Below are 72,089 nucleotides of genomic sequence, written 5' to 3'. Positions count from 1 at the left end.
ATTATCCGTATTTTTGAACCTTGATATCAAAACTTCTTTGTGTAGTAATTCGGGTTAGTTGAATAGCTATACTGTATACCCATTTTCTAAACAAAAAAGCTTTTTACAATGGTGCGTAACGGTAAATATATCAACATTATATTTCTAACATTTCCGATGTTTTAATATATTCGATTTTGTACGTAAATCTGCAAAGTTACTCACCTTCCCCATAGTCACAACAGGATAGTAACTTTAAAACCAAGAATAGAAGAAGACAAGCACCCATTTTCATACCGTTTTCCAAATCACTACTTATCAAAGCGGAACATGTTGAAAATAATAAGAAGCAAAGTCCAATGTTCCTATTTTAAAAGCACTGTCATGTGCCTTTTTATAGCAATCGTTGTCACTTCTTCCCCTTTGAACCTTACGCATTATCAATTGCTATCATTACTATTATTACGTATTATTATTGTTATTTGAATGAATTTTCCTGTGCAAAGCTGTTTTTGTCGCTGACATTTTTAGCGAATGTTGGAAAATATATTTGAAATCTCCTCACAATTTAAGTTTATGTCATGTGCATAAAACGAGTAATCAGTGTTTCATTAATAAGATATCGTAAGTGCATTTTAGTTTTGTTTTCATTGTTGTAGAGTGCAAGACATTCGTAAGTGTAACTATACGTTAGTAAATGCGTTTTACTTGTTGGGAGAGAAATGTACAAAATAATGCACTGAGGTACTGATATATTGTTGCGTCTAATTATCTAAGTGATACGCATTTATGAACCTATTATATACACGAGAATTAAAATTCCATAAGTTTTGCTATTTTTAAAACAACATTAGTACTAAAAGTTGAAAATACAAACAAATGTGAATGCATCAACCCACCAGCACTGTGAGTGGTACGCGGAGTGCGCGTACGTGTAATCATATACAACTAATGCATGGTAGAAAAAAGCATGAAATGTTTGGGAATACACTATACTTTTGTATAGAACAAGTGTAAAAACAAAGCTGGAAATCAAAATAAACTAGATATATTGCATCCTTAGTAAGGCTGCGAAGTCTAGCCGTGACCTTAGAATGACCTCTGATGACCTGGAAATGACCTTCACCACATATTTTGCATCGTATCCACATAACGTATACTAATTTCCATTCAAATTGAACAAACTTTGCAATTTGACCCATTTTGACCTTTGGTTGACCTCTGGTGACCTTGAAATGACATCCATTATATTTTGAATCATATCAAGATCACGTATACACTAATTTTCATTTAAATTGGACAAACTTTAGAACTTGACCCCTTTTGACCTTTGGTTGACCTCTGGTGACCTTGAAATGACCTCCAATATATTTTTAATCATATCAAGATCACATATACTAATTTTCATTTCAATCGGACAAACTTTAGAATTTTACCCTTTTGACCCCAAAACAGACCCCTCCTCCATGTTTAAGCCAAATCTGATTACAATCGTATATGAACATAATGCTAGAGCCCTTTTGGCATTATTCGGATGATCACAGCACGTAATATGCAGACAATATTGAATTTTAAAGTGATTTTCAGTGATCAACCATTTTGTCCCCTGTATGACCTTGAACTCAAAATCTGTGAGGACCCCATAGACACCAACTAATGTCAATGCATATGTGTCAGTCGCATCTCTGTACCATAGAATCTGTAGGAAAAGAAGCATTTTGAAGGTATTTGGTTATGTGCCGGAATTACCACCTTAATGACCTTTGACCCCAAATCTGTGAGGACCCCATAGGCACCGGCTATAGCCAAGGTCAATGTATAAATCTCATTACTGTACCATGTAATCTGTAGGAGAAGAAGCATTTTTGGTAAAAATCACATTTTTAGCCAAACTTACTCATGCATGACGTTTGACCCCAAAGGGGTCTGGTCAAATGTAAAGGCTGGGGTAGTGGAGCTTGTGCCCAAGTTTGGTCATAATCGGTCAAATAATAAAGGAGCTAGAGCAAATTATGTTAAATGTTGACAGAAAGAAGAAGAAGAAGAAGAAGAAGAAGAAAGAAACTACTGGGAAACAGGAGTCTAGCCGCCGCTCGGCTAGACTAAAGAAACTACTGGGATTCAAGAGTCTAGCCGCCGCTCGGCTAGACTAAAAAGCTGAACTCTTTATTCCCATGTTAAATAATACAGAGCCTCGAGGTGTTTAACAGTCCAAGCTTGAGCCCTTTAAGCCGTTAGTCCTTAAATGCAATATTTCCGTGTTCAGGCTGTACCAGGAATTTTATGTTTGTAGGGAAGACAGAATGAAACAACTCACAATTAGCTAAAATATGGTAACAGTTGTATACGAAAAGTTTCTGGGTCTGACAAATACCTACGTTTAGTCACAGAGGGGAGGGGAAAAAAAAGAAGCAACACACATAAAATTTTCCCTTTTGGTTTCATTTTTGTGGGATTCGTTTTAGGGAAGAGGATGTGGTCACAGCCCGATAGCGTGAGGGAATAATTTAGATATTTTGGTAATAAATAGACACTCCTTTCTGCAAGTATAACCCCCTCAGCGTTTTGGCAATTTTTCTCCTCTGCAATCTTCACCAGCTATGACACATTTAAGTTCATTTCTGCGGCAGGAACGTCCTTTATTTCCACAAGAATTTCTGGAGTAGTTTACATTTGAATCACACAAATAGTCGGGCTCTCATTCACGCGCGGATGGGAAATAGTGTTCACTTTATGTTTGATACGGTTTCTAGACTGAAATTTTGCGTAGAACACGCTCCCGTAGTCCACTTTAATTAAAAATGTGCCCAAAGTGCTTTTTCCGGGGGGTGCCCCTACAATGGGGGTCAAAATTACTAAAAATGTATTATAAGGCCAATGGTGGTGATTTTGGTGTCTAAATATATGTTTATGGACATGAGAAAGTCATTTAGACAGTTTACGAAATCCAAAATGGCTTTCTTATGCTCCAAAATTCAAAATGGCGCCCAAAATGGTGAATTTTAGCCAAACTTATTTGAACGGCTTTTTTTAGGCCGATGGTGGTGATTTGAGTGTCTATGAATATGTCTGTGGACATGAAACAGTTATTTACATAGTTTATCAAAATCCAAAATGGCTTCCTTCTACAAAAAAAATCAAAATGGCCGCCAAAATGCCGAAAATTATTGTAACTGATTTGAACAGCGCTCTCGGGCCGATGGTCGTGATTTGGGTGTAGGTATATGTTTGAGAACATAAAGCATTCATTTATGTTGTTTATAAAAATCCAAAATGGCTGCCCTATGCCCAAAATTTCAAAATGGCGGTCAAAATGTCGAATAATAGTCTATATCATTTGAACGGCATTCTCAGGCCGATGGTGGCGATTTTGGTGTCCAGTTATATGTTTGGGGACATGACAAAGTCATTCAGCTAGTTTACATAATTAAAAAAAATTGCCCTATGGTCCAAAATTCAAAATGGGGGCTAAAATAGTGAATTTTAGTAAAAATTACTTGAAAGATATTCTTAGGCTGATGATAGCGATATTGGTGTCTATAGGTATATGTTTGTGACATATAGGCCCCTATAGTGTACATGACCAAGTCATTTAGATAGTTGATGAAATCTAGAATGGCTGCCCTATGCTAAAAAAAAGTGGTGGCCAAAATTGCAAATTTTATATTGATTTTATCTAATTATCATATAGACACCCCAGCTCCTGGGACTTAATTTTTGTTTTAAATCTAAGGTCGTCGTGTCACAATATAATCACTTATAAATGCCCAATATATTCAAAATGGTGTCATAACCAAATGTAAATACTAACTAACACTATCACATTAATGTCCATTGATCTATTATGATTTAAAAGGGTAGTCCAAAGGTAGTAAATACGCGTATTTACGTCCAAACGACTTAAGCTAATCGTAGATCCATCAATTGCGCTCATCTTAGTAATAAAACGTTTGCCCAAGTACCTTACCCGGGGGTAGGACCGACCATCAAAGATGGCCATGGGGTGGGGGAGGTGAGGACAATCATGATTTTCATTTCACTCTTGTAAAATTATTCCAAGATATATTGACTTTTTACTTGTTAGTTAGGTTGAAATAGTCATTTCCTTTTATACTTTTTTTTTTTTTTGGCCGAATTTATTTTGCCTATACTTTTGTAGATAGCCAAAATTTCCCAATTTTACAAGGGTGTGCTCACATTATGACGTCATAGCAATATTATGTGGGGAATATGGACTTTTTTGGAATCACTGGAGAGAGTAGACCTATAGCTATACTTTGGTATCAAATATAACGGCATATGACGTTTGTAATTGAAAATTAGGGGGGTGCAACACCCCATCCCTTTGTAGTCCGTGTTACAAAATATGGCTCAGTAGTTCTAGGGTTAAACTTACACACGTTTCCACTTTTGATCTGTTATGAGTGAAATTAATGTGCTAAAAGCATGAAAAGTGGAAATTATTGTTTATCATCTATCCTTGCTCAATGGACACTCGTCTTTATCACAAGGATATCAGGTCTTGGTCAATATTATTACCAAACAAGCGAATGTGATGGCTTTCTAACAAATCCAGCTTTCGCAGTTACCTACTGACTCCAAGGTACAGTCGCTATACTACTGAGAACTACTGAGCCATATGTTGTACCACGGACTACGAAGAGAGGGGTGTTGCCCCTAATTTTCAATTGTATTATGTACCAATTTATAGCTATGGGTCTCGTCTATCCAGTGATACCAAAAGAAGTACAAACATTCCCCACATAATATCGCTATCACGTCATAATGTGAGCACATCCTTGCAAAATTGAATATATGAATGAACAACCCACCCAAATCCATACTTTGGCCAATTGAGTTAAGCATGGAAAATTGTTGCTTATACATAGGCCTATCATATGTATAAAAGTTGAATCTAAATCAACCCTCTCTATTAGCATGTGAAATCCAAAATGGCCTATACCCGGCATGTATGATACACATTTTTTTATTTTTTTTTTCAAAATCACTTTCGATGGACTTGGGTGGGTTTGAATTGAATTTGTATTCATGTATTCAATTCTGTTTATTTACAAAGTATAGGCAAAATTGATCTTCTTCCAAAAATTATACGAAAATGCGATTTTCACCGAATTGTCTCCTAAATATAAAAGGAAATGACTATTTCAACCTAACTAACAAGTATAAAGTCAATATATCTTAATAATTTTACAAGAGTGAAATGAAACTGTATTTACTGTAGACCCCCCCCCCCTCCCCCTCCCCCTCTATGGTCAATCATCTTTGATGGTCGGTCATACCCCGGGTAAGGTGCTGGGGTAAAAATTGTATCACTTAAAAGAGCGTACAGGATGGATCTACGATTAGTTTAAGTCGTTTGGGCGTAAAGACGCGTGGTTTTTTTTTATGGCGGATGAAAAACCTTAGGGGTGGTACATAGGTAGTTCTAGGGTTAATCACTTTCCTTAATTGCGTTATAATGATTATGTTTCATATTATGGCCGATCTTCAAATACCCCGGTTTGGGCATCTATGTACCAATTACAAGTGATTATATTGTGACACGGCGACCTTAGATTTAAAACAAAAATTAAGTCCCAAGAGCTTGGGTGTTTATATGATAATTATGTGAAATCAATATAAAATTTTGCAATTTTGACCTCCACTTGAATTTTTTAGCATAGGGCAGCCATTTAAGGTTTCATCATCTAAATGCCTTGGTCATGTACACTATAGGGACCTATATGTCACAAACAAATACCTAGACACCAATATCGCTACCATCGGCCTAAGAATATCTTTCAAGTAATTTTTACTAAACTTCACTATTTTAGCCGCCATTTTGAATTTTGGACCATAGGGCAACTTTTTTGGATTTTGTAAACTAGCTGAATGTCTTTTTCATGTCCCCAAACATATAACTGGACACCAAAATCGCCACCATCGGCCTGAGAATGCCGTTCAAATGATATAGACTAATATTCGACATTTTGACCGCCATTTTGAATTTTTGGGCATAGGCAGCCATTTTGGATTTTTATAAGCAATGTAAATGACTGTTTCATGTCCGCAAACATATACCTACACCCAAATCACGACCATCGGGGCGAGAGCGCCGTTCAAATAAGTTACAATAATGTTCGGCATTTTGGCGGCCATTTTGAATTTTTTTTTGTATAAGGCAACCATTTTGGATTTTGATAAACTATGTTAATAACTTTGTCATGTCCACAGACACATTCATAGACACTCAAATCACCACCATCGGCCTGAAAAAGCCGTTCAAATAAGTTTGGTTAAATTCACCATTTTGGCCGCCATTTTGAATTTTGGAACATAGGGAAGCCATTTTTGATTTCGTAAACTGTCTAAATGACTTTTTAATGTCCATAAACATATATTTAGACACCAAAATCACCACCATTGGCCTTATAATACATTTTTAGTAATTTTGACCCCCATTGTAGGGGCACCCCCGGAAAAAGCACTTTGGGCACATTTTTAATTAAAGTGAACTACGGGAGCGTGTTCTACGCAAAATTTCAGTCTAGAAACCGTATCAATCATAAAGTGAACACTATTTCCCATCCGCGCGTGAATGAGAGCCCGACTAAAACGTAAGCAAGCTTTGTGGTTGTGACTCCACTTCTGAAACATTTGGACATGCAAAGTTTGTTGAAGCAGAAAAAAACCAATCGGAATCCAATATCATCCTTGATGAACGATCCTGAGCATAGGCGTAGATCACGGGGGGGGGGGTGGGAATCCCCCCAATATTTTGTCAAGGGGATGGTCCATACAATCATCCCCCCAATGTTGACGCCTGTATATGGGTTTTTGACCAAATTAACCTCATATTTGGCCATTTTAGTCCCCAAAGTGCAAATTTTTCGCGCTTCGAGGGAATTTATTCAATTTTGCACCATATTTCAACAGTTTAGCTTCAAAATGGGAAAATTTTTCGTGCGCTCCGTGCGCATTTGTACCATATACTTATTATGTCGCCAAAAGGTGCTGAATTCACTATCCTTCAAGATTTTTTTTTCCAACCGGTGGCAGAGAAAAGGATTCATTAAACGGTTTACGGTTCGCTAAATTCATGGGGATTGTATCATCAAATAAAGCATCACGTGATCCACAGAAGCTTCCTCCTACTAAAAGAGAAAAATGTATACTTATTATGTCGCCAAAAGGTGCTGAATTCACTATCCTTCAAGATTTTTTTTTCCAACCGGTGGCAGAGAAAAGGATTCATTAAACGGTTTACGGTTCGCTAAATTCATGGGGATGGTATCATCAAATAAAGCATCACGTGATCCACAGAAGCTTCCTCCTACTAAAAGAGAAAAACGTTATCATGACCTTTATATAACCCGACATTTTAATGTTATTAAAAAATTTTACCTAAACCAAAAGCCAAAATATAACTTATTTAAAATGTTTTTTAAAACGTTTTTGTGTTTGCTGGGTATCTAATCATAAGTCACCTTGGATTCCAGTGTGAATAAAGACATCAGTGTGTTAGATCTGTGCAGATTTGAATTCTCGGACCTCTTAAACCTATTCAAAGACACTAAAATCATAATCATATCTGCTTTAGAATCTGAGATACAGCTAATTATATGTTGTGGCGGCCTTCGATAAAAAGAATTCCCCTAAAAGGATTTTTTTCTTCGGATGTTGGATATGATGTTCTATGATACATCCTGCTTGTCTGGTGCAAAAATCAGCTTTTAACCATTTTGTTCCGGGTTGCACCTGCTTTCCATCTTCAACGACCACACTATAACCAATTTACTAGGACCTAATAAAAGAAATCCCTGATTTATTTAACAACAGTGAAGGAGAAAGACTAACTGACAATCAAACTATTGCTGAACACTTTAATAACTTTATCGCTAATATTGGCAGTAACCACCAAAATCCCTGATCCACCTACCGATTGTAAACCTCCCTTGTCATCTTATAAGAATTCTAGCACACTTTTTATGTACACTACTTCTCCAGATGAACGTATAAAATTAATATCGAAATTAAAAAGTAGCAACAACAATGGCACTGATGACATAAGTATCAATCTTCTGAAACAAGTTATTCCATCCATATGCGGCGCTCTGGAATTGTTCCTTCACTAAAACAGGCTAATGTGACACCAATTTTTAAAGCAGATGATAAACATGATTTCACCAACTATAGGCCTATTTCAGTTCTTCCATCTATTTCCAAATCCTTGAAAAAATTGTCTACAGGCGGATCTTTAACTTCATTGATCACCATAACATTTTCACTCCTCATCAGTTTGGCTTTAGTTATAAAAGATCTACATACATGGCAATTAATGAACTCGTTTGCAAAACTACGGACAACCTGGATAATAAACTACACACAAATCCCTTCATTCGCGTACACACAATTGGTATATTCTGATTGGGTTAAGAGCTACCTATCCGGAAGACAGCAAAGGGTTTCCTTTAACACCCTATCTACATCAGCTGATGTCAAAGATCTCAAAGATCGATCATGGGGCCGTTATTATTCCTCTTATACATTAATGATCTCCCACTATGTTCTAAAGCACCCCATTTTATTTTGTTCGCTATGACACCAATATCATTTTCTCACACCAAAATCCTAATACATTAGAATCAACATTTAATAACGAACTTAATCATATTTCAAATTGGTTCAAACTAACTAAATTATCCCTAAATATTAAAAAAGGAAACTAATTATATTATATTTAAAAATAAATATAATGACAAAGCTGATATTGAATTTGATATTAAAATCAATAATACTCCTATCCAGAAATTCCTTGATATTCTGATTTATCATAACTTGTCCCGGACCTCCCACACACAACATGTCTCTAAAATTATATCCAAATACAATGGTATTGTTAGAAAGGTTAGACCCTTCTTGCCGCAAGAGTCTCTTCTAGCCCTGTAAAGTTCCCCCCTTTTCTTCCATATTTGTCATACATTGCAATGATTTGGGCTGACCCCAACAATTCCAATATTGAATCACTCTTTCTACTTCAGAAAAGAGTAATTCGAACATGTATCAATTCTCTCTCTGGCTAGCCCACACATTCCCCCTCTTCTCATCCCCAAAAACCCATAAGATTTATGACATTTAAAAAATCGAACTTCCGTCATTTATGTTTCAATTTCACCATGACGTCCTGCCTGTTTATCTCATCAAAAAAGATTTTTTTTAATCCAAACATTCACAAATCATTATGACACTAGGTACGCCCATCAGCCATTCATCGAACCTTCAAATATCGTCCCGGCAAGCAATACGTCAGGCTCTCAAGGTCCAATTGTTTGGACTAGTCTTTCATCAAACCTGAAAGCTTCTAGTTATTTCCTTTAAATGCAATACGAAAAAATAACCTCATTGAATGTTATAGTCCTGTCGTTACCCCATAATTTCTTTTTATCATTTTCCTTTATCTTATCTTTATCTCACCATATACCCTTATCTTTTCTTCCTTTATTTCTTTCTTTAATGTTAGCGGATAACTTGAATTTGTCTTGTCTTGTACTGCATGTCCCCACGCTCATCCTCCATTGTATGTGCACTCAAAAATTAATTAATGTAGCTACTATTTAGACATAACTCAATTATAATTATTGTTTCAATATCATTATTACCATGTCATTATTACCATGTGTAATATATACAGGGTGTCCCAAAAGTATCCATACCATTTTGAACCGTCATATCTTTCGCTAGGATTGGCCGAGGGAAAATCGAAATACATATTTAGAAAGAATAGATTCATGCAATTTTGAATACCAAACATGATACATATTCGTGCGTTAATAAGACATACATGACCAATGAACAATGCAACTCAAATGCGACATGTCAATACTGGTAACCAGAAATATGCGTTGAGGAAAAAATAGATTGTTAGACTTCGCTCTTTGCCTCCTTTGCCGATATCTTATTCTGTTATGATATGGTTGATGATGATTATTTCTTCGAAGAATTTCCAATTTAACAATGATTATATTCAAATAGTAGTTTCAACCCTGGCCCTGATCACACTGTTGATGAAGCACCAACTGAAGATCAAATGTGACAACAATGTTGAGAATATGCCTTGACTTTGGAACACTTTTAATGGAAAACAACTGGTTGTTTCCTTAGGTTTGCAATTACAATATGAAGAACGACACTTCAATGTTGGCCTCCTTGTCTTTCATCATCCACTGCGAATTATTAAGAGTTATGTCCTAACAGTCCTGGTACAGGAATATTGTGAGAGAGCAGAGAGTTAAATGGTGGAATATTACACAACTTCAGAAGATAGCCTTTAATGGCTTGATTTCTGAATAAAATCAAAGAATAAGTACTCATTTATTGGTGTTGTATATCACCTTGATAGTATATATTTTATAATAATCAGAACTGTTTGATATTTGCAATTGAATTGAATGGGGTACATTAATCTAGAAGTTGAGAGGAGGTACAGCATACTTGGGATCCAGAGATGTGCTGTAAACTTATTCTTTGGTTTTGTTGTAATATGCCCAACTGTGTTACCGTAGATTATTAAGTGTGTTAGTGGGTTTAAATTACAAATTTGGTGTCAAAAATTGCACGAGTTTTATCTGTTTAACGATACCTACATCTTTCTTGTCGCGTGCTGTATGAGTTATGAACATTTAAAATGGTTTCGAGACTTTTGGGACACCCTGTATTATGTATATTATTATGATAATTATAACTTATTCTCAGTATACTTTACATATAATATCTATTTACTATTGATTTCTGCAATTACGTGCATGTTGCGTAGTATAATTGAATACATGAAAACCAAACCCACCCAAGTCCATGGAAAGTGATTTTGAGAAAACTAAAAAAAAGTTAGATTTACCTGGTAAATAGAGCAAGTTTCACATGTTAAACTGTATTATGTATGACGATTAGCATTTCGGTGACTTTGGTGGTTTTTTGAATCACATAGTAAGTGTATTCTTTACCCTTTGCTCTCAGTCTTTTTGTTCTGTGCGTTTTAACCACTTATTTCGTCATCACTAATGATATCACCTCAATTGAGTACATCAGCCATCTTGCCCTGTTTGCGAGGGCACTTTAATATAATATGTGTAAAAAAAACACCTAAATTCTGGACATGGGTGATTTTTGGATTTCACATGCTGAATAGACGCACGTAGAGGGTGGGTTTGTGTTGTTCTTTTATACATATGGACTTGGGTTGGCTTTGTATTCAGGTATTCAATTTGTACTACACAGATTCGTATATATTTTGTATTACACTGTATTTATATTGTACATGCATTGTTGGATAAATAAACTTGAATGATTAAAAAAATTCACATCAAATTATTCGTAATTGGGTTTAAAGGAATACAAAAATGTACAAGTTGTCTTTATCTACAATAATTAGTTCAGGATAGGATGGAGGAGGATGGAAAGTGGTAGTTTCGGTCTCCTTATTGCGTGGCCCACAATCCGTAGCCTGTTGCATGTGAGTGTCAATGTCGCGGGTGCAACTTTTGCCCGGGCATACAGATTGTCGTTTGATAGGCGATCTGGAAAATGCACTCCAAGGCAGTAGCGCATCAGGGCACGGTGAGAAGCGTCAATGGAATTGCCCAATGTGTCTGTGATAACCAAAGCTTCACAGCTGTTTAGGAGAACAGATTCGACAGAGGACTTGAAGAGTTGCATTATGGTGCCATCGCTGGCCGTACTATTCCACACAGTGGTAAGTCGCCGAGCTGCGACCCATGCAACCTCACTGTTCTGAGTAAACGATGAATCTGCTTATGGAAATTTCATAATTATTGCATAGCCCCTAAATATGGGCAACATAAACTAACTAAGTAAACGGCGTTTGAAAAAAAAAATTGAAATCATTTGAAATGTATTTTAACGATATGAATATAACATTAATTAATACCACTCCATTGGTTCTTCTAAAAAAATGTAGAACATTAAATCAATCATTTGGAAGATGTTTGTATAAATAATATAGAAGTGAATTAGCAGTATTTATTTACAAAACTTTCATGATCTAAAACATTGATACAGCCCCGAAAACATGTATTTACCGCTATTAGGCTTAATCACAAATAAATAAATCTCAATCGCTGCGCCTCACTAGTGGAAAAATAATCATTTGATTTCCACCAGATACTGAATATGACCGGAAATGACTATTTGTACCTCATATGCAACAAATTATACTTATATATTTTTGATCCCCTAGATCCCCTAAGAATATATTTTTGAAAAATGTTCGCTTTGTTTGTTGCTACCCGTGTTCGGCGAATCATAAAATTAAAGGCACCCCGCGTAGGGATGACCTATAGTCATCGCCGATTCGTGCTTAGTAGTCGTCTTTCTCTGGCTCAATTGCTGGAAATTGAACATTAGCGTAGACACCAGTATCCATATATGTGTGCTACAAAAAAAACCCATAAAACAATGGGTTAATAACAATACTAAAAACAAAACAACAACAGCAACAACGATAAAAACAGAGTTTTTGAAATGAATTCAAAGTATGAAAATACATTAAGGGGCACTGAAAGCCAAACATTTGGTGTGTGCCTTTTCTTCTAAAAATATGGTTGTAATGTAAAGAAGTAGTAGTAGAAGTGATGTAGTATAGGTAGTGGGGGCTAGTAGCAGCAGCTGTTGCTGCATGTGTTAAGTGTATAACCATACCTCCTTTACTGAGATCATGTCATTGAACGTAGCAGCGATATGTGTAAATGAGGGTCGCTCCTCAGGATTCTCATTCCAACATTCTGTCATGATCTGATACCTGTCAATATAAATAATCATTGGTTATAACAAGATGCGTTATTGTACCTAGCATTATGCCCTCATTCTTTACTAATAGTGTGTTCTGCAATGCGAATCTACTTTATTTTCATATTAAAAAATTATATTATATGGCCAAGTAAAAAAATATATTACTTTCTCGTCCTCGAACGCATCCGTTTTGGCTGCCGCATCAACAAAAGTTTTTTTTTTATTTTAATTTGAAATTTTTGTTTAAAAACAAGTGATGGCCACTTTGTAGCAAAAGTTAAACATCCCTCATGTTTTGAAAAAAAAAGTTCATCTGCATTTTGGATCCGCCATTTTGAAGGAAAAAAAAAGGTCATCCGGCATTTTGGATCGGCCATTTTGAAAAAAAAAAGTGCCCTCATCCTCTTTTTTTCAATCAGTTAGTACGTGAAACGGTCTGTTTACTTGGCCTAATAATACCAGGTAAATAAGTCAATATCGCGGGCCTACTATTTATGAACTACGCTAACTTACTTTATTCCCATCTTGGAAGTTGTGTGAATCCTTAAAGATAAAAGTAAAACCTAAACTTCGAGAAACTACATGTACAAGCATTTTAAGATGATTCGCTCATTATTCCGATATGTAAATTATATATGCAGTCAATCATGAGTTGTGGAGACAGTCCAGATTGTGGCATATTTGAAACAAAACACAATTACGTGCTAAGAGTAATTACGCCCTGTGATTTGATGTCTTTTAACAAATATAACTACATACACTGCGTTGTCAAGACTTGCAGGTTTTGGCATACGGTAACCTTCCAATAACTCTTGTGCTAAATCCCGAGTTGCCATGCCTGAATATGGTGTTGCACCTTTTAACAAGAAAACATTTCAGGTTTAATCAAGAGAAACTAAGCATTTATGAATTGGTTATAATCTTCAAAATAGTTGCCATATAAACGTTTATACATGATAAATAATCATAATAGAGAAAAAATGCCCAAAACTACCCATTTGGATTTGTTTTCAAAAAGTATTTTTTCAATTGAAAAGATTTTTGGCAGGCATCATCAGCAGACTCATAGCATCAACGGCACCGATTTCATACATAAAGTTAACTGAATGCCTGAATGAGTACACACTAAATAAAAGAGGTCACTAATTCAAAAGTTGCAAGAAGTTAATATCAAGTACTCGATTATAATGCATGTTTTCCTGATATTGGTTGCTCGATTATATAGTCCAATTGCTCGATTGCAGTTGCCCTATTCTGGGCAGACAGAAAGTGGATGCACGCAGTGATTCTGCTTAACAATCGTCCTGTAAAAGCATACTAATATTTGCGAGTTTTGAAATCAGCAATCTCTTCATTCATCAGGACACCAGCGGGATTAGAACCACTGGGTATGAATAGGCTATGAGTCTGTAGATGATGCGTGTCACAAATATTTTCAATCGAAAAAATGCTTTTTGAAATACACAAACAAACCCAACGAGGTAGTTATTTTTGTTGTACTATTTATAAGATATATATAATTCGTCATTAAAATCATACCAAGGGTTGCAATTTCCCACAGTAAAACGGCGTAAGACCAGCTGAAATAATAATAAATAATAATAATAATAATAATAATAATAATAATAATAATAATAATAATAATAATAATAATAATAATAATAATAATAAATTGAGAAATTTTGAGCGTATTGTTGTATTATTTAACTTCAAATTTTAGAAAAAGATTATTTTTGTGACCACCCTTCCCGTATATGTTTTCATGGATATTAGAGACTTTGCGGAATGAAGTTATTGGAACTTTAACGACATCTTCAAAAATATCGATTCGATTTCTTGCTCAAATTCACTTCAACGCGAACGTCAGATTGGTTTCTGTACCAACAGCGTCTTGTTGTTTAAACTAGGGGAAGTGTATCAATGCGTGATCAAAAGAAGGGTATGTAAAAGCGACTGCATCAAATTTCTCCCTTTTGTTTGCTGAAGTGGTTTGTTGGTAACACTTCTTACAATAGGCGCTTAGTTTGAATAAACATGGATTACATCTCTAGGCGATGACCAATGCAATGGGAATTAGGCCTATGTTATGAGCTATACGCTAATATTATACTTCTAAACATGTTTCAATTAAATATTCTTGTGATATGCCTATATTATTGTCCTATATTTTTATAATAAAAGCTCAATTATTATTCCAGTAAACGTTAGCTTTGTCAATTTTATATTTCCATCAGGACACAAGCCCATTTTATCTGTTTGCTCTCCCTAGCCCCCCCATCACCACCTCTCCATATCATCCCCTCCCTCCATCTATTCATCTATACTCAATTTCCCACCCCCCAGTGGCGTTGCCAGGAGTTCTCTTTTAGGAGGGCAAGGACTCCTCTTTGCATTCTGATCGAATTAAATATATCTCCCCGAATGATCCTCATTTTGTTCTTTAAAAACTCCCAGAATTTTGAATTTCAACCAACATATTTCTGGATGCTCCTTTTCTGACATTCTTTTTTTTTGTAACAAATAGGCCTCAAGGCAGTACACTGCTGGGTCCCGTAAAATCAGGCCATTTTACGGGAACTTAATCCCCTTGGCGTTGAAGTCGAAGCCAAAACTTGGTTCCGCAAGCTGATTTGGTGTACGTCATGAGCACACACAAAATCATATACCAAGTGTGACGTTTGGAACAAAAAATATTTTGATCTAATTCAATCAGTAATTTTCAGCAACATGTGGCATGTTTTTTACCCAAACCAAATTAGATTTCCAATAATTGGTCTATAGATAATACATAAGTGGTAATTATGTAGTCTATGAGGAAATATCCAAACTATTGTTAGGGGTGGGCACTGACCCAAATTTTTTTCAGGAAGCAGTTTTTCTATGGCCAAATTTCATCAGGAAAAAGAATCTGTCAAAAAAAATTTCACCAGATGAAGTCTTAGATTGGGTTTTGGCGAAAATTCAAAATGGCCGCCAAAATAGGTGTTTTTTAAGGATTTTACCACAATTAGTATAGTTTTAGGCCAAAAGAACCAAGTTATATGTCTTTCTATATGTTTTTGAGGCCGCTGATTCCATATCTGCCATTAATATAATGGCCATATGAATATCTAGATGGCTAAAATTCAAAATGGCCGACAAAATAGGTGTTTTTTCAAGATTTTGCCACTTTTTGTATAGGTTTAGGTCAAAAGCACCAAGTAATATGTCTATATGTTTTTGAGGCTGCTAATTCCAAATCTATCATTTCTATAATGGCCAAATGAATATTTAGGTTAGATAATGGTAAAAATTCAAAATGGCCGCCAAAATCACCTTTTAAAAAAAGACTTTCTGCGGACAGTGAGCCATTTATATTGATATATTGAGTAATGTGTCTTTTTAGGTGTTTTCATTTCGCAGACTATGAATCTCTACTCTATTAAGCGATATGATTAATAGTGGCAATAATCACCTCAGATAATACATTTTATAATGGTACATGAGGCACCATTATGTTAAATGTACCGCACCAAGGCATTTGTTTTTTTATATTATTGGTAGGCACGACTGTATATGGTGTCAATTGTGTCATTCAGCCTCATAACAGCTCACCATATAACAGCGGAAAAGCAAATACGAAGCCATAATATCGCTAAAGTGTTGCTGGATCACCGGGTAGTTCAGTTCTACAGCGAGGTATGCATGGTTATAAGTCTTTCGCTAATCTAAGAAATGGATCCTTTGTGATCGGTATAATGATATTTCAGTGTTCAAGGGCTAAAAAAGACAATGAACAATATAAGCAAATGGTGCCAGCCAAATTGAGGCAAGTGAAATGACAGAGGACTGGATCAAGAAGAGTGTCTGATGACAGCATAATCTCTGGGCAAAAGAATCCTCGCTGACTATGACCAATTCAAATCTCTACTCAAAAATCTGAATATTGGTTTGATAAAGTCGGGCAATTCAATTGGGATATGAACGAAAATACTTCTGGACATACGTGCAAAAACAGATACCTACTAAAAGAAACAGAAGCAGAATTTGATGTCAAAATGACTATAGAGGACGACATCTACATGGACAATTGCATCGGGGAATACTTTTTACAAAGCTACTTTCAATGCTACTGTTTCCAACTCATGGATCCGAAAGAATAAACAAGGATCATCCAAAACCGAATCGGCTGAAAGGGCTAGAGAAAAATGTGAGAATCAGAAAGAGAGAGAGGAAGGTGTTGCTAAGAGACTGCAGATGTAAGCCTTGAATTTTCGACATAGCCAGTGGTCATTGTATTTCTTGCTACGCTAGGCCTAGACCCATCGACCATGTGGTCACACACTGACCTATCATGTCATTGAGCTTGTGACCAACAGGCCTTTTGTGTATCATTAAGTTCTGCGGTGACAACATTGTCTGCTCTATCGAGCAAGTATTGGAGATTGAGATGTCCTACAAGTAGCGGTTCATGGCTCAGCGACTTGGAAATACATGTGTTAGGTCTCCATTTGACCTCCGTTGTTTAGAAGTGGAAGCAATATCAGCTCTGTTTGGCTCAGGCTCTGCATCATCACTGTCAATAAAGTGTCACTTGGAAAATCAACATTTTCTTGTTCCCAACTCCTGACCAAAGACAATGATTACTGTGTGAAATATGATGACTGCTACTATATGACTATTATATTAATGGCAGATATGGAATCAGCGGCGACATATTACTTGGTGCTTTTGGCCTAAAACTATACAAAAAGTGGCATAATCTTGAAAAAACACCTATTTTGGCGGCCATTTTGAATTTTAGCCATCTAGATATTCATATGGCCATTATATTAATGGCAGATTTGGAATCAGCGGCCTCAAAAACATATATAAAGACATATTACTTGGTGCATTTAGCCTAAAACTATACATAAAGTGGCAAAATCTTGAAAAAACACCTATTTTGGCGGCCATTTTGAATTTTCGCCAAAACCCGACCTAAGACTTCATCTGGTGAAATTTTTTTTGACAGATTCTTTTTCCTGATGCAATTTGGCCATAGAAAAACTGGTTCCTGTGTAAGTTTGCAGAAAAAAGTCCTTGTGTGCCCACCCCTACTATTGTTCTTAATTATGACGTATTTTCATCACAATTTACGGCACACTATAGATTCTCGCGTTAACTTTAACTTCAAGCGGCTTTAATGGCAGAGTGGTTTTGAATACATAATCCTCTATCATCCTCTAGACGTTAAAGTTTGTGGTTTCTATCTTCATTTCGCAAGGTCTCTATTATCAAAATAAGCATCCGGGAACAATAACTTTGTTTTCTAGACAAAAAATGGCTCATTGGATTCCTCCCCATGAGTAGCACAATTCCAATAGCCATACGTTATAATGAATGAAACAACTAAGAAAATCACATACTTACACGTCACTCTTAGTTGTATATGTGCTGTAACACAAGGATTCAATCGCTAGCCAACGGTAGGAACACGTTGCTTGTTTGAGAAAACAAAATATCGGAATAAATTATTCTTATGATTTATCCTCTGTACATGTATAATAATAATTTTTACTGAAGGCTTTTCAATGCTTATGGTAATTTCATATCTAAAAGATATATGACAAATACATGTTCTTATCAGGTTTTTTAAGATGTTGTGAAGATGATTCCATAATCATTTTAATAATATAAAAGCGTTGATTCTACGTTTGCTTTAGAAGAAGTAGATTCGTACCTTTGAAGTTTTGACGTATACGTCTTCACCACGTGACATTCCGAAATCTGACACCTTAGCTACGAGATCATCATCTAACAAAACATTTCTTGCCGCCAAGTCACGATGGATAATCTATGTAATGATAATGATAATGACAATGATAATAATTAACTATAATCAAGTTAGCATGAAAGTTCATCTGTGTTGGTAGACTTCATAATTATTGATTCAAACCTATGATCTCAACGCGAAATTAAGAAATATCCGGGGAAAATATCTTATTTGAAGTACTCAAAACTGTGGCGCTTCAACATCCGATTTTGTCAAATACCCACAATTTGGGTGAATTAGTTGAAACAGGTAAACTAAGTTTTGGGGTCAAGTGTCTAAAAGGTCACTGATCCCGAACTCGGGTTGCCAGTGTCTTGATGAAGGTCACAGTTGTGACCGAACATTTGAGGTACGTCTTAATGTTGTGTTGAGTTCGTAGGTGTAAATCATTAATTATATAATCAAGTTAAGGGTTTGGTCAAAGATAACTTCAATAAGTGCAAGATATACAAGGTCTAGGCATTTAGCAATGCAATATCTTAATCAAGGGAATCAATGACATACAGGTTTATTCGTGCTCTTTTATCATTTGAGTAACCGTACCAGACTAACCCCAATTAAATTGAGATTTTCAAGTTGGCATATGAAGAAAGTTAATAGTTTTCTAATATTTTCCTAGTGCAATTTTGTGCAAGATATGTGGTTCCTATAAATAGTATTAAAAACCACAAGTGTCATCCCAACGCATGGTATTCTACCTATGATGTTCGGTAATAAACTCTTCGGATCACCAATGTTTAATGTCTATAAGCATTTACAGTGGCCTATGATACCATACCCCTAGTTTTGAAAGATGACGCATTCCTTTCGCAACACCCAAAGCAAAGCTCATCAATCTTGTTGGTGGAAGCCGATGTGTTGCACCGCTTTGGTCTCGACGTCGACGTGTCGTTCTCAAATAGGTGCGCAGATCTCCAAATGTAACAAACTCCAATGCTACGTAAAGCATGCCTTTTTAAAAAGATAAACACAACCATCGTGGGGTTATTGTGTAGAGCGATACTACGAATCGTATAGTTGTTTTCTTGATTATCAATTACTTAAATTCTCGTCCTCCGACAAGAGAGATTGGCCAGGCCGCTGAGTATGGGGCTAAAAAAGGCGCAAATGCAGATTGCCCAACGTTTACCATTTCAAAGAAACTTTCTTTTAATTTGCCATGGCTTTGGCGCTTCAAACGCTTTTTAAAAACACGTGCGCTTATCTTCCATATGCTCCTATATTTTGTTATACCCGGCTTGGCCTCGGTCTTACTCAAATGAAATTACTATTGAAAGCAAAGGAACTTACCTTCGTGTTCGCATGCTCCGATTAGACTAACTACGTTCTGATGCCGACCTATTCGTTTCATTGTTTCAAGTTCAGTGTTGAAATCCGCCTTGTCTTCCACAGTAGCGTTACCTGTTGGGCATAAAATGACGTTAGTAGAATTTGCTGTTGAACACAAGCGTTAATAATAATAACCTATTTAGCATACCAATTTAATCCCACATAGCGGGTTATTCAGAGCTTGGAAACAGTCTCTCAGACCACTCATTATTATATAAGTTCTTTACGTTTCAATTATACTTACTTTTATGAGTTTTAACAGCAACAGGTACGTGCTTATCTTCATCTTTCATAGAACGATTGGATATTTATTTTATTTATTTTATTTTATTTTATTAGATCTTATTTTGCCTGGGGAACAAACTCAGTGGTCCACACTGATTTCCAGTCTGGCCCAGGGGTCAAACAAAATACATCAAAATACAAATGAAATACATACAAATGAATTACATATAATGGATTTAACAAATACATCATATATGAACACAACAAGGAAGCGCATCTGTGCTGGCCGGCTGCAGTGCGGTAATGTCAGCAGGATTCTAAGACAGCCTGCAGACAGAATCCACACCGCAGCCGACCATTATGCAACAACCTGAATAATTAAATAATTAAATTGCACATCGCTTTGAAACGATTGGATATTAAAAACGTTAGATAATGCTAAGCAGCATACTGCATGCTTTTTAACAATCATCGTTTTCAACTCAGTCTCTCAGCCCACTATTTATATAGAAGATGTCATGTTTCAATTATTGTACTTACTTTTTAGAGTTTTTACAGCAACAGGTATGTGCTTATCTTCTCCTTTATAGACTCCTTTCCTGACTTCCCCAAAATGTCCCTTTCCCAGAATTGTATCATATAAATCTAAATCAGTCCACTGAATCTTCCATTTAAAACTTTCCGAAGTTACATTTTGTGTGCATACGTCCTCATACGGTGCAGAGTCGTCTACAACTCCAAGATTTGTGTAAGGATCCTTTGTTACGCCCTAAAACCATTTTAAAACAATCATTATATTTTCCCCTATATACCACAATACAATATTGAAGGTCAGATTCTCATTTCCGTGTACGTCGTGCATTGCGTTGAAACTCGTGCGTGGAGATTAGAGTATGTGACACACTGGAATAGTACATGATCTGATGAAAGGATATTGTATATAGGGAAAAATTGAGGTTTTTAACCGATGGTTAGTTAGAAATATATATCTAGGATGATGTTATGACCCCATTTCAAAATATACAATAATTGATCTGCTAATTCTCTAAACAGATGGTACGTGGCGTACTTCCACTAGTGAAAATGATGACCCATAAACTTGCTTTTGTTTTTTAAACATAAAATGATATTTTATCCGGACATTATGTTTTGCCACCCAAGCAAAAATTAATAACGCTTTCAATATTTACCTGACTTTGGTTTCTTTCTTGAAGATTAACATTTTCATCAGCGATAGCTTCTGTCCTTTTCCTCATATACAACACAATAAAACCAGACACACAGATGACAACAATGACAGCCAACATCGCCACAGTAACAATCCATGCAGTCTCATCATTAGATTTGTTGTCTTAAGTACCAGGTGAAACAACAAAAATAATAACTGAATAGATTCATCAGGTTTGTAGATAAACAGATTAAACCGTCAATCGTGAGTAAATTTCTGGTTTTGTGCATACGAAATGTATTTAATCTAACAAAAATAATATATTAAACGGTGTATCGATAAGTAGAACCAGATATTCATTGACTCATATAAAAATTATAGTGATATAAGATGTCAAAATATAGCTGATATATTTGTTGACGAATTCATGAAAGAAATGGATATTCGTCATTTTTTACTGCCCTTTGGGGTATGTCTTTATATATCAAGGATCAAAATCTGCATATCGTGTTCGATCGCATGAAATAACGAATCAGGAAATTTAGCGTACAACTGGCTTTTAACGACTCTATCTTTTGTTTCTGACTTAAAGCTATTTACTATCTTACCTGTATTACCATTTGGTGGATGCCCTAGTGACTCAGAGTAAACACAACCAGCTTTCTGTAGGAGAAAACAATGAATAAAAGTCACAATGATGCACAATACCACATTGTGGGCTTTTGCTACGATTAGATGAATTATTTGAAAACACTTTTTTGGAATTATACAGTTTTTAATCTCTTCAAAACAAATCAAGATCTTCTTTATTCGTTGATGTTCTTAAGGAATGAATGAATGAGTTGTTATGTACAATTGTATGAAGTCCCGCTCATTCCGGGTTTGTCTGGGGGATAATTCGTCCATTAATCACACGCTTGACTTCGGCCTCCCACAAGGATCTGTTGTTGGACCTCTATTTTTCAGCATGTATACTTATCATATCGGTGCCATCATACGGGATCATAAGATCTGCTACCATATGCATGCCGATGATGTCCAGTTTTATCTGACGTTCAACCAAAAGTGGATGGAGACGGTGATAGAGCAGTGACCAGATTGACAGCCTGCATTGATGAAATCAGTGCGTGGATGACTCAGAATAAACCGAAACTTAACAATGATAAGTCCGAATTCTTTGTCGCTGCTTCATCTTATAACATCAAGAAAGTCGACACGGACAATTTGTCTTTCAGAATCGGTGACAACACTATCCAGCGTTCTACTAAAATCAAGAACCTTGGCGTGGCTAATTGTCACCTCAGAAACATCTACCGGATTCGCCGTTACATTTCCACAGAAAGTTGCCATCATCTTGTCCGTGCTCTGATTCTGTTCCGGCTCGACTACGCCAATGCTCTGATGTTTGGGATTTCGGCCAAAGACCGTAAGCAGTTGCAGAAAGTCCAAAACAGGGCCGCAAGAATTGTTTTTAGAGCCGAAAGACTACATCCATCAGCACCACTACTCAAACACCTTAATTGGCTGCCAATTGAACAGCGAATCAAGTTCAAATTCTTGCTTATCACCTTCAAAGGAATCCATGGTCTCATTCCACCTTACCTCGCCGAATTTCTTCAGAGATATTCATGCGGTAGGCCAAACTTGCGTTCCAGTGATCCTTTTATGCAATCCACGAACCTACAGAAACGACGGTGACAAGGCCTTCCACGCTGCAGCCCCCGACTATGTAACTCCATACCTGCTTCCCTTCGTCATTCCTCCTCTGTCCTTGCTTTTAGGAAGGGTCTTAAGACCTATTTATTCCCCGGTTGATACCACCGCCTTATTCATGCCCCGTATTTGTGTTTTGTGGAGCTTTTATATTTATTTTAATTTGTTTGTTTTAGCATGAACTGCTATGCCGGACTGGCATCTTTTATAACATTTGTTCATGCAGCATGCTCCTCTGCTTTAATCAATTATTGTGTGTTTTTGATATGATGTATTTTGCTTGCGTACTTTTAAATTTGCTATGTTTTTGTAAAATAATTTTGGGTCATTCCATGCCAAAGCAGACTGAGTGTACACCCACCCTCTTGGATTTTGCTCTCCTTTGGCTCAGGGGTACTTTTCATGGATCCCTAGGTGAGGTCACAAGAAAAAATTTCAAATTCCATTTCGTTTGCGAATGGCAGGCCGTCAAAGTTTGGCGATCTTGACCAAATTTGGGAATTTAAGCGGGCTAAATGACAAAGTGCTCTCTTTGATGGGCATTTTCTTCTTAATTGAATCAGTTGAACGTGGTCACTCACTGGCTGTGTCTGAAATGCCTAATGCCAAAAAATATTAATTTTTGAATTTCGTTGGGATTTCAGGGGGGGGTCAAAATCAGCACTTCGTGCTGTTCAATCAAATTATATTTGATTTTGAAGGACCCATAATAATGTCACAGTGCACTTATAGGTCCTAATTATGTTCAGAATGGATTAACCATGTACTAATGTCTATGAGAAATTCAAAAAAAGAGAAATTTCTAGACCCCCTACAGAATTGTAGGGGCCCCCTAGAGTGGTTCAGCCACAAATGGCGCTTAAAATTGACAAATTTTGACCCCTAATAACTTTAGGTGTACACCAGATATGAGTTTCTAGTCTTTTGCATCTGAAAGAATGCAGTCTAACGTTACTAGGAACATAAGATTTGTTTTGTATTTTTGTGTTTTGATACTAAGTTGACGCTTTCAAAAATGCCAATTTTTGACTAACATACAGGTTAGGGGTACAAAATGCCAATTTTAATATGCCCTTTTTTCTATTTTTGATCACTAATTATATTCAGAATGGATTAACCATGTGCCAATGTCCATGAGCAATACAAAAGAAGATAAATTTCTAGACCCCCTACATAATTTTAGGCCCCCCAAAAGTGGTTCAGCCACAAATGGCGCTTAAAATCAGCAAATTTTGACCCCTAATAACTAAGGTGTACACCAGATATGAGTTTCTAGTCTTTTGCATCTGAAAGAATGCAGTCTAACGTTACTAGGAACATAAGATTTGTTTTGTGTTTTTTGTGTTTTGATAGTAAGTTGACGCTTTCAAAAATGCCATTTTTTGACTAACATACAGGTTACGGGTACAAAATGCCAGTTTTAATATGCCATTTTTTCTATTTTTTAACACTAATTATATTCAGAATGGATTACCCATGTGCCAATGTCTATGAGCAGTACGAAAGAAGAGAAATTTCTAGACCCCCTACAGAATTTTTTAGCCCCCCTAAAGTGGTTCAGCAACAAATGGTGCTTAAAATTGACAAATTTTGACCCTAATAACTTTAGGTGTACACCAGATATGAATTTCTAGTCTTTTGCATCTGAAAGAATGTAGTCTAATGTTACTAGGAACATAAGATTTGTTTTGTATTTTTTGTGTTTTGATACCAAGTTGACGCTTTCAAAAATGCCAATTTTTGACCAACGTACAGGTTACGGGTACAAAATGCCTTTTTTCTATTTTTGACCATTCTATAGCAAATTGTTTTATTTACAATATTATTTCAAGTTGCTCTTGAGTCAAATTATAATGAGAAAAAACTAATTTCTAATTCTCTATACGGATTTTCAAGGGGGTCAAAATGGTGCTTCCTGGCAACGATGCACTTGCAAATTACAGGTAATGGTACAAAATACCCATTTCACTGTGCTAATGTTTCTAGTTTATTTAGTTTTATTGCAATTTCTTTACTTACTTTCTCTACTTACTTACGTAAAGAATAGATGTCAGAATAAATAAGAAAATTGCAATACAACTGTAAAACAGCGAAAAAAGAGCACACTGATATCATGGAAATGGGTACATCGATCATAACCTGTACTTTGCATGTGCCTTTTGACCCCCTTAAAAATCCATACAGAGGATTTAAAGTAGTTATTTCTTATTATTTGACTCAAGAGCAACTTGAAATATCAGGATAAAGACAAGTTGCTATAAAATGATCAAAAATATTTTAAAAAGTCACACTAAAATTGGAATTTTGTACCCGTATCCTGTATACGCTAGACAAAAATGACTATTTTTGAAATCATTAACTTAATGTCAAAACACAAAAATTACAAAACAAATCTTATGTACCTAGTAATGTTAGACTGCATTCTTTCAGATGCAAAAGACTAGAAATTCATATCTGGTGTACACCTTAAGTTATTAGGGGTACAAATTTGCCGATTTTTAGGCGCCATTTGTGGCTGAACCACTTTAGGGGGCCTAAAATTCTGTAGGGGTCTAGAAATTTCACTTCATTTGTATTGCTCATAGACATTGGCACATGGTTAATCCATTCTGAATATAATTAGTGATCAAAAATAGAAAAAAGGGCATATTAAAATTGGCATTTTGTCCCCGTAACATGTAAGTTAGTAAAAATTGGCATTTTGAAAGCGTCAACTTAGTATCAAAACACAAAAATACAAAACAAATCTTATGTTCCTAGTAACGTTAGACTGCATTCCTTGAGATGCAAAAGACTAGAAATTCATATCTGGTGTACACCTTAAGTTATTAGGGGTCAAAATTAGCTTATTTTAAGCGCCATTTGTCAGTGGACTTCGGTTGTATATATAAATGCGCATATATAAATGCGCACGTGACCAGATGGCCAGTGCCATGTTCGTGTTACCTCACTGTCAATCATTGAAATTGCGACCACAGTTCCAGGTGGTGGCCGCATTGCATTCTCTAAATTCAGTAAATTTTCATCGTCAACCGTGTAATTGAATGGGATTATTTTGAAATTTTAAAACGCTTGAAATATCACAAACAAATAGGCCTATGTTGATAAATAATATAAATACAAGCTAAAACCGTTGGGGTTCGATAATGAACCCCACAAAATTAACCGACTATAGAGTGTATGCAATAAACCCAAGCGGAACGAGAGTTGCTAAGTAACCGCTAACCGAACCATAAACACATGCATGATCAGAGAGCGAGTCTTCAATTTCCCCATAGCTTCCCACGTTGTACACACGTCAATCGAATTTGGCGGTGTTTGTTTGTTTGTCCTCCAAGTTATAGCATTGTTCACTTTGTGTTGAACATTGTAAGTGGCCCTCACTAATGACATAAAGGTTACTGTTATATCATGTCAAGAGGCCACTTTCATGAATAAGCTAAACAGCCTATGTGGAGGAATTGTATGCATGAGCAATCACACCAATGACGTAGTAATGAATACCCTCTATATTGGAAAATGCCATACGGCCGGGCGGTTTCACAAGTTGCCGGCTCGATCATGTCATCCGCCGCCTGCACAGTTCTGACCTTAAAGCCAATCATGTCCCCTTTCATACTTTCATGCCGTTGCGACAAGAGGCATGACTTATCAGCCATTCACAAGTCTTGATTGTGTCTGTTTGTCTACAATGCGCGTGTGTCACGCCGCTCGGCGGCAAGCAGCATGATAGTATGAAACCAGCACTACGTCATAGATATGGCCAATTGGCACGCCCATTTAGCACGGAAATTATGAAATATAAGTTTGTAAATCAGCTATATCTAGCTTTTCCGTCGTTAATTTTTTTTCCGTGATGGAAAACGTTAATAAAGAGTTTATCTTTCGGGTCAAGTTATTTTAGCCTTTGCAATCAATACCACTATTTTGCAAAAGCAATTTTCCTTGCGACCTGTCATTTTCCCCTATACTTTTGCACGGGGAGTTTTTGTACATCCGGGTACCTTATATCGTTTAATACGGTATGGCGACTTGTAGATGTCACGTGCGCATTTATATATGCGCATTTATATATACAACCGAAGTCCACTGTTTGTGGCTGAACCACTTTAGGAGGGCCTAAAATTATGTAGGGGTCTAGAAATTTATCTTCTTTTGTATTGCTCATAGACATTGGCACATGCTTAATCCATTCTGAATATAATTAGGACACTGTGACATTATCATGGGTCCTTCAAAATCAAAAATAATTTGATTGAACAGTACAAAGTGCTGATTTTGACCCCCCCCCCCTGAAATCCAAACGAAATTCAGAAATCTATCTTTTTTGGCATTAGGCATTTCAGACACAACCAGTGAGTGACAACATTCACCAAGAGGGTCACAACTGATTCATTTAAGAAGAAAATGCCCCTCAAAGAGAGCACTTTGTCATTTGGACACCTTAAATTCCCAATTTTGGTCAAGGTCGCCAAACTTTGACGGCCCGTCATTCGCAAACGAAATGGAATTTGAATTTTTTTCTTGTGACCTCACCTAGGGATCCATGAAAAGTAACTTTGAGCCAAAGGAGAGCAAAATCCAAGAGGGTGGGTGTACACTCAGTCTGTTTTGGCATGGACTGACTCTTTTGCATGTTGATTGCTAAAGTTCTTCAAAATTGAGCTGGTCTCGCTATGTATTTTATGTAATTAATTGTTATGTATATCATGCTGCCTATGAGGCTTTCATATAACATGTTTAGGCCCTCCAGCCACATAGCTGGAGTTCCAAATTGAGCTGTTTTAATATTGCATGATGTCCTGCTCTTTTAAATAATGAGCTGGTCTCGCTAAGTATTTTAACTTTTTATCGTATTCTTGCTAAATTGTTGGGTTTATTTTTGCTTGCCATGTGTAATGCTTTTTGTTGATTTTTATGATGTATTGTATTGTAAAGCGCTTCGTACATGAAAAGGCGCTTAATAAATGATGCTTATTATTATTATTTATTTTATTATATTAGAGCGTCTGTGGTGTTGATGAGCCAAGCCACTCCTAAACATGCTGAAGGACTTTATGTCGGAAAGATTGTTTTTCATTTTAGGTATGCAAAGACTTTTTTGAATTTTAAAAAACGTCTTTTTTGATGAAACTGTTGTTGAACCAGATCGACAGCCTACCCCCTTATCCTATCAAAATATGCAACAGCAGAAAGTCAATATGACCCGTTTGGATGTTATAAAAAAAAGTAGACTCTACAATGGTGATCATCACCCATGATATTCTATATAAACCGTTATGAAACACATTCTGGCTTCTGTGATGTTCAAACCGCTACACAGTGTCAACACCCTGTATTATAAATATTTTTTCCATACAGCTCAATACTCCGTTGAAATCAATATTCTATTATTGACACAGATAAAGAAAGTTTACATATGCATTGTGTTATAGGACGCGCACCTGGAACTTAACTGAATGGGCTAAACGCGTTCCTTTATACCTATAAAGTATAATTGTCATTCTCAAAATTAAACATATGTCAATTTTTACTTTGGATTTCAAATTTTTTACTTTAAAAATGCAGTGAAAGATATCCACAGCAAGCTGCAAGGCCCCGCTAATTAGTGTACTGCTTTTCGAGTGAGTGTACTGGAAACAAAACCCTGGTTTTACCTGAAAACATTTTTTTTTCTTGTAATAGAAACATCATATGGGGTACTAGAGCATGCACAAATCGTAATAATGTGTAGAATATAGAAATGCTGTGGTATCTCATATGATAGTCATGGTATACTTAGCCTCAGTCGCTCGGCCTATCTCGAACAAAAACGCGATGCGTAGCTGTTAAAAAACGAGAGGATTCGCTGTACTATCACGGCAATTTTTAACACGAAGATATAGGGATGCTGACGATGTGCCCTAGTTCCTCACACAGTCAAGGCGCTTAATGTTAAGCATAATCTTCTACCATGGTGTGGTTAATGCTTTTTTATGTCACCAGATATTAACCAGGATTCACCGTCATATAAAAAGCACTGTTACACAGGGGTGCAGAAAAGATGATTTTGGTTGTGGTGGTGATTGATGGACTTCTCGGTCAATGTAAACCAACTGTCAACATATGTATTTATGTTGTATTATCATCAGTGCTGCTGTTATATGATTCATGATGTATACTTTGTTTATCCATTGTAGGTGTTCTTCACAGTGTTACGAGTCGTATTGACTCAAGGCCAAAATCACCTTTTACCCAAATTCACACGAATGCACAACACAAATACACTGTTTGATGAAGCTAGCAAAATCTAAGTCTTTAATTGAAAGTAAAATATGATTGGTACAATATATGATATGAAATGCACATACAAAATAATCACACAATCACAATTTTAACTACTCAGTACTTAACCAGCAGTCCTCTTCTAGGTGATCATAGAGTTCTTGCAATGTTCTGGAAGGCTGATCCCGGGGTCACTCCCATTGTGGCCTGTACACCATCCGCGATAATCAACTTTTGAAAAGCACCCTAAACGAGGATTTAACCCTTGGCTAAAACGACACCCTAAACAGGGATTTCATTCCTAACATCAAATTTCATACCCTAAATTTAATTTCCGCGTATTTAGAAATTGCAATTTTGCTACCTTTTTTGACACCCTAAACGCGATACGCGCGTATCGTGCCTACCCACGAAAAACGACCCTTTTTACGCGTTTTCATTATCGCGGATGGTGTACAGGCCACAATGGGAGTGACCCCCCCCCCGGAGGCTGATGCATATATCCTTTTTCGCTTGTCCTGCGAAAATCAGCGAAGTCCATGATACAGTTGCATTTATATATCCTTGCGTATAGAACCCTCTACACAAAAATGGTGCTACTTTCTCCAAACTCTTAAAACTCCTTGCGCTGCTTTATCCAAACATTTATATCCTTGCGCTGCTTTCTCCAAAATAGTGTTTCGTTCACCAATCACTCTTTCTCCAGGAAACAAGTTTCTTTCTGCCCTGCTCCACGTTATTGACAAATCTGTTGTTTTAAGAACCAGACTCCAGCAGAAGAAATTTAATCCTTTGATGAGGAGGAGCACATTCGAGTACTCAAAAATAACACATTATTGGGTATGCAAACTGGTTTAAATATATTTCTTTTTGAAGCAGTTTATAACCTCTCATGGCATTCTGCAAACTCCAGCTCTCACATTTTTATACTCATCCAAAAAACCCATCATCTATGAATAGACCATTTTGTCCTTCTAGAGAGAGAAGTGGGGGTTCCTCAAACAATTTATAAATAATCCTGACTTTTTTTATAGTTGGGGGAACACCAAAATAACTTTACACATCAACTCGTGCAAGTGCAAGGGGGTTTCCCATCTCATGACACAACTCTAAATTGTAAACAAAGATAAATAATCAAATTAAATTACTCAGGGTACTAAGTACAAATGACCATACGGGGATGTACCGCAAACATGGTTTGCATTTACGGCCTTTTGGTATATCAACGAACCATTTTCTAGGCCAAACTTTCTCCAGTTAGTTGGAAAATACCCCAATAAAAATTTAGAGGGAAATTTTTGGTCATTTTGAAATTCTGAATTTTTGTTAATCAATTGGTCGAAATTTTTTTTCCAAATTTGTATAGCGATGGAACCTTTATTATATTTTCAGCGGTACAGCGGTACATGAGTACCCCCGGACTAATGATCAAAATCCCGTATATCTTATCTGTGTTTTTAAAACAGTAAAATTCAAGTATGAATAAAATCACAAATGATAAAACGAATCGTCTTTTCCACGTACCGTTTCACTTATTGCGCTACAACTGCCGATGTAAATAAGGTATTTGACACCATTTCTCAAAGGTGGATTTTGACTGTCTTCTGATCCGCCTCCAACAGTGAATCCCACTGGCCCCAAAACAACCTCGTTGACATCAACTTTACCAGCAACGTAGGTTCTATGATTAAAATCTGGGCTGTAGATTGAAGCTGGTTTACCGGGTTCCTCAACTAGAATATGATACTCGCTACATTATAGGAAAATAAATACATTCTACTTGTGGTAAAATCATGCTTTTAGGTCACTTCACTTTTAACATGAGCAAAAGCAAAACCGATATAAGGAAAACTTATATGCATGTAGGCTATATGTTGAATGTTATTTTACTCTTTTGTCAACCTGTGAAATATTTATTCTTGATGCGTGTCAGTTTTATTTTTCGTCCAGGTTTAGATCTGGATCCACTCGCCCCTCAAGAGTCAGGGGTTTTAATAATAAAATAAATGAACAACACCAATTAAATAATTATTGGTTAGAGTGTCAAATCACCATTTGGGAAAATCCCATAAGCCTTTTCAGGTAGACTCGAGATGTCATCATTCGAGATCACGCAATGCGCGCATCGTTTAGCGAACATCGTTACTGCGCATTAAAAATCTGTAACGATGTGCGCATCGGCGTGAAGACATCAGAGATCTTCTCGCAAATGCTTATTGACCGAAAATGGGAATATTTAACAAACTTAGTAATATAAATTACATACGTCAAATAAGTAGGTTTCGGATCCGTAAGCTGTGGGATAATGATTGTGACAGATGTGGTAGTGTATCGCGATGATGCTGGTGTCTTCAGAGGTTCACCCAAATCTGTTGAATAATGTGTAACAATAAAAATTATGATAGTCTAAATATTTTGTCACTTATCGATAGCACTTTTGTAAGCACACTTCGAACACCGTAAAAGAGACTGACATAAAATAGCTCTGAACAAAATTGTAAATATATTCAAACACGATTGTATTACAGTGCCTCTGGTAGTCAACATTTGCTCGAAGCTCTCACCTCATGTCAACAAAATTCTACACGATTGGTCATTTGCATGTTTTTTGCCCTTACATTGTTCGCTGTTGGCAGGTGCTGTATAAAATCTCTCTTCGGTAAATTCACCTATTCCTGCTTCCGTATACGCAGCGACTTGTATCTCATATTGTGTTGACGGTTGTAGATCGTTAAATATATACTGACGTATTTCTCCTGGAACATAATCCTCAACATCAGGATCCGGATTCGGAACAAATGTGTCATCGTACGGTTTTCCAACAGTTCGTATAGTTACCTTACGTACAGACAATAAATTGGTAAGCAACAATTATACCCATGACTGATAATAATAATATTAATAGTAATGATGATAATAATGATGATGATGATGATGATGATGATGATGATGATGATGATGATGATGATGATGATGATGATGATGATGATGATGATGATGATGATGATGATGATGATAAAGTCACCTATCCCTGCTTCCATATACGCAGCGACGCGTATCTCATATTCTGTTTACGGTTCGCTGAATGTGTACTGCCTTGTTTCTCCAGGAACATAATCCTCCACATTTGCATCCGGACTCGGAACAAATGTGTTATCGTACGGTTTTCCAACAGTTCGTATAGTTACCTTACTATAAATTGGTAAGCAACAGTTACACCCAATGACTGATAATAATAATAATACTAATAGTAATAATGATAGTAATATAATGATAAAACAGATGATATCAGCACACTATAAACTGTCTCATGTTACCGTGTACACGGTGATTTCGCAATATGAAGGTAATGGTGGATTCCACGTAACAGTCATCTGTTCTAATTCTTGTCCATTTTGAGTCAACTCTGTCGGTTTATAAGGAACTGTAATGGCAAAAAGAGATACGCCAGTAATTTAATTAATTTCAATTCTCTTTGAACAAGTAACATTTTTGTTATTAATGGACTTGGTATAATATCTTTAAGGAAATTTTAAATTTATAAAATAGCAGCGAAAACAGCAACAAAGGCATACCATCGCTCTTCGTCGTTTCGTCCACAGCACGTGAAGGACCTTCACCCTGGTCGTTGGTAGCCACAATAATAAATCTGTACAAAGTGCATTCTGTCAAGTTTGCCATCGTTACAGAAGTTCCACCTGTCGATCATTCTCCGCCAGGTGCAAGTATGTACTTATACTGACGGATTATTCCATTGCGAGACCCGCATTGAGGTTGATCCCATTCATACGATATGAAGTCCTTTCCAATTGTTACCACACTTAAGTTTTCAGGCGTTCCAGATGGGGCTAAAACAGACACGAGATGATAACTAAGATAAAATAGGTAAGTCATTTGTAGGGCCTACATGGAGTAGGTTGAAGGAACGTCGATTTGTTAAGTCAATATAATACTCTACTACTCTTTACGAACACGCGGTTGAGTAAAACATAAACACTCAAAGTTTTTTAATCATATTGCACCGCTTTCTAACATTCATAAAACTATGATTTGTTGAAATAATTGCATGTAAAAATAACATTTGTGACCCGTTCTTACGGAACTCATAACATGTCGTGCAACCTAATGTTGAGACCTCGGCCTTAAAACTGGTTGTGATACCTGTTTTGCTTAAGGACAAGATCATTGAAGACAAATATTTAGTGAAGAGTAAATGGAGAATTGTATTGCTTATTTCTCAGAATTGCATCTTCATCCTACAATATATTTCCTAATCTATCATGCACGCATCTTCAAAAGTTGATTCGGTCAGGTTACATTGTAAGGCATATTTGGAAATCTATATCTTTGCATGTATATAAAAACAGAAAGTAATGTTTGAACATGTTCCGGGTTTGTTGAGAATAAGTTAGGCCTCGGCCTTTTGTTAGTGATAATAGATTTAAAAAAACCCGTTATTTGCTATTATTTGTTTACTTCGTCTAAAAATTAGCCATCTTTTATTTGCCAATTATAGACGTCATAGTAGAAATGTTAAATAATCACATAAATATATAAATAATAGCCTGTTTCTAAATATTCATAATTTTCTTAACCATGGAGAAACGCCGACGGTAGAGAAAATTAATAAATGTGTACTATTCTTGCATTACATTTTATGAATAGAATGTAATGGTTGATTTCAATAGATGTGAAGTGGAAGTAGACTTTGCGCTAATAAACCTCTTCCGTTGATAAATTTCACGTACTTCGTCTTTATTTTATTAACTATCCTTTATGTATGTATGTGTCTTAAACGTTGGCAAAACTCGACCGAGTTTTTTTAATTCAATTATAACGAAGTATTCCAATATTCATTTTGGGGCCACGGGCCCGCATCTGGCCTAATGGTAAATTCGGCTCTGTGAGTAACTACTCCCCATTCCAGAAAAATACAGAACTAATTTTTTTGGATTGAAAAATTATTATCAGGTTTTGCCAAATGAAACATAGCTTAATCCTAATACTTTAGGTAGTTCTAACTGGCAATAAAAGTCAAATTTTAATATTTGGTCAATTTTTGGAAATAAGGGCCAAAAACATGCATTTTTAGGGTGTTTTTCGACCTTTTTCGTATTCTGTGACAATCAGGCCCAAAGACTTGAACAAAGACTAATTTCAAGTTATGCCTTCTAATATTTGGAAAACACAATTTCCAATCTTTTTCATAACCAATTAGCAAAAATAACATATAATGTTAAAATTATGAGCTAACTCTTAGCCTATACTCAAGATTTTGAATGCTTAGACTTGTGCCAAGTCTTACAATTTTGTCACTACAATTGTAAGAAAACATGCAACTTTGCATGTTTTTGGACTATTTTACCACAAATTGCAAAAATATTAAAATTTGAATTTTATTGCAAGTTAGGACTAACTAAAGGATTAGGATTTAGCTATATTTCATTTGGCAAAACAGGGTAATATTTTTTTAATTCCAAAAAATTAGTGCTGTATTTTTCTGGAATAGGGAGTAGCCTTTACAAAATGTGTTGGTAGTTGGAGGTTAAGCGACAGTGTTATCATTTTGGAAAGGTAAATAGTACAGACACATATTTTCACACCTTAACATATTTCCTCAATGAAGCGTAATTGAAAGTTAAGCATTAGGCCTACCTGATTGCGTTGTAGTGTCTTCAAATGAGCGTTCTTCTCCAATACCGAAGTTATTCATTGGGTATATAAAGACTTGGTAAGTAGAATGTGCTTGCAATCCAGATATTTCTACCATTGTATCTGGGACACTCCCAAATGAGATCCGTTCTGGATCCGTGTAAGACTCGCATTGGTCCATATTTATCAGTGCATAAGCTATGAAATATTCATCGGTTGCGCATTTGCTCTCAATTTGTTCATCCCACAATAAAGTCCATTCAGCTGATGTAATTGTGCTTGTCTGAATATTTTGTACTGGTCCCAAAACTGGAATTGGAATAGCATTAATGCTTCGATTAGATATACATATGGTTATTATCATAATGATAATAAGTAATATATGTGATGCGATCAAGCTAAATCAGTCGGAACTCGGCAATAATAAATTTTCAGTTTCCTATAGGATAGTAAAAAGTATTAACAAAGCTGGATTTTGCAGAAAACACCATTGAAATTGAACAACCAGTTCCAAAGATATGAGCAATTAAAGAGTTCACAAAACAAGGGAAAACAAAAGGAAAACATTCCTTTGTTTGGCTTTATCTCAAAATCAATATTTCCGAGTTCCGACTGATTTGGCTTGATCGCATCACATATTACATTCTGCATAATCATGCATTTCAATCGTTTAGCTACTTTCCATATGTTGAAGTCTCTCGCCAATAGTGGTTATTTTAGATAAAGTTAAGTATTGTCATACTATTTGATTTATTTATGTTTTACATACAAGCAAACCTTAATATCATAAGCACGATGGATAATGTTATTTCCCTTACCGCCCATGTCAGTTTCCCAGATAACATAATTTGAAAATACACCGTCACCAACGTCGTTAGAAGCCTTCACCCTAAACCGGTACTTGGTACACGGATCTAAGTCGACAAATGTGACGATCATATCCGGCGTAGTCCCAGAGTTGATAGGATTACCGTTGATATCACTCAATTCGTACATGAAGATATTTGGTCCTCCTCGTTTACCACACAGGATCCTATCCCATTCAAATGAAAGTGATGTGTTCGTTCTTGATGAGTTTCGCACATTTGCAGGAGGCCCAGAGGGGCCTGAAAAACAAAATGTTAGTCTTGTTATCATAGTGTATCGGTACGGATGGCGCCGCTACATGTAATTGTTTGGACACATCGACGTTTTTTTACTTTGTCAAGTGTACCTTGCAAAGATATCTTGATATCATACGTTACTTAGTAATACAAAACCTGTTGAACTCAAGCAACCTCATGATTTTGAAAGTCATCATGGTCATTATCATACTGTTGTAGATTTTGAGATACGAGTTGAATAAAAGCAAGAAATAATATAAGAAATAATGCTGTGTACAAAGTACATTTGGTGCGCTTTTGATAATAGTCCAAATGTGGTAAAAGGCTTCCTTTTAAATTCCCAACAAATATCGTGAGGTTAAAAATATTTTAATTGTTTTATTTCAATATTCCAATACCTCTGTACGTTTATTTTAATTGAAATAAAGTTACTGAAGTATCAGATTAGCTACAAGTTCCAGATGAGGTAACTTGCCCGTAGATAAGATATGTTGTTACTTAATTACGCAATCTCACAAGACCTCATAATACCTGTGATATCTGTTGTTTCCACGGCCGTATTTTCACCGTATCCCATATTATTGTCAGCCCGTACAATAACATCATAAGTAGAGTAAGCTAGTAAACCACTGATAGTAACCGACGTTTCGGTGCCATCCCAATACTGTTCCATTGGTACATATTGGTTGTCACATTGGTCACGGTTTACAAGCTGGTAGTAAACGTAGTAGTGCTCTGCACAAGGATCTGGATCCCAACTGACGTCAAGTTTGTCTGATTCATCTGGAACCTGGGATACAGATAGTCCTGATACCACTGGTACTGCACAATTGATAGTAATCAAATCAATATTATTTTGTTTTACCTATTTACCAGTACATTTTAGGGGCATAGGCAGGATTTATAAAAATAGACACAATCGCGTCACTCTAGTGTAACGCAAGGGGTGTCTAAAGGTCTAAATAAAGTCATTACGTGACCTATTTTGACCTAAAAAAAAAAGAAAATTAAAAATTCAATTACGTGAAACAAATTGGCATTATTATTGTTGTTTTCGCTTAAAACAAAAAGAGGACGGGTGTTAACTTTACAACACAAGTCAAAACTGACAAAATTGAAGGACCAGTTGAAGCCATTTGCTACTAATATTTTGCACTCGTATTGCTCAGCCAAAAAGTGTACTAAAGTGTCAAATACAGAAATGCATGGGATAACATACAAAATCCAATTGATGGCATTTAGTTGCACCATTTTTACACAACTATATTGCTTAAGGAATCGTATAGCAGCGTTTGTTTGCACAGTATTTTTGTGGGACACGAGAGCACATCAGACACATGGAATTGCATTCTGAACACGAGGAATGTCCTCTTGATATCAAATAGTTTTTATTTTTTTGAAATAGGCAACATAACACAATTTTATGGCAAATTATTAAAAATGTATATTTTTTTATTTTTCATATTTAACAGTCCTCGAAGTAAAATTTATAAATCTAATGATATGTACTTAAAGTGTATGTAGCTGGGAGGAAACGCTGACGAACAGATGAAATGTTGACCTTTCGTATTGAAGATACATATTTTTTTTCTCCAAAAGACCTAAATGTTTTAGGTCTTTTTGGGAAAGAAATGTATATCTTTTCAAATGATCGTCGTCTTTTCCTTCCAGCTGCATACACATATCATTAGATTTATAAATTTTACTTTGAGGACTGTTACATGTCTATAATATCAATTTTTAATGATTTGCCATAAAATTTGTATTATATCGCGCATTTCAAAAAATCAAAATTATTTGATATCAGAAGTTAAAGGAAGATACTATCATCAGATTGGACATTTAAATACCCCCAACTCCGTTGGATAAAGAGGAGTATTTAGTAACAAGTTTTACCAACACAGTAACACCATCACCCGTTTCGATATTCAACACATCAAGTTAAAAAATTACCTTGATCTTTAGTCGATGCAGTGATATTTGTATGTGGTCCATCCCCTTCTGACGTGGACGCTGTTACTTGGAATTCGTAAGTTGTGCATGGTAACAGATTGTCTATCATTTTACTGGTACTGGTCGTTGTCCCACTAGTAGGTGGTGTCGTATTTATACTGTATTTGTAAGTATGAATTCCGCCTCTGCTTCCACACTCCACTTCGTCCCACGCAAATGTTAACGTCGTCGTCCCATGGAAAGTTACGCGAATATTACCAGGTACTTCCACGGGTACTTAATAATATTAATGATGAAGATAATAATAAAAGTGATAACAATAATAATAATAATAATAATAATAATAATAATAATAATAATAATAATAATAATAATAATAATAATAATAATGATAATAATACTAATGCTAATAAGTAATAAAACAAGCAATTTTCTAGAAATGTTCTCCTGGTGCATATCGTTCAAAAACCTGCAGCACACTGCATATTGCCATGCGTTTGAAGTCTTGTATCGTAATAGATTTGAATTGTCACATTTTAGTTGAGAATATTAAATGTTTTGTTTTCTTTGTTTGAGAGGATAACTAGGATTATAACATATTTTGGTCTTAGTGGATAATGTAATAAGTCTGAAAATGTCAAATGAATGAAACACTCGATAGTTAGCATTGGTGCTTACTATCGAGCGCTTTTGAAAACGTGAAATTGTACCAAAGTACGGCGCTTTACCAACTGAGCTAATGGGGTTGAGACACACATTTGCCGGTTTACTTGTTCGTATATAACTATGTGTATCGAAGATTTGTTCAAAACCCTTTGCACTTTTGTGGATGTGGCTCTTCATGTTTGCAAAAAGCGCTCAATAGTTTGTTATTGTTCTCATTATTTGTTGTTCTGAGATCTTGTTTTTAAAAAGTTACAAGCATTTTAATGTTGCAAGAGTTCCTATAAAAAGATTCTGTGTTAGGCCCTTGCAACTCCTATAACAGCGCAATACAAACAGGTGTGAACAGACAACCGCCCTCTTGTATTAGTAGACCGCTGCCACTGATAGTCTGGCCGCCGCCATTGATATTGTTTATTGGTATACTGAAGTAAATAATGACATGGCTGAATGAATGAATCCATGAAAATAAGAGTAGCATAAGTTTGATATAAACAGATTCGACAAAAGTTAACTGTGTGAAGAAAATTTTTCTGGTATGAATTTATAACGTGTTTATTGGCTTTACATCTTTGTATAAAGACTTCTGCAACCTGCAATTGAAATCCGACCCTTTACCTTTGAAATATCTTTTCTAAACGAGATTGCAGGACAACAAATGTGGTGTTAGAATTCGCAGCATATAATGCTGCATTCAGTGATTTTATTGATTGTCTCAATGCATTTTTGGTTTTTAGATTATGGCGACTTTTTTCGAGTGTAACAATGCCTTATTTGAGCAATTTTTATGCCTACCGTAATAAGATATAAGTTATTGTAAGAGTGAATCAAATATGCTTTAAAAGCCCATTCACTGATTTGCTCATCCGGACGATCGTAAAAGTCATCAAAATTCAGATTATGGTACATTTGACATTGTCATAGATTTGTAAGCATAGTTTTTTGTCAAAATGTTTAAATTCAAAAATACCAAATGACAATTTGAATGACTCGTCCTTCACTTTTAAACAATTCAATTGTTTTACACTTTCGCTGGAATGAAACTGTAAACATTCTACAGCCTGTATTTTGGACAATGAGAATAATTATGCTTTATTATACTTACCGTCTTCTCCGGTTTCACCAATCGTATTATCAATTGATAGAGTACAGGGAGGCCAGGTTTCAGACGATGATACAAACACATTATATGTGGAATATGGGTATAATCCAGTGATCGTTACAGACGTTTCTGATCCTGTCGAAAAAACTGTACGATTTCCTTGTACCTCTTTGCAATGATCTATATTACTAAGCTCGTATTCTACAGTGTAGGTCTCCGCCATAACTGTAGTCTCCCACGAGATTTGAAGTGATGTTGACGAGACCACAGACGCAGCAATGTTTATTATACTAGCATCTGTAGAAATTAAAAACAGAACCATACACTGTCCTCAAAGTCATTATTAACTGAGGCTAGTAACAGTTCGTTACAGAAAATATTTGCAAGATATTGTAAATAAATATTTTCCTTCATTAATTTCCGTTGAAAGTTTCGAAACTACTTGTTTAGTGTACTGACCAGGGTGACCACAATATGTTCACGATTTAGAAATGGAGATTGGCCGTCAAAAAAGAAAGAAAGAGAGAAAGAAAGAAGAATGAAAGAAAGAAAGAAAGAAAGAAAGAAAGAAAGAAAGAAAGAAAGAAAGAAAGAAAGAAAGAAAGAAAGAAAGAAAGAAAGAAACAAAGAAAGAAAGAAAGAAAGAAAGAAACAAAGAAACAAAGAAAGAAATAAAGAAAAAAAGAAAGAAAGAAAGAAAGAAAAGAAAGAAAGAAAAAAGAAAGAAAGAAAGAAAGAAAGAAAGAAAGAAAGAAAGAAAGAAAGAAAGAAAGAAAGAGAGAAAGAAAGAAAGAAAGAAAGAAAGAAAGAAAGAAAGAAAGAAAGAAAGAAAGAAAGAAAGAAAGAAAGAAAGAAAGAAAGAGAGAAAGAAAGAAAGAAAATCGCCTAAGTGAAGGATTTACTATAATTTACCTACATCTTTGATCACTTACCACACTCTGTAGACGTGTTAATTATCCGAAGAATCATGAATTGGATAAAATAAAATAAAAAAGAATTCATTAATATTATTATAAAGAATTATTTGTCAGATTGCATATTATAAGTACAACACATGATTTTATTAAAATAAGAATTATGCCTACTACAGAAGTAACATTAAATTGCAATATTGCATAATTTTATCATATTATCCTATTTTTCAGCATTAATTTTTGTAAAGGCATGTTTATGGAGGCGTTTTAACGTTTACACGACGTGTCTTTACATTGAAATCATTATCGTCTTTAATGCAGAAAATATTACGATGCTACATATAACCCAGTAAAATTAAGAACAAAATGGGGGGGGCTAGCCCACCACTAACTACAGCGGAATCCATTTAATCACCATTCACTTCAAAAAGCATGTTAGGTATCAAAAGTACCCGAAAATCCAAGTAGTGAATCAATGTCTCAAATTGTTCCTTAGGTTATAATAAATACCAATGAGAACCATTTCAATGTACTGAATGTTTTGTTACATATATCAACTTTTGATATGTTGTTGTGAGAGCTTCTGGGAGAAGGACGCATATAAAATGGGTTTTTTATTTGTTCATAATTTTGAATAGGCTAATATTAGGGATGTCACAGTGGCTGCAAAAACATTCTGCCACACTGTGCATGCAAGTATAACATAACTGAAAAGCGCGCGCTTCAAAGTTGGCAAATTGTAGAAAACATCCATGCCAGAAAAATGTATTTTCTCATATGTTTCATTTATCCCAATTTTTCGAATTTATAATATATGGTGTGTAAAGCCTTTCCGAGGCTACCATCGGGTCCTCAAAAAATCAAATATTGCTTTGTTTAAGAGATACTGCCTGTTTTATGGATTTTTGAAGATCGCTCATAAATCGGTAAAGAAAATGTCTATTGAAATAAAGGGACCTACCACCATTTAGCTGAAATACTAATCTTTCTTAGCATGTAAATTATTTCCGTCGACAACGAATGGAACACTTGAGGAAAACTAGTTGAAACATAACATTATCAAAGAGATTTGGCAGGGAGTAAATTTCCAAACCACAATAGCTGTTATAGCCATTGTGTGCGTCAAAGGCCACATTATTTTTGTATACGCGGTACAGTGGAATGGCTGCTCCTTTAACAATTTGTCCTCCTATGTTAATCCAAATAACAAAATGTTGATTTAAATCTCATTGCAAATGAATTTTTAATTTTACTTTTCGGATTTTGCTTAAAGCAATGGTGCCACATAACATGTTTACAGAAAAAATAAAAAATTATATTCCAGACACCGTCAAATGTCAAACTTTGAATTTTTTGTATTATATTTAAGTTATTAACTGCAGTTTCTTTACTCAACATCATATCAGGTTCATACTTGTGATGAATGATTAGACTTTCATTAAATATTAAAAACAAATACTCATGCCTAATTTCATAATAATATCATGCATGCATAATTAGCTGTAATTAGCTAATTTGAATAATTAATTACATTTTGTGTATTTTTGTGTATCAATTGAAAGAACTTTGTATACATATGTGTGCAACAAAACCGCACCCTGATATCATGTACGGTTTTCTATTGGCATCAATTTTGCATATCAATTAGCTGAACTTGGTTATTTTTTCAGCTATAATTTTTCTGCAGATTGGCCAAAATTGCTAAAATAGTATATTTGTGAGTGGACGCGGCGAATCAGCCGTAAACTCGGCAAATTGTGTTCTGAGTTAAAGTGTAAAATGTATGTGAAGGTCGTATTCATAGGTGTATAAATTCGTTGCGACAAGTATCTTATCAAACGATGTTTAAATCAATCAATAATACTACTGCTGAAGAGGATAATAAGCTTCTACCTATTTCTATAGAATAGTTCTTGTCTTTGTTTGCTTTGGCTAAATCCTGTTCAAGTGGTAGATAACAAAGCATTGTATTTTGTCTAGGTATGTATAATCAACAATGAACAATGAGAGGATATTTCTGAACCTCGTTGACTTAGGGATTATTTGAAATGAATATGACTGTTGGATATTTATTACCAGAAATGTAGAAAAAGAGACACATGTAGAATCGATAAAAAATACAATTTTGTCGAAGGAACAAAGTTCAACAAATCATAACCCCGCTTTTGGATATCGTTTGAAGTCAAATGATATACCATTTTAAAGCTTATGGTATGTATTTTCTAAACACGAAATAAAACAAAATTGACCGGGGCCGACTTTACGGCTGATTCGGCGCGTCCAGTCACATTTGGTTAATTTAATATAATTATTCAATGATAGATTTTTTAATTTTGTTTTCTTTAGCGAAGTCAAGAAAGATAAACATTTAACCTGTGATAGCAAGTGTCCAAATAAACCTTCAAAATCTTGAAATGTGCCAATTTTGTTATTATAGCCATTTGTGGCAGGTTTTTATTCCTTTTTGCGAGCATCCTAAATTGGCACTACATCATAATGCATTGACCGATTTCAATTTCGTTCTTTGATTTTTGATGCTTTAATAAAGCTCATTCATGTAGAAACATTAAATAACATGTTTCTGATGCGCTTATTTTTGAGGTGATATGCCTACTAACATACATCACACGTCATTAAACAAATCAATTGATTACCTTGGCAGTTGCTTCCTGTCCAACCAGGTGAACATACACTGTTAGTGCAGACACCTGTAGCTGTGTCGCAGTCACTACCTCCAGATGCACAATGACAGGTTTGAGTACAATCAGCACCAAATGATCCCCTTGGACACGCTGTATCAACAATATTTCACTGTTAATTTCTACATTGTTTTCACTTTAAACTGAACAAAAATTGCACACAGGATTACTTCAATACTCTATTCTAAACACTGGTTAGTAACCAAACAGTTGTCCAACTGACACAACAACAAAATGCACTGACATGGAACACCTTCCTGGACCACATTCACAGCCCAACAGATTTATTTTGCTGGGTTCCAAATATTCACCTGTACATGAACATAAATTACACACAGGATTACTTCAATACTCTACTCTAAACACATGTCAGTGGCCAGGCAGTTGTCCAACTGACACAACAGTAAAATACATTGACACTGAACAGCTTCCGGGACCACATTCACATGCAAATAATTGGAACCTATCAAAAGAAATCTGTTGGGCTGTGAATGTGGTCCAGGAAGGTGTTCCATGTCAGTGCATTTTCCTGTTGTGTCATTTGTACAACTGCTTGATTACTGACATGTGTTAAGAGTAGGGTATTGAAGTAAATGTGTGGTTTTTTTTTAAGATATGACCTTGTGAAAAATTATAAGTTTCTTTTTAAAGGCCAGTTTAGTTGACCGTGGTTGAGATCAGTAGGCAAGCGGGCGATTTCTACATACTAAAAAAGGCCGACAACAAAAAAGGGCAACAGCAAATTCTCAAATTAGTTACGTCACTGGTTGTGTTAAGGCAGGTGGGAAGGCAGCATGACCTAATGGCGTTTGAGCTCAAATATTGAGACAAATAATGCTGACACACAAGAGGAGTGGTATGTGATCTACTATGGGGCTTGATACATCACTGGGCTTAACCCACGAACCACAAGATCAATTAGTGGCTTCCTTGACTCATGACTCATTTCCTATAATTCATTGTATTTAATAAATATGTATTTAATAAAGTGTGATGAGGCTTGTGGATCAACGTCTAGGCGTTGTGCCTGTGCCTGTGCGAAGCGTAGCGCACTATAAGTCACTGCACTTTTTATATTGAGATGTTTTTAGTTAAATAACTAAAACTGCAAAAATATGGCTCCTATTATCCAACTCGCCTTGATGTGTTTTTATAAAAAGGTAAATTGTTTCATACTGTTATCGTTCGGCGTACTAACCGTCGAGGCAATCAGGTCCCATAAACCCAGCGGCACAAAGACAACCGACTGGATCAAGAGGACATAATAGTCGATTCCTACATCCTGGGAAGAAATTTGGGTTTGTTCCACTGCAATGATAGTATCCATCCTGACCAAAGGTATTTCTGCCCAAAGCTGAAAAGTGTAAATAATGATGATGAATAATTATTATTATATTATATAACATATTATACTGTATTCATGCCAGAGCGAAACGTCCAATGACGTCATTCGACAATTCCACCAACCCCTGGAGAGGGTTTACTATAAGACTGCTTCATAATCAAGCCGCTAGCGATGACCACCTTGCAATTTGACCAATAAATGAATCGGTTTTTATTGTATAAGTACTATCATTTCATTTCATTGACAAAACATGCAATGGCTCATCGCTGGTAAAAAGAATGTAAACCTATCTAACTCAGAAAAGATCGATATAGCTTTGATGATAGGAAAGAACAAATGTTTACCACGGACGCACAACAGGATATTTTTCCAATTGGAGAAATACAAAATTCGTTTACAAGTACAAGTAGGTTTACAGTAATTTTGCAACCGTTCAAGCAGCTAAACAGCACATATAGTGGTTGATCTAATCTCACATGATATTCAGAAAAATAAAATTCCTTTTGTTGTTAGATATTCAACTGACAAAGTTGATTTATCCTTACGTTTAGTTTATTGATAACATTTTTATATAAACAAAAGCTTATCACATTTTAATACTTACTCGTCCATCGTTCTCTTATAGGCTAATTACAAGATATTTAAAAAGTAATCTCTTGCTGATCACCCAGATCAATTTTAATAGCCTTTGCGAATCTTTACAGGTGCCGAAACGCAGATGATGGTTTAAACGTTTATATCATATTTTTAGATGATGGTTCAAAAAGATAACGATTTGAACTTGTTGGTGGATATTTTTTTTTGCCTCTAGACGCTTTACAAATACGTTAATTTATCTACAATAATACCGTAGTATGGAAGAGTAACAGATAACCTGCAGGTCACGATAAGTATGCAAAACTACATTTTATAACTACCCTCAATATCAAAACAACATATCTATTCAAGCGAATGATCCTGGGATTGGTAAGATGGACTATAGTTTTGCTTTCTAAGAAGATAATAATATTTGTGCGTAATTTAAAGTGGTTAAGCGCTTATAATTATAAGTTAATGAATTATAGTTAATGAATCCGTATCACTTGTTGGGAGTGAAATTGTACAAAATAATGCACGCGTACTGAGATGTTGATGCGTCTAATGCACGAGCCCCGAAGGACGCATTAGACGCAATTAGATCTCAGAACAAGTGCATTATTTTGTACAATATTACTCGAGAAACAAGTGATTTCATACACAAGAAAAAAAAAACCCGATATTTCCTTTTTTGATAACAAAATTGTCAATAAAACTGTTGAAAAATACAAGCAAATATAAACGCATCCACCCGCAAGAAAAATGAACGCGTCAAAAGCACTGCAGTTATACAATATTTATGCACTGCTAGTAATTTTACTAACGTTTGCTCTGATCGGTTCTAACTATCTAGGAGTGTATGAATATCGGTTAACAGCCAAGTGTTGGTCCCAAGTCCAGAGACCCCAGTGTACCGTATACGGCTTCAATAGGCTTTAATGGTGACAGTGTTGATTTTCTACCAATTAGCTATTCATCAATGACACTTTTCATAGCTCTACATTAGTCCTGCCTGCTGCCTTACGACGACCGTTGCGACGGTGTGGCACTTGCTAGTGTAGCTTTTCAGCAAAAATGTTCATAGAATTTTATTTAAAACGTTTTAATAACATTTTAAAATGTCGGGAAAAGGTCATGAAAACTACACGTTCAACACTTAAATAACATTCTAGTTAGAATATTTTGTTTCAAGTTTTCCTCAAAAAAATGTAAATGCTATTACAACGTTTTTATACCCTTTATGTAACCCGACACCTGAACGTTTTCTGTAAAACTTTTTGTGTTTACTGGGTTAAGCCTAGTCACTCATAGGTTTAATAAGATCACCATGGAAAATAAGATCATCGCTTTTGGTACATCATGTTACAGGATAATGCTGAACATGCAAGCGCACTGACCATGTTAGTAATGAAAGGATCTATACCATCACCAACATTGTGCCCCTTATTAACTCTGTCAAATCACGACAACTACGACAATTCCTGGGACATATCCTGAGGATGCAGGAAGATGAACCATGCATAAGATATGCTCTTTTAATTACATGGTAAAAGAAGACCTGGAAGGCAAAGAACATCCTACCTGTCTTATGTGCAACAACTTTTGCGGGACTTTGACAACTTTTTACTGTCAGATGTAATTACAACTTTGGCTTCAAATCATAGTACATAGAGGAACTTCGTAGTCGCCTGCTTCGCAGCCGAATGAAATGAAATGAATGACTCAAAGGCTTAAGTATAAGAGAAGAAACACAGTTCAAGGAACTTTTCCCAATCCACCTTCACAAGAGGAAATTACAATAGAGTGCTCATCATAACAAAAGTGAAATACGGCTCCGAAGGTGACAGCGCTGATGTTCTACTAATTAATAACTTCTCATACAGCTCTTGAAAAAAAAGGATATTATAAAACATTATTTTAACAAACTTTAATATTAAAAATTAATTCCTTTTGTGTTTCATATTTCCTGAATCTAGCAAAAGCCGTAGTATCTTACCAGTTCCACAATTTATTCCACTAAATCCAGGAGCACAGATGCACACTCCCGTTTTATCATCGCATACACCGCCGTTATAGCAATACGGGCAACTCTGGTCACACGTAGGTGGGTTCCAAAGCCTTGCAGAACACTCTGGATATTATCAAAATGCGTTTCAAGATTAATCACATTAAAAAAGACTTTAAAATCATAATAACTGTAAAGGCTTATTCTTTTACAGAGAGGTTTTAAAATATGTGTATAACAAAATCTTACCTCTTACTATAAGACGCATTATAGCCTGTTTCCCTTGGTCTCTTTCTCCCTGGAAATAGCATTCATAAATGCCTGCATCTCCAACGCCGACAGGATCTATTATAACTTGCTTTTGATTGTCCCAATTGCCAACATGTGTTCCATCTTTGTTCCATAAGACATTTATAGATCTTGTTGCAGTTACTTCTAGGGTAATGCTCTCACCAACATTTGCGGTAGTTGTCCGTTGCGTCGATTGTGGATCACCTTTAGAATTATAATATTTCAGAGACTGGATTTAAAAGGGATGGCTGGGCCTACAACTTGAATGGTACTTTTTTGCTTTCATTATTTGTTTTTCAATAACAAAGCCATTCGAAGCAATTGAGAACTAGTAAACTACTATAAACCCTTCTATAGGTTTTCTTAACTTGTGTTTTATGTCCAAACGTCTTTCACACCCAAAGCCATATTTTTCTAAAACATTTCTCTCACCGAAAATCCTTACTTTGGAAATCTTACCATTATCAACTTCATATCGAAGGGGCCCACCCCGGACGTGGGCGATCTAAATTTTTAGATTAACTAAGCCATAATAAACATCCGGCTCTTGGATTGGAGTCTTCTTTGTCGATTTGGACTGTATTTCTATTCAGCACAGTTATTATTGTTTTTCAATTAAATAAAGTCCAATACTTCTCCTCTCACAAACAAAAGTCGTGCATGTGATTTATCAACAAATTAATTAATTAATTAATCAATAATTATAATAATGAAATAAACATATAGCAATACATATCTGTTTCGTATATCGTGGATGGCTTGACCCATCTCTTCAGTAGCAATGTGTAGAATGACAAAGAGTACATGTTCTTGAGTTTTGAATTTGATGCGCGCACGAGAGGAATTTGCTCAACTGCGTATCTTAAAATGCCGCTTATTACGCATCTTAGGACGCGTATTTGGCTAGGGCCTACTTATTGCTAAAAGAGCCATTTATGAAAATAGTACTTCATGGATTATTTGTAATTACACGGTAGATGTTTTTTTTCTATGCCTACACCCACTGGCCAGTTCGTTTCTGTGGTTCAAGGATGACATAATAAATAAAGTATTACCAGGGGGTGACACTAAATTCACGGCTTTTGTTTAGCCACGCAAACCTATGGCAAATTTTGTTGGATTGCTCTCAACAAAGTGAGGCAAGGTATCGATCGGTTATGAATAATTCACATCAACTCTTACTCAGCCCATGTGATTGAGGTCACCACAGAAAGATGTCGTATGTTTAGAGAATCGAACCTGTTGAAGATAGTAAAAAGCGCCCCAAGCAAGGTTAGACCGGGCGGAAGTGGGTCAACTACTATGATCCCATCAGGCCACAGTGATTTGTTTCTGCAAGAAAGTCTTTTAATTTGATAAGGGAATGTCTTGTTGATATAGTAATGTCGAAATTATTTGTCGTTTTATCTTTTCTGTTTCTGTTTCGGCTTCCGGTTTCGGTTTCGAATCTCATTGTTATTTTGAAGTGTTAGCATGGTACGTGTGAAAAATCCTTTTATTCTAGTCTTTTGTTGACTACAGAAAAGTTGAACGAAGATAACTTCTGTTTCGGTTTCGGGAGTTATGTTAATTTCTGACATGAAAAAAGTGAGATGAGAGGGTTGATGCTAATCTAGACAAAAGAAGTGTCTAAATTTTACGATCGTAAATTCGCGATAAATTGTACGGCTTCAATTGACTTGCGTTGGGTGTATAGGTACTCCAGCCTAAGCGGGAGTAGATTGTGAAAATAGCCCAGCGTAGAAATATACATTTACATGATTAATATAAATTAATCAATAATAATCAGTGTTGCCAAGAATTACGTATACTTGTTCGTGCAATCGCGCAAAAGTCGGTCATATTATGATTATGTAGCGATTAAACGGGGAATTATTTTCGTCCCAAATACACCTTAAACTTGGTAATATGCAACACCAGAGAAATGCGTTCAAGTGAAGCTAATAGGATTTCTTTCATTGGAATTGGTAATCTGATAATTGCTTCAGGCAAAATTGCCAGACTCAAATCTATTTTAAATGTATATTATTTGAGAGAGTGGGGATGATGAGACGAGGAGATGATCTGGTGGAGGGGAGGGGAGGGTTAGGGGAGGGGTGGAGATCGAGAGAAGAGAGGGGGGCGAGCAGAGCAGGGAGGAGTTTATTCCGTTTATTTTGATTTTTCCACGTTGATCATAGGCCTACTGCTAAAACAGTGAGAGGGTGAGAAGGGTAAAGGAAATACAACATCCAAAATAATTCAGATATCCACATAATTCAAAAGATGGCACAGGTGAGAGTTGGGGAGGGGGAGAGACAGACAGACTAGAAAGAGAATAAAGCGAGAAGAGAAGAGGCAGGGGTCCTTTTTTTAAATGTCATAGTAATATCGGGACCATAATGACACCAAATTTGCGTTCGGGCCTGATGTAAGTAAGAGTGAGTAAGATTGCCCACTTGAGACGCCAGTATTGCATATAATTGACTTATCCAACCTTTATTGACAGATATAAGTGTAATTGACAGCACCTATTATTACCTCTTCAAATGAGAAGCATGATGCCCCAAACGTAACAATGAAGTCAACTTACACACCATCCTACTTAATCCCTTGCGTTTTCGTTTCTGAACAATAGAGCTCCCGAAAGAGAAAAGTTGAAACGAGGGTAAGACTAACTATCGATAATACAAAGGAAATATACGACAAGCATAAGATATAAAATAAAGTCAGTATTTGAAGTCACAAAATCATTTGACACTTCACGTGACCTTCCAAAATGGCACCCGCGGCAATAGTATTTGCCACGTGCTTCCTCCCTGTGGCCCGGTGCTGCGTGCAAAACCACATACCTTTGCAAAATATGATATTTTGCATATGCAAAATTACATACTTTCAAAAAGTATGTAGTTTTGCATATGCAAAACTACATACTTCGGCAAAATATGAAGTTTTGCATATGCAAAATATCATACTTTACGGTCACTATGAAAAAATACAAGTTTTGCTGGGAAACCCCGTGCAGTTCGTGTTTGTGAATAAGGGCGCATGTCACAATGATTGGTAACTTATATTTTAAAAGGCAAAATATAGCGGACTGTGTATGTAACAAATGAATTAGCAATATCTGTATCTGTCTCCACAATCCTAGTATTAGGCTACATATAATATAAATTATTCTTTGAAAGTAGAGAATATTAGAACAGTGACCGTATGGATCCATTCTGCCCCTCAAGCGGCCGATACCGAACAAAACATAGGGCCTACACGGCCTTGACCTGCGGTTGTTTAAATTCTGAGGGATTTGCATGCTGGTCAGGTAGAAGATAAATAACAGAGTGACCTTCAGCTGCATGGGGTGTATCCTGCATAAATTAGTGTTCTTGTTCAAACCTGAGACTAGTATACCTCAGGTTCAAACATATGTTTCACACTTACGTGTACGCCGCTGCATGACTGTATGTTTCTGTTTTCAGGGATGATTATCCTAATGTCTAATAAATGATGAGGGACATTAATTTGGTGATATGCACCCTTACAACACACATCGCGCGGTGTTTCTTTATGCAAAATAAACGTTATGCAAAACATCATACTTTGTTAGTATGTAGATATGAATGCTATACCGGGCCCTGTGGAAAAGTATCCCGAAAATATCAATCTGCACTTATACACTTATTGGTGTAGCCTGCCAGTATGAATTATTGTTGAAAAGTAGAATAGCACCGTAAATTTGACATTTATTTGTATACCGCCACTAATAATCCAAAAGTTCGATCTTCATTCATCACGTCTATTGGCTCATTTTCTTACATTGAACTATTATAGGCACTTCAACATCGATGATAACCAGCGTACACCGCAAGACCCCAGAAAAAAATCATAGGCTGTCGTCAAGCCGTCTGTACACAATGTCTTCAATCATATAATAAATTGAATACAATACCGTCCATACCTCTCTTTTCAAAGAGACTAATCTTACAGGTGCAAGTGATTAGCATTTCTTTGACATCTATGGTTCAATGCATCGGTAGGTCCTACCGCATGAACGTGAGTGCGGGCGATATAGTCAAAATTGTATTAACCTATTGTTATGGTAGTTAGTCTGATTTAACGTCACTTCGCCAGCGTGCGTATAAACGTAATTAAAAAAGTATGCATGGGTGACACCCAGGGGAGCGATTATAGTATTTGTTTCCTAGCCACATTATATTTTGATTGTGTCCGTTTGCCATAATTTAACACGGAATAAAAGCAAAACTCACTGAAAAATAACATTTGCTGAAAAATCTGAAAAAAGTTTAGGGAGTGTTCAGGAATACTTTGGTGGCGGATAATATTGTTTCGTGTTACAAATTTTTAACCCCCTATCCCCTCTTCGTGAACCCATAACTTTGTTGACCCCCGGTCTCACAAGTTAATGGTCCTAAAACTGTTATGACCCCCCCCTCATATTAAGTACAAAACTATTTTGCCCCCCCCCCCCCCCCGACCTATACCATTGTACATCAAACGATAGAGGCAATGATATTATTAAATAATACTAAAACTTGTATTCATGTCAGTGTTGTGAGTCGGTAAATTACCGGTTAATTTACATGGTTAAATTAAATTTAATTAAAACTTCAAATAATATTGTTTTTGTTTGTTTGTTTTAGATGACAATTACAGTTTCATGCAAAAGAGTTATGCAAATACTTTAAAATGTACGTTCGGCACATAGGCCTACGTGTCATGGCCTACCCTGCCTGGCAAAGCTAGTCTGGTCGGAACGTCTATTATATTAACGCCCTCTGGCCAGGTCAGACCATCATTTTAATAACAATATGCTATTAACATATGGACACATGCAAATTACGAAGTGTCACATCCTGATTTAATAATCCTTGGTATTACTCTGGGGCACTGGTACAGTACGATTTACTTCGAGCAATACCGCAGTGACGTTTCTTTGATTTTCATTTTCCACATTGCAACTGAATAGTGTGGATGGGTCAAACCATCTATACAAAACAGATTTGTATGCTACGTGTTAATTTCACTAGTATAATTACAAATTTCGCTCCTATATTTTATAGTATATCTAGTGATGGTTTTATTGAAATTTCTTACCATCATAAATAAATTAATTAAATAATTAAATAAATAATTGACTTATTTTATTATTTATTTTTTTATTTATGTATTTATTTATTTATTTATTTATTTATTTATTTATCTAATTGCTTATTAACCGTATTTATTATGAACCTTATTTATACAGGGTTACGTACGTGTTATAGCCATTATAATAATGGATATTTTTAGCTGGGAAGTTGGGGTAAAAATCACAACAAAAATGTTTTTAGCCAATAAGTTGTATACGTCAGCTCCGCGCGCATTTGTCCTGTTCGGTTTCCATCTTTTCATCTTTGACCATTATAGCTGGAATTTGACCAAGGAGGTGATTTGGGAGCGAAGGACGCAACTTTCGTTCCACTTCAACATGTGTTCAAGGATTTTATAACGACCCCCCCCCCCCTATCAGAAAGAAATGTACGCCACTTATGAAGTCCTGCACGTAATTGCTGATCAAATGGGGCCGTGGATATAGCCCCGGGCCGGCAATGGCTGTCGTTGTCCCTGTCGGAGTTTAAAGACAAGAAAAGCATCCGGTAATTTTTTTGGACACACTGTAATATTAAGAAGACAAAAGCCAGAGCCGTATTACCTGCAATGTGTGTGATGATGGAAGTAATACTATGAGTATCGCCGTTCTTTTCCGCTTCACAGTTGAATGCTCCAATCCTCTCAATACCACCTGTAACAGGCATATCAAGTATTCTCACTCTACTACCGTGCGCATGATGATCCTTTTGTGAAGAACCTGTCGGTAACCCATCACCTGTACCAACGTCTATCGCGCGAGTAAAATTCACTGTTGCGTCAGTTTCGGCACCACTCTTCCACCCAGCAATATTTTGGTCGTTATGAGCTCCTGCATTAGTCCTTGGGTAGTTAGTTAAACAAGTGAAGTCGAATCCGGCTCCTAGAAAAATTGAAAATAGTAACTGTTAATATTCTGCTGATAAAATACCGTAAACGTTCGCCTAATGGCGCTATGGCGTTCATAGAAATGAGAGAGCGCCATCCCTGTAAAAGCCGACTATTATCACTGATCATTAAGAATACGGGTAGTTAAAGGGTGAAACCTATCGACACATACAATTATGAATAAGATCAAACAAACTTATATCTTGGTGTAGATTATTCATCCAGTAGTTCAAAACATTATTTTGTAAATTAAATCTAATACTGGAACTAAAATTTGAAACTCACTTTGCTACGTTGCGTCCGAAAACATCGGACTTCGTCAGGCATCTGATTGAAGATGTTGTGATGACGTCAGATGTTGTGACGTCAAGGTTGTGAAGGATTTCTTATCGGAGGAAACCACTTTGAGTGAACGCACAGATTTAACCGTTGAACAAATTGTTGAACTTGTCACCATCTGCCTCAAAACAACTTATTTCTCGTACGACAATAAGTATTTCATCCAACAATATGGGTGCGCGATGGGCTCAGCCGTTTCCCCAATTGTGGTTAATCTCTACATGGAGAAATTTGAACAAACCGCCCAAATTGTGGCTTCGTTTTGTTGACGACACATTCATCATCATAGACAAAAGCGAGTCGGAGTCCTTCTTTAATTTCATTAATCAAGTTGACCCGAACATCAAATTCACTCAGGAGGAATGTGTGGACAATAAGTTAGCTTTTCTGGACTGCTTGGTTCATTTGAACATACAGTGACGGTACCCTCAACTCAACGGTTTATAGAAAGCCCACGCATACCGATCACTATTTACAATTTGACTCACACCATCCGCTGATCCACAAATTAGGCGTGATCAGAACCTCCAATACCGTGCGGACACTGTCATAAGCAATTCTGAGGACATTCCGGAGGAAAAAGATCACTTACAGAAAGCCCTTGGAAATTGTGGATACCCCGGTTGGGCGTTTACCAAAGCGAACAAAACCAAAGACTCCGCTAAATCCACCACAGGAGAGGTAAACCATGACAATCGCACACAGGTAACCATCCCATACATCGCTGGATTATCTGAAAGGCTCAAGAACTCTTGCAAGTCCTTCGGCATTACTACGTGTTTCAAACCTACCAACATCCTACGGGGGAAGCTCGTGCATGTTAAGGACAAACCCCCCAGAGATAAACAGTGCAATCTAGTTTATGGCATTACCTGCCCTGCCCCGGACTGTGGTGACTCCTATGTAGGCGAGACAAAACAATCTCTACGAGCGCGATTGAACCAACACAGGCGCCCTAGCTCCAGCGAAGCCCAAAACTCCGCGGTTTACAACCACTGCAACAATAAAACTGAACATTTCTTCAACCCTGAAGAAGCGGTTATTCTGGATAAGGAGGAGAAGTGGTTTGAGCGAGGAGTCAGAGAATCCATATGGGAGAGAGTGGAGGATCCCGCCTTTAACAGAAAAGGGGGACTCCGCTTCCAGTTGTCACGTGCATGGGACCCGGCGTTACGAGACATTCCTCGCCGTTCTGACGTCACAACATCTGACGTCATCACAACATCTTCAATCAGATGCCTGACGAAGTCCGATGTTTTCGGACGCAACGTAGCAAAGTGAGTTGCAAATTTTAGTTCCAGTATTAGATTTAATTTACAAAATAATGTATCAAACAAACTTGTTCATGATAATGCGGTAATCATTCACCTGATACATTGTGGCCCAGTGAGCAGAGCATTAGACTACAGTGCGAGGATAAAGAGAACTTGTGCAGAAGATTGATGGTTCGAATCTCATGCAGTAATTTCTGATTTTATCTTTAACTTTGTTTATATATTTTTATTATTTTATCTTTTATGTGTCTTTTTTCATAATTCTTTGTTTTTCTATAGGTTTTATCGTTTCTTTTTTGCTGTATAGAGAAACTCCATCCATTCAATCAGTTTGTTTAAGTTTTACCTAAAGTTAAAATATACAGGGTGTGCCAAATACCTGTACAAAATTTATATAAAATATTTAAATAACTGTTTATGTACACATTATTTGGCCAAGTAACAAGTTTACTATTAATATGATGGTTTATGTACTTGCTGATTTTTTTTTTTTTTTTTTTTTTTTATGTTGTGTTTAGTTTCGGTTTAGTATGTATACCTCGCGTGATCAAGTACAAACACGTTGGCATTTATTATACACTCTCGATACAATACACAAAAAATAGAACAAAGAAAATTTGTGACTATTTTTGCATTTTTCTTAAAAAATAATAACACAGTGGTAATAAAAGTTATGTATATTATAGGGGCAATGAATCCAGTTACTACACTGGCATTTTAGTGACTCAAGACAAGCGGTACGTTATTTATGATAAGAAAAGCGTTACCGCTAGAATGTACCTCATTTCTTAACATATAATGAACCACTTGTCTTGAATCAATGAAATGTCAGTGAAGTAATTGGATTTGCTGCAACATAAAACAATACTTTTAGACCGGACGGATTACTGTTAGGAGCAGCCTGCTCTGCGGAATATACATTGAAACCATTCAAAACAAGAGTACATGGTCTATGTTCTGACAATAATTGTAGAACGCTCAGATCCTTATCAACATTTTCTAAAGCAGTGAAAATATACGGATCTTATTGTAGTGTAGTGATTCCTCAAAGCAATGTAAACATTGCACTCAGTTCCAAATAACTTCTTTAGATGTGTATCAACTTAACTAGAAAATAATTTTGACACTTGCTTGTTCTCATTTAAAGAAGTACAAGGCCTACATTTGAATATTTCTGGCATGTTTTTTCATCAGTCAATTAGACGTCCAGAAGGACTGTAAAGTGCAAAGTGCCATTATCATGAACGCACTAATAAACTGGACTGCTTGACCTATAATAACCCCGGGGCACTCCCATTTTGGAGGTGACGCGTATGTAGGGCTATTAAGACCCCCCTTTTCAGCGTCACTGTCACCCAAAGACCCCACATTTTTTACGAACACGTGCTCTGTCACCCGTAGACCCCCTATTTTTTCATTTGATCTGTCATCCAAAGACCCTTATTTTTCAATTTGAACAGCAACTTTCATTTATCACTGATTTTGTTATTTATTTTGAAAAAACATAGAAATTAAAAGCCATTCAGAACTAGAAATTCGACGTTCGAGGTTTCTTTGGCGCTCTTTTGGCTCTCACCCAAAGGTTCCATTAAAAAAAGGTCATGTTCTCACCCATTGATACCATATTTTTTTAGTAACATTTTGTTTTTGTTATCAGGTTTTAAACTTTACTCAACTTGATAAATTAAGTATGTATTTAAAAAAAGCTTGCATTTAATTAATATGACCGTCAAAATTGAGTTTTCAGTTTTGCGATATTACTAAAATACCATATATATAGAAATATTGTATTTTCTAAAAAAAGGTAATGCCGCCCGAAGATAATCTAATTTGTTTCTTACAGACACACGTTGGGTCACTGTGATGACACATAAAAACATTCAAAATTTGGATGTGTATTTTTTTATATTTGCATTTGAATTAATCTAATAAAAATTAAGTTTTTTAAGACACCTTGAGGGGGGTATGTTCAGACACCCCAATAGCCAAATAGTAGGGGTAGGATAAATGTCAATTGTTCCCTGTAATATCTGAGGTACATGCTTTCTACAAATGCTTAATTTATTAAATAACTTCAACCACTTGTTACAAAATGACAATACAAAATTGGCTTAAATTCAGGAAAAATTCATCCATTTTAAGGGGGTAAATTGTACCAAAACCAATAGGTGCCATAAAACCAAAACAAGGGGTTCGGAATCCTGAAAAAGTTTCAGTGAGAATGTTTCATCAAACACCCCTACTACACCAACTATGGGCAAATGCGGCCAACCTTGATGTTCCTGCCACACACCGACATCGCCTGGCTAATAATTACTTGATACAGCAGAGATACTAAAATAAATACCTGGGATCGATACACGTGAATGTGCTATGCACGATTTGATATTCAGACAATAAATCTTTGCATACCGGGGTAGAAAATGATGAATATCTCCCGTAACTTTTTTGTTCTAAAGAAGCCATATTTAGATCCTTTCACTTGAACATATGTGTTAAAAGGATATGATAGTCATTAGCTTGAGTATTGTGAAAGAAGCGTGCGTCTTGAACTCAAAATCTGACAAAAATTCTGACTTTATATTGCGTTTGTCCTGTATGGACTACAGCGCGTAGGCTATATAGCTGCACTCACTACTCCCGTGGAGGCAGTATAAAAGTCGATGACCATTGAACTCAATGGCGTATACAAGCTTACTCACACACATAGAGGTCAATTACCCGGCTATTGTGAGTAGCCTTACTGTCTGTTCAATTAGCTTAGATTCTTGAATTTTTAAGATATTTGAAAAAATACAAAATTGTGCTCAAAGTCATCAAAGAAAAGTGTTAGCACAGCCTCAGACCTAACGCAATTTATACTTTTCAAATTCTAAAGTTCAATTTAAAACCCCATTTCTTTTCAATTTTCAATAACAATTCCGGGATACAATTCTGTAAAGCACACAATAAATAATGGATGGAACCCTCGACCTCATGACACCGCAGTTCCACATCGGGGACACCGCAGTAATGAAGTCGAATAGGTGTATAGGCCTATGTATTTACATGTATAAACGTGGACAAATCCAAGTAATATGTATTTCATGTTGAAATGGCCTATGGTTTGCTGAAGGTCATAGGTCAAAAATTATGGGTCACAGAAATGTGTCACTGTGAATTTATTCAATTCAAACATCGAACTAAATACATTGATATACATTTCCTGGCAAATAAATAATTTTTTACACTAAAACAACACGTAAAAATGGGCATTTTGGGTAAAACAATTATAAAAAATCATGGAAAAAACATGTTTTCACCCAAATTTTGCCCGAATATGGTATGATGGAATATATTTGTTCACAGATATAAAATATCCATATGACCTTTTTTATTCAGAGCAAAAATGAAGGTTGCAGTCAATTTTCCATTTTAAGATTTGATAGTTTCGGGGAAAATTGGAAAAAGTCACACAAAACACATTTTTAAACCGAAACTATCTCAGTTCACGTCACTTTCCAGAAATGCTAGCCAGGTTAAACAGATAGAGGAGATTCTAACGATTAATTCTAACCGGCTAGCACCTTTGTCCAAAAATGATGCATGGGACCCTATGCAGCCAGATAGTGGAATCTTCACTAAAATATCCGCATTTGATCTTAAATATCCAAACCTTCTATGTGGAGCCATTCAGTTTAGTTGGTTAGCTACATACTCCATATCGATATTTTTTAAAGAGCTTTTCACAATGGTGTATAATAGAAATAATACTATGTTTTAATATACTGCGACGTTACTTACCTTCTCCATAGTCACAGCAGGATAGTAACGTTAAACCAGTGAATAGAAGACGACAAGCACCCATTTTCATACCTTTTCCCCCATATCACTACTTAGTAAAGCGGAACACGTTAAAAATAATCAAAAGCAAAGTCCAATGTTTCTATTTGTAAAGCAATGCCATGTAGTCGTTGTCGCTTCTCGCATGAAATAAATGTTTTTGTGACCTTAACATTTTATGATTCTAGGTACTTTCAATATGCTCCATACCTCCTCTTTACAATCTTTATCTGTGAAAATTCTTATATCATTTACTAAGGACAAATTTGTATATAAAATATCATACATTAATTATGATATTTTTTTGCTTATTTTAACATTTGTTATGTACATGTATGTACAGTATTATGCAATGTATTTTTCTTCGGCTTTGAGACTTATGTACATTCTTTATTATGGTTGCTCTTTATATGATTCAAAGTAATATGTAGATAAATGTAACACAATATCCAATGGGTAAATAAAAGGTATACCCAAAGATAAATACCCACGTTTCGAAAGATCAAACTTTTCCTTTTCTAGGGATAGCAAAATAAAAGCCAACTCTTAGCTTTATTTATCTTTTAGAAACGTCGGGATTTAATTTTTGTTTATACCTGTAATTTCCCCATTTGATATTGTGTCATATCTACATTTGTTTGTTCTCTGCTTTGTGTGACACAGGTTTATCCTTTTGGATCCATTCTGTGAGTCCTTGCTGGTCAGTTGTAACAAATTATTATAATTAAGTCTTTGTTTTCGACCATTTCCACGCTCGACCATTTCCACGCTCGTCACGCCAAACAGGGGGGGTTGATACGAATACAAATATTCGTAAGATCACATATTGCATGTATGGTTTACAAACGAGTAAGTTGAGTTACTGTAGACACTTGTTTTTTATTCGTGGCATACCTCCAGTCAAAACACCATACTTACCAATAGTATAGAAGATATTACTACCTTAGATTAAACAGTTCTTTGCAAATTTAAACCTATTTACACTCCAGAAAGATAAAAAACGCGTGGCACATACGCGTAATTCGCGTAATACACAAGTTACACAGACAAGACAAAGTGTAGTGCTAGAAGATGATATATCAAGATACGGGTTCTTGTAATTTTCAAATTTAACACCCAGTCGCTTCTTTCGGTTTTTTTTATTTTGCTTATACCAGTCCTCGACATACGCCAGAGTTTCTAGAATGCTGCTAAAATGAGAAAATTGTTAATACCAATTTATTGTACATTCTAGGGAAGCGTGGTTACCTTTTTGAAATCGCTGAGTCGGAGGGTTTTCAATGAAATATTGTTTGTGTTAAAACTGAAGCATCATATGTATAAAAGAATATATGAATATTAACTGCACATCATAACGATTCGTGATACCCAATCATGCTAAAACTTCTGTGGTTTAGGAGGCAGAGAATTTTATTTCAATTTTATATACGCCAAAATATTTTCTGAATTTAGTCAAAATTAACACTCAATTGATGGTGAAAATTGTATGTAAATTTTAAGTAAGTCCCGACTAAAGATTACTGATTATCTTTTAATATCTGAAAGAAACTTTTGGGTCTTATGTGGACATTTCTTGTAAATTGCCAAAATTCAGACCGTCTTACAAGAAAAATGGTAGGCTGGCTGGGCTTCATACCTCGCAACCGACGCGATGTACTGCAGAGCACGTGGCCGAAATCAAAATCGATTTATGTATTGTGTATGCATCATAGGACCCTCGTATTAATTGTCTGTATGCGCTTGAGAATTCAACAATATAAATAATGGTAGCTCTATTATAATACATATTGTTTTAAGCAGATAAAATTCCAAAATATGGTACGTTTTCTGTTTCTGCTTGTCACGTGGTATGTTGAAGTAATGAAGTTGAGATTATATGTTTAAATTTTCACGATGACACCAACAAGTCCCTGTGGCCGAGCGGTCTAAGGCGGTTGTGATATGTCGATACTGTATAGATGATAGCGGCGCAGTGCAGCGAAGGTTCGAGCCCCGCCCCTGTCGAACTTAATTTCCTTTTTTTATTTCATATTATGTTAGGGAAATGTGGCTGGGAGAATGTATGTATGGCGAAGAGTGGTGTAATTTATAATTGTCTTATTATGTTTTAGTCGTTGTTTACATTGAATTTCCATCTTTTCTTGAAAGCTATTGTTCATCGGTTTTGAAGATTTACTCTGTAAATCCATGCATCCCCAAATCTAGCATGGTCGTCTAAATGAAAATTAGGTGACTGTTCTTCAGGGATTAAGCAGGCTTTTCAGTGCAAAAGCGAAATACAAAACATCCTTCATCACGTTCATGTGAGTGAAAAAATAATGACTGACTGTCTATATAAATACTAACTAATACAATATCAGTGCCAACATTTTATGCGGAAACAAAACGAATTTAACTGATTATGATAATAATAGTTCCCCATCATGACGCAAGAGGAACTTAGCCGTAATAAAGCCTAAATATTAGTAATAAAACAAACAAAATTTAATATCATCAAATTATATTCATAGGGCGCGCCATCATTAGCGATAATCATACGATAAGCAATAAGCCCAAAGTCCACTATCTGTTGGATGATATAAAATTAACTTGAAATACTCTGTATGGAAACATAATGTAATATATCCGACAATGGCGACGTATTATTTCTGTTTTCTTCTTGTTTCGTGTATTTATTGCAGTCATCATGTTACAGGTAAGTGTTTGGAATTGAACACAGTTGAACTTATAATTATAGTAATTTAAGAGGACACACGTAAGTGGTATGTGTACGAAAACTAAGCGTTACATAATTGGCCATTTCTACAGCCAAAACTACACATACGTCGTATGATAATAATCACTTTGCTCCTCTCTTAAGGGGTACTACAGTAGTATGCAAAATGAAGGGGCAAATCTTCTCGTTCTATTGGTGGCATCGGTATCAATGTAGCTTACATGCTTTTACAGGTAGAAGCCAAAAAGTGGTACATCACCAATGTTTTAAATTCACTTTATTTTGGAAACGCATTAGAGAAATAATGTTGATATGTAAAATGGGAATAAATGGTTCTTGATGACTTCATGAACTTGGTGATTTTTAGTGCTCCACACCTATCAACAAACGAACTGGTTAAAATCCTTCTATTTTCAATGTTAAGCTATATTTTGTATTTTTAACTAGCAACATTATTTCACTGAAACCTAATTAAGCCATAGGTAAAAAAGTTTCCACAACCAAACTACAGTTATGTTGAAAAAAAAATGCATTTCTCTTCACCTATACCATCAGATTAGGTAGTTTTTCGTAAGCTTTATTTTTGTGATTTTGGTACCAATTTTACCTTTGTCTAGTTGAAATGGATTGGACAAACCAATCTAAATTGTACTCACCATTTACATTCATTCCCAAGAAATGTTATTCTGTCCATCATAGCATTTATATATCCAGTAAAAAGACAAACTAGACCAAATATCAAAATTGATGCCTCATTGCAGCTATGTTGATATATCACATGTGTATACAAAATGGGGTAAAATTTGACCTCAACCAGATGACATATAACCTGACCTATGATGACCTATAACCTTATAGAAATCTCTTTTCCAAACAACACATGCTAGAAACATGATAGTATTAAATTTGCTATACCATTCATTGAGGAAGAGATATAGTTGATCACAAGTCTGAAGATGGTATAACAAAGGATATAATTTATTCTATTCAAGTACTACTTGAATAGAATAAATTATGTTTTGTTATGAGTGAGGCACACATACTGAGTTACTATAATCCCATAGTAACAGGTAAACAAAAAAAGTATATAGGGCAAAAATGATATACTAAAATGGTTTAAAATCACTTTGTAGGTAGAGATATTTTATAAGTTTAGGACATGAGATAATGAACATATTTATGTAGTTCATAAATTTGCAAGAAAAAAAAAGAGGGGTACTGATCAGGGTATTATTCCCCCTTAAATTGACTTAAAGCATACCGTAAACGTCCGCCTAATGGCGCTATTGGATTCATAGAAATGTGAGAGCGCCCTCCTTGTGAAATCTCAACAGCATTAAGGATACGTGTATGTTAAATTGAGCAACCTGGACATAATGCCTCAGAAAAAAAATCGTGACATGACCCAATACTTTAGGTCACCAGGTTAGTTGCTAGAGCAGCAAATGTTTTGGGGTTTTTTCAGATATTCTTTCTCAAAGTGCCATTGGCCTTAATTTGTAAATCGATTCATACGTTATACCATTTTGGTAAATCTTTCTATAACATTGTAATTTCTTCATATTTTTTTAATATTCTTCAGTTCAAAATTACACCGCGACTTGAATGATGAAGGGTGGACCTACTGGTTCGAATCTTGATTACTGCTACACTTTTATGTGAAGAATGGTCAAGAAATGTTTTTGGATTTTGTCCTCATTTTACGAACGAATATTGTGATTTTTTTAATTTTCTTATTTTTTTATAGATAAATAGGCACTGCGAACAATCGGCAACAAAAACCGCGGACAAAATTTGCTCCACCTGCTACCAATCAATGCGTGATATATTCAACTACATTTAAACGTTAAATGACCTTTGAAAAATAGAACGGCCTCAATGTTTCAAATTGTGTAACTACATTACTTTATTCATTTATGCATTATAAATGATCAGCTAATTTTTCTTTTCTTAAAAGGATCGACCCCAAGTAGATCAGACCATTGATCATATAACTATCAGACCACGAAGTAGTTACGTAACTCCGTGGTATCGGAACCAAGCACTGTTTTTAGGGCGATCATTACGATCACGCTATTTTGGTATGCCTTTTTTGTGTAGTGATTGTTTCGATCGTGGTTCATTACTTAAACGCGTGACCCCGTTGAGGCGTTGACATAGTAACATTACGTAACTTCGATACTGAATAGTTGTCGAGTGCACATAATATGCAAAAGTTATTCAAAAGCGCTTTATAACATGTTCTCATTGTGTTGTGGAATCCTAGTCAGTATTCAATGATAGTCAGTCATTTATCTATAGAGGTCTTGCATGCGTTTATCGATTGGCTCCAAACAAAGGATTTTAACCGGTTTCTTCCCCGTAATCATGGCGCAGTGCAGTCCATTCAATCAAATGTTGTCATCAACCTATTTGATCGTAGTGCATTTTGTTATGTGTGAGACAAACTGTCGCAGTAGATGCAATCATGCTTTTGTTGAATGCATTTGAGTAGTCCGCCATATTTACGGGATGATACGTCATAATATGCACAACCTCTATTCAGTATCGAAGTTACGTAATGTTACTATGTCAACGGGATCACGCGCTAGAGTAATGAACCACGATCGAAATGATCACCACATAAAGTATATGGCACTCGAAGGCATACCAAAGTAGCGTGATCCGGTAACCAAGAGAATTACGTAACCACTTCGATGCTGAATTGGACGCTGTATGATTTTGTTCGTTCACTAATTCAACTTTTATTTATATCATTTGAAGACTGAGCCTATTATGATACATCCTCCGTGGAACAGTTTCAAACAAATATAGGTAGGGATTATTGGGGCAGAGGTTATCTTTTGAAACCTCTTAGGTAGACTGACAATATTATTTATAAGGTTTCCTGCAGTAGAACGGACCCGCCGCATATCGCGAATCCATTGTTTTTTTTATACCGCAGGCCGCCGACCCAATTAGTTGCTATCAGCTAATCTGTTTGATCACGAGAGTGTGAGACTGATCAATAAACACCATCGCATCAACTCAATACGAAGCCTTCCGCGGTAAGCTGCAAGCACAAATCTATTTACATACCTAGTTGGCAGCAAGGAAGAACAAACATTGTCACTTGTGTTGTCACTGATTTGAAACTCATGTCCACTTAATATCTTAATCATGATTATATTGTGAAGTTGATAATTTACATATAACTGTATGATGTTGTGGAGTTGATAATTAACATAATTGTATTTATGTTTAGTATGCTAGCGATCACAAGGTCATTAGGTGTACTGTGCTGTCCGCGTAGCTCCGGTACGGGTATCGGTGTTCCGAGGTTTTATACTTATATTATATTAATCATAATAGCCAAGTAAAAAGTGAACTCATGGCATGTCGTGATATTAATATTTAGTTATTGCTATCACCATCCTATGGTTGTGGATATTACCATCTATTTTGGTGAAACTATGCAATTTATGATATATTTGCGATATGTTAAATAAACTTTAATTGAATTGAATATTAATTTTATGACATCCCAGCGATTTCTTTTGAAACAAAATGGAAAAACTGAACAACATCAATTCAAAACACACATAGCGATCAAAATAATTAAAAAATCATGATAGGCCTATAATTATTAGTTATATGGACCTCGCCTCTTGTGGGAAAAAGGAAAAAATTCTTGGCTCTAATTTACTGTTTGTTGTTATGTGGTTCAATATTAAAGTTTGCGTGTACCCCGGCATCTAGACTGGCCCCCAGTCTCGGTTCGGTTCCATCTCTGGATAATGTAACAATAAATAATTACGTAATGCCCTATGAAAAAAAATGCCAACCCCCCCCCCCCCCCTTATTTTCTTCAATGCCAAAAACCCATTCCTCTTCATCCACAAATCGACGCCACTAATTACACCCACCACAGTCAACCATGCAGCAATATAGAAATATACTCGTATTATAAGTGAACGCGAAAGTCCATTGAGCGCTGATTCCGAGACTGGTCCAATCTGTTAGAGATCTCACTTCCAAATATTCGTTCAACGAAGCACGGTGATTCCGATGTCAATTACGAAAGCCCCGCCCCAGTTTCAATTCAAATATGGTAGCACAAAGCTATGCCGCGGGATGTGACGCAAGATCGGATGGGACACTTGTCAACTACTGAGAGGTATTGAGCTCAAGTGGCACGCGTCTGATAGACCCATGGTACGCGCAATAATAAAAGGCAACCACTCGACTCGGACTTAGGCCTATTGTCCATATTGCGTACATTATCGCGTGCGGTTTGCAAATGTTTGCACATTATTTAGCTAGGGAAGCCTTTTCAAATATCCCCGCGCTGCCAAGCTGCTTTGATTGGTCGGATACAATATCGTTGTTTAGTCGCTTACACAAACGTTAATGTAGTGAAAACATGGACGTGGTATATAGAAAGATTGCGTGACTCCAAATCCGTAAAAGTGAACTTCCAGCAGTTTGTGGGAGCTGGAAGTCAAATTGCCTACAGACTGGGAGGGTCCGTGTATTGGGTTGATTTTTAATGCTATGTAATCTACATTACCAGTCGTTCTCCACGGACCCGAGGGAGGGTCTACCCGGCATCGAGACCAGGGACTCGTGGAAGCATCGACAGCACAGTCCAGTGATACAGATGAAGGTCGCGCAACCCCGGCCAGCTGATGCATGATGAGCTGTACATAGCGTAGCGAGCCAGAGAGCGGCCTGATGCTAGCGGGCCAGGTAGCCTAACTCTTCAGTCGTGATATATTTTCGCCGTGTTGATGATTTGATCCTTGAAGGTTGAACAATAATTTGAATTCGATCGACACATCGTGTAGGTCTACCCGCTTTAAAAATCAACAAGACGTTCAACTTGAAACATCAAGGGATCAAGTTGAAGGTAAATTTATTTTGGTATTATAGACATACGTCTTCATGTGCAAGATATAGGTCTAAATTATCACAAGAATTGTGATAATTTAGGCATATAGGCCTATCTTGCACATTTCTTACCTGCAATTATATTGCTTGTATTGCTTTTTTCATTTCAAGACATAATTTTTGTACGTTTCAGCAGTGTTTTTCGTATTTTTGCCACATGTCCCCACTACATTTTGTTAGTCGTCCGATGACAGCATTTTTTCTTGTCAGATACTTGTCATGCTTGTTCTCCATCTCATCATGACAACACATGCACACCGATGGTATAGGGTCATTAATTAATTTTTTCCATAGACCCTAGAGTGAATATTGCATTGTATTTCCATTTTAAAACGTAGTCATCGATGTCCAAAAAAAGCGTCACATATGGATGGAGTCTATGAGTATGATGGACCATGCATGGACGCTCAAGGATCGGTGATGGTATCCCATGCGCGATCCATGGACATTGCCCTGCACTGCTGCTCGCCTGCCCGATGCCTACTATGAGCCGAAACATCATCCATCTTGTTGATAACCTCACACGAAGCCTATCGGATATCTGTGAAAATCAGGGTGAAGGAGGCAGCGTTGTTTCGCCTTTGTGCTGATATTTTTCCAAAAAGTTCGGATCTCTAATATTCTGGCTGACTACACTAGAAAATTCAATTCAATGAACACAGCCTTGACATAGAATGATAGATCCCGCCAGCGCTCAGCGCGGTGGGCCCGCCAGGGAATCCCAATTCACTATCATTCAGGTACATCATCGGATATTAACATCCATCGCAAAAATGGCTTGAAATTTTGAAATGTACCCGGGAACCAGTACAGCAGGCGCAGGGCTCACTTGACATGCTTACAATACATGTACAATTTAGTACCATGGCAACAGCTGGAATAGTGCCAACAAGCCCATACCATTGGTACAGTACTACTACCATGCATCGAGTTGTAACCATGGTAACGCCGGGCGGTGGTCTTTGTGGTCGATGTCTGGTATATCATGGGTATATGGTATACAACATGTACATACAACCCGGGACGTACAACCAATCACAGTGTGGGAAACGAGTTCTGTGCAAATAGTTATGAGCCGGGGGGGGGGGGGGCGGAGAATGTTTCGGATTCACTTTACTTCCAAGAAAATATTTTTTCCAATCCCATTAGCAATCTATTCCACCACAGGCGTAGATCCCGGGGGCTAAATATTAAAATTTGACTTTTATTGCTAGTTATGACTTTAGGATTAGGATTTATGTTTTATTTGGCAAAACAGGATATTTTTTTATTCAAAAAAATTAGTTCTGTAAGGAATGGGGAGTACCCAGTGGCGTGTATATAGCCAGTTTTTCGGAACGGAGGGGGGATGGGATGGTCACAAACTTGCTATATTTTTTTGTCAATGGAACGGCAGTTGTAAACTGTTGACCCCGATTTTGGGGTGCCCAGAGCTCAAGAATCTAACAAAAGAAGGGAGGGAGATTGGGGTGCAGAGGAAACTTTTCCATCAAATTTTCACCGCATGTTTAGGAGGCTGGCATTTTCTTCGGAAGGGGGCGGGGGTTCCAAATTTACAAAAAGTCGGCGCCAATAAAATTGCGACCCCCTATTTCGACAACAAATATTTCATGACCCCCCCACCGATACACCTTACCCCTAAAGAGGCTTAAAACACACAATATGTGGTCATTTTGTGACTCCCTACATTTTGGTCATCAAAAATATATTATAAATGACCCCCTTATTTTCCTTTCCAAATATTTATGACCCCCAGTATATTTGGGACCCACCCCTTCCGAAGAAAATGCCACCCCCCTTATATACCAATATCTGTTTCCCCTCCCTCTCGCCGTTCCCCCTCCCATAATTCCCAACCGTCACTGCGGATAAAACATTTTTATATTGAATTTTAAAAGTCAATATCAAAATTATGTTTGTAAACACGCACACCTGTTTTGTCGCCGTTCCGTCTGGTTACTATGGTTACATGCACATGGTCCCCAACCGCTCGCCAATATGATAGGTTTATCAACGGGTCAAGTATGTTATTTACATGCACTCTGATTGGGGATTTTCCTGTGTTAGGGACGCACCATTTGATACTCGGGGGGGTAGGAAGTTGGGGTCGGGGAGGCGAAGTTGTTGGGTTTTTTTCACCGCCGAAGGCGGGAAGTTTTTTTTTTAATTTCATGCATTATACACAGTTAGGTGGGGAAGGTTTTCTTTTTTTTTTTAGTGTTGGTGGGGAAATTTTTTTTTTTTTTGCGGTTATCGCGGTTTTTCATGTTTTTTTGCCACCTACCTAAAAATAATCTAGGCCTATTGGGAGATAGGAGTCGTCCGTACTCCGGGGGGGGGGGGCGGGCACTCCAACTTTGGAGGTGACGCGTATGTAGGGCTGTTAAGACCCCCTTTTTCAACATCGCTGTCACACAAAGACCCCATATTTTTTACGAACACATGATCTGTCACCCGAAGACCCCCTATTTTTACATTTAATCTGTCACCCAAAGACCCTTTAATACAAGTTCAATTTGAACAGCAACTTTCATTTATCACTGATTTTGTTAATTTGAAGCCATTTAGAACTAGAAATTTGATTTTCGAGGTTTCTGTGGCGCTGTTTCGGTTCTCACCCAAAGATTCCATTATAAAAATTAAGTCATGTTCTCACCCAATGACCACATATTTTTTACATTTTGCTCTCACCGAATGCCCCTTAGTGCGAAAGTGCCAGCCCTATCCATTTCAAATTGAAGTGCCCCCCCCCCCCGGGTCCGTACGTTTGCGTTTTCATTTTTGAATATCGATATTGTTACTTCACATCTTTCATTTTGTACCGAAAAAAGTTTTTAATTTTATTCCCCAAACGTTTCCTCTGATCGTATTAACTTATTATACCAACATACAAGGATGCGATATAGTTTTAGATCTAGCTTGAAGAAACCGGTATAGCATTCATCTACATACTAACAAAGTATGATGTTTTGCATAACTTTTATTTTGCATAAAGAAACACCGCGCTATGTGTGTTGTAAGGGTGCATACCACCAAATTAATGTCCCTCATCATTTATTAGACATTATAATCATCCCTGAAAACAGAAACATACAGTCATGCAGCGTACACTTAAGTGTGAAACATGTGTTTGAACCTGAGGTATACTAGTCTCAGGTTTGAAGAAGAACACTAATTTATGCAGGATACACCCCATGTAGCCTACGCCTATGCGGTAGGTCTGACCAAACACGGAGAAGCTGAAGGTCACTCTGTTATTTATCTTCTACATGACCAGCATGCAAATCCCTCAGAATTTAGACAACCGCAGGTCAAGGCCGTGTAGGCCCTATGTTTTGTTCGCTTTAGGGGCAGAATGGATCCATATGGTCACTGTTCTAATATTCTCTACTTTCAAAGAATAATTTATATTATATGTAGCCTAATACTTTAGGATTGTATAAGTTACCAATCATTGTGACATGCGCCCTTATTCACAAACACGAACTGCACGGGGTTTCCCAGCAAAACTTGTATTTTTTCATAGTGACCGTAAAGTATGATATTTTGCATATGCAAAACTACATATTTTGCCGAAGTATGTAGTTTTGCATATGCAAAACTACATACTTTTGGAAAGTATGTAATTTTGCATATGCAAAATATCATATTTTGCAAAGGTATGTGGTTTTGCACGCAGCACCGGTTAACGGTTCGAAAAAGGAAAGTCCCATCATTGGCAGGTACTATGCATCAAGTTGTAACCATGGTAACGCCGGGCGGCGGTCTTTGTGGTCAATGTGTACAGCCGTCCGGGACAACCGTGCGGGAAACGAGTTCACATCAGGGGCTGTGCAGTAATTATGAGCCCGGGGGGGTAAGAATTTTTGGCCAGCCGGAAGGAGGGAAACGGGGGAGGGGGCAATTTTGGCAAGCTGGGGAGGGGAAGTTGGCACACATTCATAATGCTCTAAAAAAGTGGGTTTTTTGCAAATTAGGATCCCAACAATTTTGGCATGTTTGGAGGAGGAGAAGGCAAATATTTGTTGGCAGGCTGGGGGTAGGAGTTTGGCACCTCATTTGAAAACTTTTACCCCCCTCCCCGGCTCAAAATTATTGCACAGATTGTTATTGGGGTATCTGATATTAATGGCGGGGGTGGGGTGGGTGAGGCAGTCACGTTGTCACAGTTTCTCAACAATATTGCTGGCTAATAATATGTAATAATGTCTAGTTAATGTGTCTACTACACAGTGGCGTAGCAAGGTTTTCGGGACAGGGGGGGGGGGGCACAAACTTGAATTTTTTTGCTGACGGAAGTTGTGAATTGTTGACCCCGATTTTTGTCCCAGAGGCCTACAGTGACGTAGCGTGGGTTATCATATGGGGGGGGCCCAAGCCATTTTTCGGCCATTTCCTATGGGATTTTTACAATTTCAGATCGATTGGGGAACGCACCCCCCCCCCCCATGACGCTACGCCACTGCTCAAGAATCTAACAAGTGCGGGGGGGGGGGGAGGTTGGTGGTGCTGAGGACAACTTTCCTCTGCAAGTTTATATACCAATATCTCTCCCTCCCTCTCTCTCTCTCTCTCTTTTAACTTTAACATATTGACTTTAACTGGCAAATCTAATGTGTGAACTAACTGCAGATTTATCCGAGGTAATTGACGTGGCAAACCCAATGCAGATTATTATAATCTTGGCAAAAGTAATGTGTGAAGTGACAAATCTGATTATATGTAATTGACATGGCAAACCCAATGCAGATTATTATAATCTTATTGATTTTACCTGGCAAAAGTAATGTGTGAAGTGGAAATCTAAGTGGGCAATTAGGGTAGAGTAGGCCTAGACACAGTTCCGATCAACCGAGTTCAAGTCACACACTTTGCCAGTGGTAAACAGAATTAACAGATTAGCCCATAAGTTAATAGATGTTAATATACGGCGGCGATTCAATCAGGGCTGTCAACTTTTGGGTGTCCAGAGTCCCGATGTGCATTTACAAGAATAGGCTACAACATCTATTGGATCATGACATATGAAATGGATAATATTTTGAGTCAGCTCTTTGAAAGTTTTTTTTTTTTCGCGGCCTTCTCAATATTTGGCCTCCTTGGAGTGGAGATGCAAGTACATCGGGCTATATTTCCCGGGGCTATATTAATACCAAAGTGTTTTTTTATTTTTACTAATATAGGCTGATACCATTTCATGGTTCAGCAAAAAAAGAAAAAAAGAAATACCACCAAGATTTATTCAACTAATTATAATGAACACCTGTTTGGGGAGTTTCAAAACATGCAATGTTGGTGGAAAGTACCCCTATAAACCTGACTTCATAATAATCCAACCAATTAGATCACAGTATGAACATGTTGACGACAGCTTCATTCATAAAACGATAATTAGATAAGTCTTTCCTACGTTGTGAT

At 36.5% G+C, this 72,089-nt stretch overlaps 1 protein-coding gene across 1 annotated transcript; it reads right to left on the bottom strand.

Moving 5' to 3' along the window:
• Positions 1 to 12,352: 12,352 nt before the first annotated feature.
• On the bottom strand, positions 12,353 to 59,051 carry LOC140169171 (uncharacterized). The gene is made up of 26 exons (XM_072192430.1): positions 58,988 to 59,051; positions 53,269 to 53,586; positions 47,538 to 47,783; positions 47,280 to 47,414; positions 44,561 to 44,716; positions 43,318 to 43,455; positions 39,753 to 40,046; positions 37,985 to 38,260; positions 36,563 to 36,853; positions 35,747 to 36,034; positions 34,932 to 35,237; positions 32,594 to 32,700; positions 31,895 to 32,114; positions 31,543 to 31,645; positions 30,801 to 31,026; positions 21,908 to 21,962; positions 21,322 to 21,482; positions 20,672 to 20,900; positions 19,868 to 19,978; positions 19,356 to 19,528; positions 18,485 to 18,598; positions 16,672 to 16,784; positions 14,323 to 14,363; positions 13,543 to 13,639; positions 12,694 to 12,793; positions 12,353 to 12,427 (listed from the first exon to the last, which is right to left on the bottom strand). Exons 1-26 carry the CDS (start codon positions 59,049 to 59,051, stop codon positions 12,353 to 12,355), a joined length of 4,437 nt encoding a protein of 1,478 aa, XP_072048531.1.
• Positions 59,052 to 72,089: the final 13,038 nt, after the last annotated feature.

The sequence above is a fragment of the Amphiura filiformis genome, chromosome 1, assembly GCF_039555335.1.
Source record: "Amphiura filiformis chromosome 1, Afil_fr2py, whole genome shotgun sequence".
In the NCBI taxonomy this organism is placed as follows: domain Eukaryota; kingdom Metazoa; phylum Echinodermata; class Ophiuroidea; order Amphilepidida; family Amphiuridae; genus Amphiura; species Amphiura filiformis.
The sequence above is the reverse complement of the archived record's forward strand: the minus strand, read 5'-3'. Positions and strand labels throughout refer to the sequence as shown.

Excerpts from the sequence above, each read along its gene's own strand:
- LOC140169171 (XM_072192430.1), bottom strand. The coding sequence starts at position 59,051 with ATGGGTGCTTGTCGTCTTCTATTCACTGGTTTAACGTTACTATCCTGC. Across the intron at positions 32,701-34,931 it reads AGACACTACAACGCAATCAG|TTCCTTATAAACCGACAGAG; the intron begins GTAGGCCTAATG and ends TTGCCATTACAG. Across the intron at positions 14,364-16,671 it reads AGAGATTTGAATTGGTCATA|CTGGTCTTACGCCGTTTTAC; the intron begins GTCAGCGAGGAT and ends TTATTATTTCAG.